The sequence below is a fragment of the Arachis stenosperma genome, chromosome 3 (assembly GCF_014773155.1).
Source record: "Arachis stenosperma cultivar V10309 chromosome 3, arast.V10309.gnm1.PFL2, whole genome shotgun sequence".
NCBI classification, from domain to species: domain Eukaryota; kingdom Viridiplantae; phylum Streptophyta; class Magnoliopsida; order Fabales; family Fabaceae; genus Arachis; species Arachis stenosperma.
Genome location: NC_080379.1, coordinates 144146784 through 144217789, shown reverse-complemented (window position 1 = coordinate 144217789; position 71006 = coordinate 144146784). Strand labels below are relative to the sequence as shown.

At 37.3% G+C, this 71006-nt stretch overlaps 7 protein-coding genes and 1 non-coding gene across 9 annotated transcripts; 3 read left to right on the top strand and 5 right to left on the bottom strand.

Annotated features, from left to right (window-relative positions):
• Positions 1–10925: 10925 nt before the first annotated feature.
• On the bottom strand, positions 10926–11531 carry LOC130966803 (protein MAIN-LIKE 1-like). The gene has a single exon (XM_057891627.1). It carries the CDS (start codon positions 11529–11531, stop codon positions 10926–10928), a length of 606 nt encoding a protein of 201 aa, XP_057747610.1.
• Positions 11532–33043: 21512 nt separating this feature from the next.
• On the top strand, positions 33044–33415 carry LOC130966802 (uncharacterized; the record flags this gene model as incomplete). The annotated part of the gene is made up of 1 exon (XM_057891626.1): positions 33044–33415. A coding segment is annotated over exon 1 (372 nt), but the record flags the coding sequence as incomplete, so codon positions are not given.
• LOC130966277 (uncharacterized) lies at positions 33272–36759 on the top strand. The gene is made up of 10 exons (XM_057891064.1): positions 33272–33507; positions 34495–34592; positions 34722–34767; positions 34920–35002; positions 35092–35156; positions 35360–35421; positions 35825–35884; positions 36092–36124; positions 36265–36330; positions 36421–36759. Exons 1-10 carry the CDS (start codon positions 33421–33423, stop codon positions 36463–36465), a joined length of 645 nt encoding a protein of 214 aa, XP_057747047.1. The 5' UTR covers positions 33272–33420; the 3' UTR covers positions 36466–36759.
• Positions 36760–37201: 442 nt separating this feature from the next.
• On the bottom strand, positions 37202–38512 carry LOC130966801 (uncharacterized). Its single transcript, XM_057891625.1, has 3 exons — positions 38413–38512; positions 37993–38294; positions 37202–37957 (listed from the first exon to the last, which is right to left on the bottom strand). The coding sequence occupies exons 1-3, from the start codon at positions 38510–38512 to the stop codon at positions 37202–37204; spliced, it is 1158 nt and encodes a 385-aa protein (XP_057747608.1).
• Positions 38513–39934: 1422 nt separating this feature from the next.
• Positions 39935–40861, bottom strand: LOC130966800 (uncharacterized). Its single transcript, XM_057891623.1, has 2 exons — positions 40235–40861; positions 39935–40144 (listed from the first exon to the last, which is right to left on the bottom strand). The coding sequence occupies exons 1-2, from the start codon at positions 40859–40861 to the stop codon at positions 39935–39937; spliced, it is 837 nt and encodes a 278-aa protein (XP_057747606.1).
• A 4282-nt stretch (positions 40862–45143) lies between these two features.
• On the bottom strand, positions 45144–50737 carry LOC130967408 (beta-galactosidase 6-like). Of its 2 annotated transcripts, none has more exons than XM_057892254.1 (18): positions 50311–50737; positions 48921–49016; positions 48717–48829; positions 48329–48395; positions 48113–48205; positions 47893–48036; positions 47711–47805; positions 47487–47595; positions 47311–47395; positions 47110–47228; positions 46843–47016; positions 46522–46703; positions 46316–46407; positions 46122–46231; positions 45916–46020; positions 45725–45835; positions 45491–45636; positions 45144–45404 (listed from the first exon to the last, which is right to left on the bottom strand). In XM_057892254.1, exons 1-18 carry the CDS (start codon positions 50488–50490, stop codon positions 45281–45283), a joined length of 2145 nt encoding a protein of 714 aa, XP_057748237.1. In that variant the 5' UTR covers positions 50491–50737; the 3' UTR covers positions 45144–45280. The 2 variants fall into 2 exon arrangements, with proteins under 2 accessions (XP_057748237.1, XP_057748238.1); XM_057892255.1 differs by having other exon boundaries at positions 48717–48818; positions 50311–50428.
• A 6141-nt stretch (positions 50738–56878) lies between these two features.
• On the top strand, positions 56879–58191 carry LOC130969396 (protein ATAF2-like). The gene is made up of 3 exons (XM_057895084.1): positions 56879–57132; positions 57219–57496; positions 57581–58191. The coding sequence occupies exons 1-3, from the start codon at positions 56973–56975 to the stop codon at positions 57923–57925; spliced, it is 783 nt and encodes a 260-aa protein (XP_057751067.1). The 5' UTR covers positions 56879–56972; the 3' UTR covers positions 57926–58191.
• Positions 58192–66701: 8510 nt separating this feature from the next.
• Positions 66702–66809, bottom strand: LOC130972244 (small nucleolar RNA R71). The gene has a single exon (XR_009083436.1). It is a non-coding gene; the product is annotated as a small nucleolar RNA R71 (small nucleolar RNA).
• Positions 66810–71006: the final 4197 nt, after the last annotated feature.

Here is a 71006-nt window from a genome sequence, read left to right as displayed (position 1 = left end):
TAAATGAAGCTCTGATTCTTATTAGATGAGCGGGGCTTGTAGCTTTTTGTTTCTGAACAGTTTTGGCATCTCCCTGTATCTTTTGAATTTCAGAATGATTGGCATCCTTAGGAACTCAGAATTCAGATAGTATTATTGACTCTCCTAGTGTAGTATGTTGATTCTTGAACACAGTTATTTTATGAGTCTTGGCTGTGGCCCTAAGCACTTTGTTTTCCAGTATTACCACCAGATACATAAATGCCACAGACACATGACTAGGTGAACCTTTTCAGATTGTGACTTAGCTTTGCTAAAGTCCCCAGTCAGAGGTATCCAGAGCTCTTAAGCACACTCTGTTTGCCTTGGATCACGACTTTAACCACTCAGTCTCAAGTTTGTAACTTGGACCTTCATGCCACAAGCACATGGTTAGGGACAGCTTGGTTTAGCCGCTTAGGCCTGGATTTTATTTCCTTAGGCCCTCCTATCCAGTGATGCTCAAAGCCTTGGATCCTTTTTACTCTTGCCTAGGGCTCATGGCTTGTTTTTTTTTTTTTTGATTGCTTTTTCTTGCTTCAAGAATCAATTTCATGATTTTTCAGATCATCAATAATATTTTTCGTGTTCCTCATCCTTTCAGGAGCCAATATTCATCAAATTCAAAGTACAATTTATGCACTGTTCAAGCATTCATTCAGAAAACAAAAAGTATTGCCACCACACATAATTAATTATAATTTTTATTATTAAGAACTCGAAAATATAAATTACTTCTTTATTCTAAAAAAAATCCACTACTTTATTCATGCCTGATGATGATGAGAAAAATAAATTATAGCTTAATTGGAAATAAAATCAAAATAGACATACTAATTACTACTACTACTATATATCTCCTAAGGTAAATTTCTAAAAAAAAATGAAATCACTAAGTTAAAGCAGAAAATTGGAACTCAACAACCTTTTGTCTTGAGGAGGGCATGCTCTTCTAATCCTTGGGGTGTTGTTCAAGGATTAATTTTTGGCGCTTCAGCTCCCTTAGATCACGCCCTTGCTTTTCCTGTTCCTTAAGCAGTTTGCAAAGCATGCTACTTTGATTATTCTGTTCTTCCTTTATTTGATCCATAGCTTCTTGCAATCTGGAAATAGAAGCTTCAAGATGTTCCCAATATTCGAATTGAGGCAGTTCTGGGAGAGCTTCTTGTGCTCTCTTCTTGGTTGAATCATCTTGTTGCTGTTGTCTGACCATTGATATTCCAGTAATGGGCTTTTCAATTAGGATATATTCAGTTATTCCCATCTTTACTCCAGCATCTTTGCAGAGCATAGAAATTAAGCTCGGGTAGGCCAATCTGGCGTCCTTAGAATTCCTGTTTGCTATTTTATATAGCTCACATGAGATCAGCTGATGGACTTCTACCTCTTTTCCTAACATGATGCAGTGAATCATGACAGCTCTTTTGATGGTTACTTCAGAACGGTTGCTGGTGGGCAATATGGAACGCCCAATGAAATCCAGCCAGCCTCTGGCTACTGGTTTTAGATCTTCCCTTTTGAGTTGAACCGGGACGCCAGTCGTGCTGGTGGTCCACTTGGCTCCAGGGATGCATATGTCCTCCAGAACTTTGTCCAGACCTTTATTGACCCTCATCATTCTCCTATTGAAGGAGTCTGGGTCATCCTTCAGTTGAGGAAGCTTGAATATCTCCCTGATCTTGTCAGAATTGGTATGAATGATCTTTCCTCTGACTAAGGTCTGATGGTCAAAGAAAGCAGCTCCAATTAGTCTTTGCCTGTCTGTCTGCCATAGATTAGCATAGAACTCCTGAACCATGTTCCTTCCCACTTTCGTTTCAGGATTGGTCAGAATTTCCCAATTCCTGTTTCGAATTTGCTCTTGGATCTCCGGATATTCATCTTCTTTCAGATCAAATCTGACTTCCGGGATCACTGATCTGTGACTCATTATCTTGTAGTAATGGTCAGAATGTTCTTTAGTTAAGAACTTCCCTTGATTCCAAAGGGGCTTTGGAGCACTCTCTTTCTTGCCCCTTTGGGTGGGTTGCTTTCCTCTAGGGGCCATGAATTTGATGGGTATGTTTTTGTGATCACGGATAACCACACCAAACTTAGAGCTTTGCTTGTCCTCAAGCAAAAGAGAAGAAAGAAGAGGGATAGGAAGAGAGCAAGTGTGGCAAGGTGATGAATATTGGGACGCCGAACACAATATATGGGGAGGGGGTGGGAAATTTTCGAAAAATAAGAAAGAGATAAGATAGAAGATATGATTTTAAAAGATATGATCAGAAAAAGATATAATTTTAAAAGAGAAAGATATGAATCATATTTAAAAAAGATAGATTTGAATTTTTAATTTTGAAAAAGATATTTTTAAAGAGATGATTGAGTTTTGAAAACAAAATTTAAAGAGTTTGATTGGATTGAAAATAATTTGTCTTTATGGATTAAGATACATTAGATATTATTGAAAAAGGGATTTTAGAAATTAGGATTTTTAGAACACTAATTTGAATTGAGGGATGATAATTTAAAATATGTTTATGCAAGAAATCATGAATTGGAACATAAAAAAATTTAGAAAATAAAAAGAAAAGGAAAAAAAATAGGATGAAAAACGAATTTGTACCTCCTCCACCATCCTGGCGTTAAACGCCCAACTGCTGCATGGTTTGGGCGTTTAACGCCCACATGTTGCTTCTCCTGGGCGTTCAACGCCCAGTTGATGCATCTTTCTGGCGTTGAACGCCAGGAAGTCCTTTGTTACTGGGCGTTTTTCTAAACGCCCAGGATGCTACCAAACTGGCGTTAAACGCCCAGAAGGTGCTTCTTTCTGGCGTTTAACGCCCAGAAGATGCTCCTTTCTGGCGTTTAACGCCCAGAAGGCTATCCTTACTGGCGTTGAACGCCCAGTGGGTGCTTCTTTTGGGCGTTCAACGCCCAAAGTGTTTCTTACTGGCTTTTTTTTCACGCCAGTAAGCTTCCAATTTCTTTTATAACTCTGTGAATCCAATCAATTGCTATTTTACCTTGGAGATACTTGGACACAAACCTGTAAAAAAAGAAAATTTATTTAATTAGTAAATAAACTTTGTAAATGGCTGGGTTGCCTCCCAGCAAGCGCTTCTTTATTGTCATTAGCTGGACTATTACTGAGTTTTAATTAAGTCTCAGTCTTGAGCACTCTTGCTCAAAATTTCCTTCAAGATAGTGTTTGACTCTTTGTCCATTAACAATGAACTTTTTGTTAGAGTCATTATCCTGAAGTTCTATGTATCCATATGGTGATACGTTTGTAATGACATATGGACCTCTCCACCGGGATTTTAATTTCCCGGGGAATAATTTGAGCCTAGAATTAAATAGCAGAACTTTCTGTCCTGGCTCAAAGACTCTGGATGACAATTTCTTATCATGCCATCTTTTCGCTTTCTCTTTGTAAATCTTTGCATTTTCGAAAGCATTGAGTCTAAATTCCTCTAGCTCATTTAACTAGAGCAATCGTTTTTCTCCAGCTAATTTGGCATCAAGGTTTAGAAATCTGGTTGCCCAATAGGCCTTGTGTTCCAGTTCCACTGGCAAGTGACATGCCTTTCCATACACAAGTTGGTATGGAGAGGTCCCTATAGGGGTCTTGAATGCTGTTCTGTATGCCCACAGAGCATCATCCAAGCTTCTTGCCCAATCCCTTCTACGGTTAATTACAGTCCGTTCCAGGATTCTCTTGAGTTCTCTATTTGAGACTTCAGCTTGCCCATTAGTTTGTGGATGATATGGAGTAGCTACCCTGTGGCTAACTCCATAACGAACCAGAGTAGCATAAAGCTGTTTATTGCAGAAATGAGTGCCCCCATCACTAATTAACACTCTAGGGATACCAAATCTGCTGAAGATGTGTTTCTGGAGGAATTTTAACACTGTTTTAGTGTCATTAGTGGGTGTTGCAATAGCCTCTACCCATTTGGATACATAATCCACTGCCACCAGAATATAAGTGTTTGAGTATGATGGTGGGAAAGGTCCCATGAAGTCAATGCCCCATACATCAAACAACTCAATCTCCAAGATTCCTTGTTGAGGCATGGCATAACTGTGAGGTAGGTTGCCTGATCTTTGGCAACTGTCACAATTAAGCACAAACGCTCGGGAATCTTTATAGAGAGTAGGCCAGTAGAAGCCACTTTGGAGGACTCTCGTTGCTGTTCGTTCACTTCCAAAATGTCCTCCATACTGTGATCCATGGCAATGCCAAAGGATCTTCTGTGCTTCTTCTTTAGGCACACATCTACGGATTACTTCGTCTGCACATCTCTTGAATAGATATGGTTCATCCCAAAGATAGTACTTTGCATCTGTGATTAATTTCTTTGATTGCACCCTGCTGTACTCTTTGGGTATGAATCTCACTGCCTTGTAGTTTGCAATGTCTGCAAACCATGGCACTTCCTGGATGGCAAAGAGTTGCTCATCCGGAAAGGTTTCAAAGATCTCAGTGAGAGGGAGGGACGCCCCTTCCACTGGTTCTAGTCGGGACAGGTGATCTGCTACTTGATTCTCTGTTCCTTTTTTGTCTCTTATTTCTATATCAAACTCCTGCAGAAGCAGCACCCATCTTATAAGTCTGGGTTTTGAATCCTGCTTTGTGAGTAGATATTTAAGAGCCGCATGATCTGTATACACAATCACTTTTGATCCTACTAAATAGGATCTGAATTTGTCAATGGCGTAAACCACTGCAAGTAGCTCTTTTTCTGTGGTTGTGTAATTTTTCTGTGCATCATTTAAAACACGGCTGGCATAGTAAATGCCTTGCAGAAGCTTGTCATGCCTTTGTCCCAACACTGCACCAATGGCATGGTCACTGGCATCACACATTAATTCAAATGACAATGCCCAGTTTGGTGCAGAGATGATTGGTGCTGAGACCAATTTAGCTTTCAGGGTCTCAAATGCCTGCAGACACTCTTTATCAAAGATAAATGGCGTGTCAGCAGCTAGCAGGTTGCTTAGAGGTTTGGCGATTTTTGAAAAATCCTTTATGAACCTCCTATAGAATCCTGCATGCCCCAGAAAGCTTCTGATTGCCTTAACATTGGTGGGTGGTGGTAATTTTTCAATTACTTCAACTTTAGCTTGATCCACCTCTATTCCCTTGTTCGAGATTTTGTGCCCAAGGACAATTCCTTCAGTCACCATAAAGTGACACTTTTCCCAGTTTAAAACCAGGTTGGTCTCTTGGCATCTCTTTAGAACAAGTGCTAAATGGTTAAGGCAGGAGCTGAATGAGTCTCCAAACACTGAAAAGTCATCCATGAAGACTTCCAGAAATTTTTCCACCATATCAGAGAAAATTGAGAGCATGCACCTCTGAAAGGTTGCAGGTGCATTGCACAGGCCAAATGGCATTCTTCTGTATGCAAATACTCCAGATGGGCATGTGAACGCCGTTTTCTCCTGATCCTGGGGATCTACTGCAATTTGATTATAACCTGAATATCCATCCAGGAAGCAGTAGTATTCATGACCTGCTAGTCTTTCTAGCATCTGGTCTATGAATGGTAAAGGAAAATGATCCTTTCTGGTGGCTATATTGAGCCTTCTATAATCAATGCACATACGCCACCCTGTAACTGTTCTTGTAGGAACCAGTTCATTTTTTTCATTATGAACCACTGTCATGCCACCTTTCTTTGGGACAACTTGAACAGAGCTCACCCAGGGGCTGTCAGAAATAGGATAAATGATCCCAGCCTCTAGTAATTTAGTGACCTCCTTTTGCACCACTTCTTTCATGGCTGGATTCAGCCGCCTTTGTGGTTGGACCACTGGTTTGGTGTCATCCTCCAGTAAGATCTTATGCATGCATCTGGCTGGGCTAATGCCCTTAAGATCACTGATGGACCACCCAAGAGCTGTCTTGTGTGTCCTTAGCACTTGAATTAGTGCTTCCTCTTCCTGTGGCTCTAAGGTAGAGCTTATAATTACAGGAAAGGTATCACCTTCTCCCAGAAATGCATATTTCAGGGATGGTGGTAATGGTTTGAGTTCAGGTTTTGGAGGTTTCTCCTCTTCTTGAGGGATTTTCAGAGGTTCTATTATCTTCTCTGACTCCTCCAAATCAGGCTGAACATCTTTAAAGATGTCCTCTAGCTCTGATTCAAGACTCTCAGCCATATTGACCTCTCTTACCAGAGAATCAATAATATCAACACTCATGCAGTCATTTGGGGTGTCTGGATGTTGCATGGCTTTGACAACATTCAACTTAAACTCCTCCTCATTGACTCTCAAGGTTACTTCCCCTTTTTGGACATCAATGAGGGTTCGGCCAGTTGCTAGGAAAGGTCTTCCTAGAATGAGAGTTGCACTCTTGTGCTCCTCCATTTCCAGCACCACAAAGTCAGTAGGGAAGGCAAATGGCCCAACCTTGACAATCATGTCCTCAATCACGCCTGATGGGTATTTAATGGAGCCATCAGCAAGTTGAAGACATATCCTGGTTGGTTTGATTTCTTCAGTTAAACCAAGCTTTCTGATAGTAGATGCAGGTATTAGATTGATACTTGCCCCAAGATCACATAAAGCTTGCTTGGTGCAAGTGCCCTCTAATGTGCATGGTATCATAAAGCTCCCAGGATCTTTAAGCTTCTCAGGTAAGCTTTTCAGAATGACTGCACTGCATTCTTCGGTGAGGTAAACTTTTTCAGTTTCCCTCCAATCCTTCTTATGACTTAAGATCTCTTTCATGAACTTAGCATAAGAGGGTATTTGCTCAAGTGCTTCTGCAAACGGGATCTTTATTTCAAGAGTCCTGAGATAGTCTGCAAAGCGGGCAAATTGCTTATCCTGTTCTGCTTGGCGGAGTTTTTGAGGATAAGGCATTTTGGCTTTGTATTCCTCAACCTTAGTTGCTGCAGGTTTATCACCTACAGGAGTGGGTTGGGAAGCCTTTTTAGAAAGGTCAGCACTTGTATGTGACTGATTCCCCACTGGCATTTGAATGCCAGTGGTGGGAGCTGGGGTGGCGTTAGACGCCACTTCCTTGTTTGTTACTGGCGTTTGAACGCCAGAACCATGCTCCCTTTGGGCGTTCAACGCCGGATTCATGCTTGTTTCTGGCGTTGAACGCCAGGAATGAGCATGGTCTGGGCGTTCAGCGCCAGCTTTGTTCCTCTCTGGGCTCTGATTGTCCTCAGAGGGATTTTGAGTATCCTCTTGTTCATTTCTTGGTTTCCTGCTGCTTTGAAGTGAGGTATTTAATGTTTTCCCACTTCTTAATTGAACTGCTTGGCATTCTTCTGTTATTTGTTTTGACAGTTGCTTTTCTGTCTGCTTTAATTGTACTTCCATGTTCCTGTTAGCCATTCTTGTTTCCTGTAATATTTCCTTGAATTCGGCTAGCTGCTGAGTTAGAAAATCTAATTGCTGATTAAATTCATTAGCCTGATCCACTGGACTGAGTTCTGCAGTTACTGTTTTAGCTTCTTCTTTCATAGAGGATTCACTGCTTAGGTACAGATGCTGATTTCTGGCAACTGTATCAATAAGCTCTTGAGCTTCTTCAATTGTTTTTCTTATGTGTATAGATCCACCAGCTGAGTGGTCTAGAGAAATCTGAGCTTTTTCTGTAAGCCCATAGTAGAAGATGTCTAATTGCACCCATTCTGAAAAAATTTCAGAGGGGCATTTTCTTAGCATCTCTCTGTATCTCTCCCAAGCATCATAAAGGGATTCATTATCTCCTTGTTTGAAGCCTTGAATGTTTAACCTTAGCTGTGTCATCCGTTTGGGAGGGAAATAGTGATTCAGGAATTTTTCTGACAGCTGTTTCCATGTTTTTATGCTGCTCTTAGGCTGGTTATTTAACCACCTCTTAGCTTGATCTTTTACAGCAAATGGAAACAGTAATAATCTGTAGACATCCTGATCTACTTCCTTATCATGTACTGTATCAGCAATTTGCAGAAATTGTGCCAGAAACTCTGTAGGTTCTTCATGTGGAAGACCAGAGTACTGGCAGTTTTGCTGCACCATGATAATGAGCTGAGGATTCAGCTCAAAGCTACTAACTCCAATGGAGGGTATACAGATACTACTCCCATATGAAGCAGTAGTGGGGTTAGCATATGACCCCAGAGTCCTCTTGTCTTGTCCATTCATACTTAATTCCATGTTGGAATAAAAGAAATGGTATATATGTTGATAATATTTATTTTATAAAAATTAATTTAAATTTTTTTTTTAAAAAAAATAAAATAAAAACGAAATAAATAAAAGAAAGCGAAAATATTTTGAAATTGAAAATTGAATTTTTATAAAAAATTTTCGAAAAATGTAGTTCAAAATTAGTTAGAAAATAAAATTTTTTGAATTTTGAATTTTATGATGAAAGAGAAAAACACACAAAAGACACAAGACTTGAAATTTTTAGATCCAATGCTCCTTATTTTTCGAAAATTTTTGGAGGGAAAACACCAAGGAACACCAAACTTAAAAATTTTAAGATCAAAACACAAGAAAAACTCAAGAACACCTTGAAGATTCACAAGAACACCAAGAACAAAAAGAAGAACACCAAACTTAAAACTTTTAGAAAACTTTAATGAAATTTTCGAAAATTATGAAAGATTAACAAGAAAACACCAAACTTAAAGTTTGGCACAAGATTAAATCAAGAAAAATTATTTTTGAAAAAGGTTCCAAAGCGTATACCCAATTATCAAGAATATAAACCAATACTCTAGCCAATTGGGAATAAATATAACACTTGTTCTAGATATTCCAATTAATGCTTTAAAAAGAACACAAGTGAAACAAGAAAAGACACAAAGCAAGAAAAACTCAAGATCAAACAAGAAAAATAAACAAGAACAACTTGAAGATCAATGAAGAACAAAGAACACAAGTCAAAAATTTTAAATAAAAAATATGAGATATGCAATTGACACCAAACTTAGAACAAGACACTAAACTCACGAAAATTAGCAATTAATTAAAAGAAAAATAATAAATTTTGAAAAGAAATTTTTGAAAAGAAACTATCCTATCAAGATTTAATGACTCTATAACAATAAAAATAAAAATAAATTATTCCTAATCTAAGAAATAAAATATGCCTTCAATTGTCCAAACTCAATAATCCCCGGCAACGGCGCCAAAAACTTGGTGCACGAAATTGTGATTCGCACAACTAACCAGCAAGTGCACTGGGTCGTCCAAGTAATACCTTATGTGAGTAAGGGTCGATCCCACGGAGATTATTGGTTTGAAGCAATCAATATTTATTTTATTAATCTTAGTTAGGATGTCAACAAGGTTATTTGGATCTAATTGTAAGAAGTCAAAGTGTTTAAAATTGTAAGTTGGAATTATTAGATTTGATTGGAAAGATAAACGAGAACAATAGAGTTACTTGTTTTGCAGTACTGGGGAATATGTTGGAGTTTTGGAGATGCTTTGTCCTTTGACTTCAACTTTTCCTTGAAATCCTTCAATACACGCAAGGCTCCTTCCATGGCAAGCTCTATGTAGGGTGTCACCGTTGTCAATGGCTACTTCCCATCCTCTCAGTGAAAACGTTCCTATGCTCTGTCACAGCACGGCTAATCATCTGTCGGTTCTCAATCAGGTTGGAATAGAATCCATTGATTCTTTTGCGTCTGTCACTAACGCCCAGCCCTCAGGAGTTTGAAGCACGTCACAGTCATTCAATCCCGGAATCCTACTCGGAATACCACAGACAAGGTTTAGACTTTCCGGATTCTCATGAATGCTGCTATCAATCCGGCTTATACCACGAAGATTCTGATTAAGGAATCTAAGAGATATTCATTCAGTCTGATGTAGAACGGAGGTGGTTGTCAGGCACACGTTCATGGATTGAGGAAGGTGATGAGTGTCACGGATCATCACCTTCTTCATAATTAAGCGCGAATAAACATCTTAGATAAGAACAAGCGTGTTTGAATGGAAAACAAAGGAATTGTATTAAATCATCGAGACGCTGCAGAGCTCCTCACCCTCAACAATGGAGTTTAGAGACTCATGCCGTCAAAAGTATGTAATTCAGATCTGAAAATGTCATGAGGTACAAGATAAGTCTCTAAAAGTTGTTTAAATAGTAAACTAGTAACCTAGGTTTACAGAAAATGAGTAAACAAAGATAATTGGTGCAGAAATCCACTTCTGGGGCCCACTTGGTGTGTGCTGGGGCTGAGACTAAAGCTATCCACGAGTAGAGGCCTTTCTTGGCGTTAAACTCCAGGTTATGACGTGTTTTGGGCGTTCAACTCCGGATCATGACGTTTTTCTGGCGTTTAACTCCAGACAGCAGCATGAACTTGGCGTTTAACGCCAAGTTACGTCGTCTATCTTCGCGCAAAGTATGGACTATTATATATTGCTGGAAAGCCCTGGATGTCTACTTTCCAACGCCGTTGAGAGCGCGCCAATTGGACTTCTGTAGCTCCAAAAAATCTATTTCGAGTGCAGGAAGGTCAGGATCCAACAGCATCAGCAGTCCTTTTTCAGCCTGAGTCAGATTTTTGCTCAGCTCCCTCAATTTCAGCCAGAAAATACCTGAAATCACAGAAAAATACACACACTCATAGTAAAGTCCAGAAATGTGATTTTTGCCTAAAAACTAATAATATTTAACTAAAAACTAATTAAAATATGCTAAAATCTACATGAAATTACCCCCAAAAAGCGTATAAAATATCCGCTCATCATACATCTACTGAAATATGTGTTCAGATTATCCAATAGAATATTAATGAATACGCAGTTATTTATGTCAAATTGAAATAGATACGGCCTAGTATAGTACCTGGAGGCCAACGGCCAGCTCAACTCCTCATATCCTGTAGGCCTAAACCGAGGAAAGCGCCAAAAGATCCATGACTGAAGTAGCTGAAGCGGGCCCGCTAACTTGACGACATGTCTGTTCGCCACTTGGCACATGCACCGGTACAACCAAGCCAATGCGGCAGAACCCCGCTGTAGGTACTCAGCTCCTCCAGCCTCGCTACATACGGAAGCCATCTGATGTGAATCCGGTTCCCTGACTTGTCTGCAAACAGCTGCGTGCCCAACAACATCATGATGTACGCACGGGCATATCGACGCACAGTGTCATCATCTGCATCCTCAGAGCACTCACCGAAAGTCTCCTGAAACCAGCTGCAGTTCACTGCGTACTTCTGAACCTGACTGGGAGGAGGTATAACTCCGAGCAACTCCTGGAACCAGACCCAGGCTGGACGGCCACCCTCGATGTATATATGGAACTCTGACAAGCACCCGCTCACATAACGGCCGTCCACTGGCAAACCGAGCTGGTATGCCACGTCCTGGAGTGTGATCGTGCACTCTCTGAACGGTATATGGAACGTGTGCGTCTCGGGACGCCATCGCTCCACGAATGCACTGACAAGGGCCTCGTCTAGCCGGAACCATCGGTCGTTCAGCCTTGCAAGATGGTATAGACCTGCCATCTGCAAGTACGGAACGTATCTGTCATCAAGTCGCATGCCCTGCTGCCGCCGTATGCTCCTAATGCATCGCTGGGGCTGCGCACAAAATGAACCGCATAGTTATAACCAGCATAAAAACCAACCACAACCGTAAGCAGCACGATAAATCATCAACAAACCATTCTGCTAAATAAAACTGCATACCCTAAACCACTAACATAAACCGCTTGCATAAACCACTCGCAAAAACCGCTAACATAAACCACCAACATAAATGGTGCACGAATTTGTAATCCGCACAACTAACCAGCAAGTGCACTGGGTCATCCAAGTAATACCTTACGTGAGTAAGGGTCGATCCCACGGAGATTATTGGTTTGAAGCAAGCTATATTTATTTTATTAATCTTAGTCAGGAGGCCAATATGATTATAAGTGAAATTACTAGATTTGATTAGAAAAATAAAAGAGAATAACAGCGTTACTTGTTGTGCAGTAATGAGAAATATGTTGGAGTTTTGGAGATGCTTTGTCCTTCGAACTTCAACTCTTCCTTAAAATCCTTCAACACACGCAAGGCTCCTTCCATGGCAAGCTCTATATAGGGTATCACCGTTGTCAATGGTTACCTCCCATCCTCTCAGTGAAAACGTTCCTATGCTCTGTCACAGCACGGCTAATCATCTGTCGGTTCTCAATCAGGTTGGAATAGAATCCATTGATTCTTTTGCGTCTGTCACTAACGCCCAGCCTTCAGGAGTTTGAAGCTCGTCACAGTCATTCAATCCCAGAATCCTACTCGGAATACCACAGACAAGGTTTAGACTTTCCGGATTCTCATGAATGCCGCCATCAATCCGGCTTATACCACGAAGATTCTGCGTAATGAATCTAAGAGATACTCATTCAGTCTGATGTAAAACGGAGGTGGTTGTCAGGCACACGTTCATAGTTTGGGGAAGGTGATGAGTGTCACGGATCATCACCTTCTCCATAATTAAGCGCGAATGAACATCTTAGATAAGAAAAAGCGTGTTTGAATGGAAAGCAAAGGAATTGTATTAATTCATCGAGACGCTGCAGAGCTCCTCACCCCCAACAATGGAGTTTAGAGACTCATGCCGTCAAAAAGTATGTAATTCAGATCTGAAAATGTCATGAGATACAGAATAATTCTCTAAAAGTTGTTTAAATAGTAAACTAGTAACCTAGGTTTACAGAATATGAGTAAACTAGGATAATTGGTACAGAAATCCACTTCTGGGGCCCACTTGGTGTGTGCTGGGGCTGAGACTAAAGCTATCCACGAGTAGAGGCTTTTCTTGGAGTTGAACTCCAAGTTATGACGTGTTTTGGGCGTTCAACTCCGGATCATGACGTTTTTCTGGCGTTTAACTCCAGACAGCAGCATGTACTTGGCGTTCAACGCCAAGTTACGTCGTCTATCTTCGCGCAAAGTATGGACTATTATATATTGCTGGAAAGCCCTGGATGTCTACTTTCCAACGCCGTTGAGAGCGAGCCAATTGGACTCCTGTAGCTCCAGAAAATCCATTTCGAGTGCAGGGAGGTCAGGATCCAACAACATCAGCAGTCCTTTTTCAGCCTAAGTCAGATTTCTGCTCAGCTTCCTCAATTTCAGCCAGAAAATACCTGAAATCACAGAAAAATACACACACTCATAGTAAAGTCCAGAAATATGATTTTTGCTTAAAAACTTAATAAAATTCTATTAAAAACTAATTAAAACATACTAAAATCTACATGAAATTACCCCCAAAAAGCGTATAAAATATCCGCTCATCACAACACCAAACTTAAACTGTTGCTTGTCCTCAAGCAACTAGATAAATAAAATAGGTTTTAACAGAAATTAAGAAGTAATAATATTTTAGAGTTTTAAATGAAGCTCAGATTCTTATTAGATGAGCGGGGCTTGTAGCTTTTTGTTTCTGAACAGTTTTGGCATCTCCCTTTATCCCTTGAATTTCAGAATGGTTGGCATCCATAGGAACTCAGAATTCAGATAGTATTATTGATTCTCCTAGTGTAGTATGTTGATTCTTGAACACAGTTATTTTATGAGTCTTGGCCGTGGCCCTAAGCACTTTGTTTTCCAGTATTACCACCAGATACATAAATGCCACAGACACATGACTAGGTGAACCTTGTTCAGATTGTGACTTAGCTTTGCTAGAGTCCCCAGTCAGAGGTGTCCAGGGCTCTTAAGCACACTCTGTTTGCCTTGGATCACGACTTTAATCACTCAGCCTCAAGTTTGTAACTTGGACCTGCATGCGACAAGCACATGGTTAGGGACAGCTTGGTTTAGCCGCTTAGACCTGGATTTTATTTCCTTGGGCCCTCCTATCCATTGATGCTCAAAACCTTGGATCCTTTTTACCCTTGCCTTTTGGTTTTAAGGGCTCGTGGCTTTTTCTATTGCTCCTTCTTTTTTTTTTTGACTGCTTTTTCTTGCTTCAAGAATCAATTTCATGATTTTTCAGATCATCAATAATATTTTTCGTGTTCCTCATTCTTTCAGGAGCCAATATTCATCAAATTCAAAGTACAAGTTATGCACTGTTCAAGCATTCATTCAGAGAACAAAAAGTATTGCCACCACACATAATTAATTATAATTTTTATTATTAAGAACTCGAAAAATATAGATTACTTCTTTATTCTAAAAAAAATTCTACTACTTTATTTATGCCTGATGATGATGAGAAAAATAAATTATAGCTTAATTGGAAATAAAATCAAAATAGACATACTAATTACTACTACTAAATATCTCCTAAGGTAAATTTCTATAATACTACTATCACTAAGTTAAAGCAGAAAAATTGGAACTCAGCAACCTGTTGTTTTGAGGAGTAGATGTCCCTCTAATCTGTGGGGTGCTTTTCAGGGATTAATTTTTGGCGCTTTAGCTCCCTTAGATCACGCCCTTGCTCTTCCTGTTCCTTAAGCAGTTTGCAAAGCATGCTACTTTGATTGTTCTGTTCTTCCTTTATTTGGTCCATAGCTTCTTGCAATCTGGAAATAGAAGCCTCAAGATGTTCCCAGTATTCGAATTGAGGTAGTTCTGGGAGGGCTTCCTGTGCTCTCCTCTTGGCAGAATTATCTTGTTGCTGTTGTCTGACCATTGATATTCCAGTGATTGGCCTCTCAACTGGAATATACTCTGTTATTCCCATCTTCACTCCGGCATCTTTGCAGAGCATAGAAATTAAGCTTGGATAGGCCAATTTGGCGTCCTTGGAATTCCTGTTTGCTATTTTATATAGCTCACATGAGATCAGTTGATGGACTTCTACCTCTTTTCCCAACATGATGCAGTGAATCATGACAGCTCTTTTGATGGTTACTTCAGAACGGTTGCTGGTAGGCAATATGGAACGCCCAATGAAATCCAGCCAGCCTCTGGCTACTGGTTTTAGATCTTCTCTTTTGAGTTGAATTGGGGTGCCAGTGGTGCTGGTAGTCCACCTGGCTTCAGGGATGCATATGTCCTCTAGAATCTTGTCTAGACCTTTGTTTACCCTCATCATTCTCCTGTTAAAGGAGTCTGTGTCATCTTTTAGTTGAGGAATCTTAAATATTTCCCTGATCTTGTCAGGATGAGTATGAACAATCTTTCCTCTGACTAAGGTCTGATGGTCATAGAGAGCAGCTCCAATTATTCTCTGCCTGTCTGTCTGCCATAAATTAGCATAGAACTCTTGAACCATGTTTCTTCCCACTTTCGTTTCAGGATTGGTCAGAATTTCCCAATTCCTGATTCGAATTTGCTCTTGAATCTCTTGATATTCATCTTCTTTCAGATCAAATTTGACTTCCGGGATCACTGATCTGTGACTCATTATTTTGTAGTAATGATCTGAATGTTCTTTAGTTAAGAACTTCCCTTGATTCCAAAGGGGCTTTGGAGCACTCTCTTTCTTGCCCCTTGGGGTGGGTTGCTTTCCTTTAGGGGCCATGAATTTAATGAGTATTTTTTGTGATCACGGATAACCACACCAAACTTAGAGCTTTGCTTGTCCTCAAGCAAAAGAGAAGAAAGAAGAGGGAGAGGAAGAGAGCAAGTGTGGCAAGGTGATGAAGAGTGGGGCGCCGAACTCAATATATGGGGAGGGGGTGGGAAATTTCGAAAATAAGAAAAGGATAAGATAGAAGATATGATTTATAAAAGATAGATATGCTAAGAAAAAGATATAGTTTAAAAAGAGAAAGATATGAATAATATTTAAAAAAGATAGATTTGAATTTTTAATTTTGAAAAAAGATTTTTAAAGAGATAATTGAGTTTTGAAAATAAATTTTAAAAGAGTTTGATTGGATTGAAAAATAATCTGTTTTTATGGATTCAGATACATTTGATATTTTTGAAAAAGGGATTTTAGAAATTAGGATTTTTAGAACACTAATTTGGATTGAGGGATGATAATTTAAAATATGTTTATGCAAGAAATCATGAATTGAAACATAAATAAAATTAGAAAATTTGTAAAGAGAAACGAATTTTACCTCCTCCCCACCATCCTGGCATTAAACGCCCAACTGCTGCATGGTTTGGGCGTTTAACGCCCAATTGTTGCTTCTCCTGGGCGTTCAACGCCCAGCTGATGCATCTTTCTGGCGTTGAACGCCAGGAAGTCCTTTGTTACTGGGCGTTTTTCTAAACGCCCAGGATGCTGTTAATCTGGCGTTAAACGCCCAGAAGGTGCTTCTTTCTGGCGTTTAACGCCCAGAAGATGCTCCTTTCTGGCGTTTAACGCCCAGAAAGCTACCCTTACTGGCGTTGAACGCCCAGTGGGTGCTTCTTTTGGGCGTTCAACGCCCAAAATGTTTCTTACTGGCTTTTCACGCCAGTGAGCTTCCAAATTTCCCTGTAACTCTGTGAATTCAATCAATTGCTATTTTTACCCTTTGAAGATACTTGGACACATACCTGTAAAAAAAAGGAAATTTATTTAATTAGTAAATAAACTTTGTAAATGGCTGGGTTGCCTCCCAGCAAGCGCTTCTTTATTGTCTTTAGCTGGACTACCACTGAGCTCTAATCAAGTCTCAGTTTTGAGCATTCTTGCTCGAAGTTACTTTCAAGATAATGTTTAATTCTCTGTCCATTAACAATGAACTTTTTGTTAGAGTCATTATCCTGAAGCTCTACGTATCCATATGGTGATACACTTGTAATTACATATGGACCTCTCCACCGGGATTTTAATTTCCCGGGGAATAATTTGAGCCTAGAATTAAATAGCAGAACTTTCTGCCCCGGCTCAAAGACTCTGGATGACAATTTCTTATCATGCCATCTTTTCACTTTCTCCTTGTAAATTTTTGCATTCTCGAAAGCATTGAGTCTAAATTCCTCTAGCTCATTTAGCTGGAGTAAACGTTTTTCTCCAGCTAACTTGGCATCAAGGTTCAGGAATCTGGTTGCCCAGTAGGCCTTGTGTTCCAGTTCCACTGGCAAGTGACATGCCTTTCCATACACAAGCTGGTATGGAGAGGTCCCTATAGGGGTCTTGAATGCTGTTCTGTATGCCCACAAAGCATCATCCAAGCTCCTTGCCCAATCCCTTCTACGGTTAATTACTGTCCGTTCCAGGATTCTTTTGAGTTCTCTATTTGAGACTTCAGCTTGCCCATTAGTCTGTGGGTGATATGGAGTAGCTACCCTGTGGCTAACTCCATAACGAACCAAAGCAGAGTAAAGCTGTTTATTGCAGAAATGAGTGCCCCCATCACTGATTAATACTCTAGGGGTACCAAATCTGCTGAAGATGTGTTTCTGGAGGAATTTTAACACTGTTTTAGTGTCATTAGTGGGTGTTGCAATAGCCTCCACCCATTTGGATACATAATCCACTGCCACCAGAATATAAGTGTTTGAGTATGATGGTGGGAAAGGTCCCATGAAGTCAATGCCCCATACATCAAATAACTCAATCTCCAAGATCCCTTGTTGAGGCATGGCATAACTGTGAGGTAGATTGCCAGATCTTTGGCAACTGTCACAATTAAGCACAAACACTCGGGAATCTTTATAGAGAGTGGGCCAGTAGAAGCCACTTTGGAGGACTCTTGTGGCTGTTCGCTCACTTCCAAAATGTCCTCCATACTGTGATCCATGGCAGTGCCATAGGATCTTCTGTGCTTCTTCCTTAGGCACACATCTACGGATTACTCCGTCTGCACATCTCTTAAAGAGATACGGCTCATCCCAAAGATAATACTTTGCATCCGTGATCAGCTTCTTTATTTGCTGTCTACTGTACTCTTTGGGTATAAATCTCACTGCCTTGTAGTTTGCAATGTATGCAAACCATGGCACTTCCTGGATGGCAAAGAGTTGCTCATCCGGAAAGGTTTCAGAGATCTCAGTGAGAGGGAGGGACGCCCCTTCTACTGGTTCTATTCGGGACAGGTGGTCTGCTACCTGATTCTCCGTCCCTTTTCTGTCTCTTATTTCTATATCAAACTCTTGCAGAAGCAACACCCATCTTATAAGTCTGGGTTTTGAATCCTGCTTTGTGAGTAGATATTTAAGAGCAGCATGATCAGTGTACACAATCACCTTTGATCCTACTAAATAGGATCTGAATTTGTCAATGGCGTAAACCACTGCAAGTAGTTCTTTTCCTGTGGTTGTGTAATTCTTCTGTGCGTCATTTAAAACACGGCTGGCATAGTAAATGACGTGCAGAAGCTTGTCATGCCTTTGTCCCAACACTGCACCAATAGCATGGTCACTGGCATCACACATTAATTCAAATGGTAATGTCCAGTCTGGTACAGAGATGATTGGTGCTGTAACCAATTTAGCTTTCAGAGTCTCAAATGCTTGCAGACACTCTTTATCAAAGATAAATGGTGTGTCAGCAGCTAGCAGGTTGCTCAGAGGTTTGGCAATTTTTGAAAAATCCTTTATAAACCTCTTGTAGAATCCTGCATGCCCCAGAAAGCTTCTGATTGCCTTAACATTGGCAGGTGGTGGTAATTTTTCAATTACCTCTACTTTAGCTTGATCCACCTCTATCCCCTTGTTCGAGATTTTGTGCCCAAGGACAATTCCTTCAGTCACCATAAAGTGACACTTCTCCCAGTTTAAAACCAGGTTAGTCTCTTGGCATCTCTTTAGAACAAGTGCTAAATGGTTAAGGCAGGAGCTGAATGAGTCTCCAAACACTGAAAAGTCATCCATGAAGACTTCCAGAAATTTTTCCACCATATCAGAGAAAATTGAGAGCATGCACCTCTGAAAGGTTGCACGTGCATTGCATAGCCCAAATGGCATCCTTCTATATGCAAATACTCCAGATGGGCATGTGAATGCCGTTTTCTCCTGATCCTGGGGATCTACTGCAATTTGATTATAACCTGAATATCCATCCAGGAAGCAGTAGTATTCATGACCTGCTAGTCTTTCTAGCATCTGGTCTATGAATGGTAAAGGAAAATGATCCTTTCTGGTAGCTGTATTGAGCCTTCTGTAATCAATACACATACGCCACCCAGTAACTGTTCTTGTAGGAACCAGTTCATTTTTTCATTATGAACCATTGTCATGCCACCTTTCTTAGGGACGACTTGGACTGGGCTCACCCAGGGGCTGTCAGAAATAGGATAAATAATCCCAGCCTCTAGTAATTTAGTGACCTCTTTCTGCACCACTTCCTTCATGGCTGGGTTCAGCCGCCTTTGTGGTTGAACCACTGGTTTGGCGTCACCCTCCAGTAAGATCTTGTGCATGCATCTAGCTGGGCTAATGCCCTTAAGATCACTGATGGACCACCCAAGAGCTGTCTTGTGTGTCCTTAGCACTTGAATTAGTGCTTCCTCTTCCTGTGGCTCTAAGGTAGAGCTTATGATTACAGGAAAGGTATCACCTTCTCCCAGAAATGCATATTTCAAGGATGGTGGTAATGGTTTGAGCTCGGGTTTAGGAGGTTTCTCCTCTTTCTGAGGGATTTTCAGAGGTTCTACTATTCTCTCTGATTCCTCCAGGTCAGGCTGAACATCTTTAAATATGTCCTCTAGCTCTGATTCGAGACTCTCAGCCATATTGACCTCTCTTACCAGAGAGTCAATAATATCAACACTCATGCAGTCATTTGGGGTGTCTGGATGTTGCATGGCTTTGACAACATTCAACTTAAACTCCTCCTCATTGACTCTCAAGGTTACTTCCCCTTTTTGGACATCAATGAGGGTTCGGCCAGTTGCTAGGAAAGGTCTTCCTAGAATGAGAGTTGCACTCTTGTGCTCCTCCATTTCCAGCACCACAAAGTCAGTAGGAAAGGCGAATGGCCCAACCTTGACAATCATGTCTTCAATCACGCCTGATGGGTATTTAATGGAGCCATCAGCAAGTTGAAGACATATCCTGGTTGGTTTGATTTCTTCAGTTAAACCAAGCTTTCTGATAGTAGATGCAGGTATTAGGTTGATACTTGCCCCAAGATCACATAAAGCTTGCTTGGTGCAAGTGCCCTCTAATGTGCATGGGATCATAAAGCTCCCAGGATCTTTAAGCTTCTCAGGTAAGCTTTTCAGAATGACTGCACTGCATTCTTCAGTGAGGTAAACTTTTTCAGTTTCCCTCCAATCCTTCTTATGACTTAAGATCTCTTTCATGAACTTAGCATAAGAGGGTATTTGCTCAAGTGCTTTTGCAAACGGAATCTTTATTTCAAGAGTCCTGAGATAGTCTGCAAAGCGGGCAAATTGCTTATCCTGTTCCGCTTGGCGGAGTTTTTGAGGATAAGGCATTTTGGCTTTGTGTTCCTCAACCTTAGTTGCTGCAGGTTTATTACCTACAGAAGTGGGTTGGGAAGCCTTTTTAGAAGGGTTGTTATCAGCACTTGTATGTGACTGATTCCCCACTGGTATTTGAATGCCAGTGGTGGGAGCTGGAGTGGCGTTAAACGCCACTTCCTTGTTTGTTACTGGCGTTTGAACGCCAGAACCATGCTCCCTTTGGGCGTTCAACGCCGGATTCATGCTTGTTTCTGGCGTTGAACGCCAGGAATGAGCATGGTCTGGGCGTTCAGCGCCAGCTTTATTCCTCTCTGGGCTCTGATTGTCCTCAGAGGGATTTTGAGTATCCACCTGTTCATTTCTTGGTTTCCTGCTGCCTTGAAGTGAGGTATTTAATGTTTTCCCACTTCTTAATTGAACTGCTTGGCATTCTTCTGTTATTTGTTTTGACAGTTGCTTTTCTGTCTGCTTTAATTGTACTTCCATGTTCCTGTTAGCCATTCTTGTTTCCTGTAATATTTCCTTGAATTCGGCTAGCTGCTGAGTTAGAAAGTCTAATTGCTGATTGAATTCATTAGCCTGATCCACCGGACTGAGTTCAGCAGTTGCTGTTTTAGCTTCTTCTTTCATGGAAGATTCACTGCTTAGGTACAGATGTTGATTTCTGGCAACTGTGTCAATAAGCTCTTGAGCCTCTTCAATTGTTTTTCTCATATGTATAGATCCACCAGCTGAGTGGTCTAGAGAAATCTGAGCTTTTTCTGTAAGCCCATAGTAGAAGATGTCTAATTGCACCCATTCTGAAAACATTTCAGAGGGGCATTTTCTTAGCATCTCTCTGTATCTCTCCCAGGCATCATAAAGAGATTCATTATCTCCTTGTTTGAAGCCTTGGATGCTTAGCCTTAGCTGTGTCATCCGTTTTGGAGGGAAATAGTGATTCAGGAATTTTTCTGACAGCTGCTTCCATGTTTTTATGCTGTTCTTAGGCTGGTTATTTAACCACCTCTTAGCTTGATCCCTTACAGCAAATGGAAACAGTAATAATCTGTAGACATCCTGATCCACTTCCTTATCATATACTGTGTCAGCAATTTGCAAAAATTGTGCCAGAAACTCTGTAGGTTCTTCATGTGGAAGACCAGAATACTGACAATTTTGCTGCACCATGATAATGAGCTGAGGATTCAACTCAAAGCTACTAACTCCAATGGAGGGTATACAGATACTACTCCCATATGAAGCAGTAGTGGGGTTAGCATATGACCCCAGAGTCCTCTTGAACTGTTCATTCCCACTTAGTTCCATGTTGGAATAAAAGAAATGGTATATATGTTGATATTATTTATTTTATAAAAATTAATTTTTATAAAATAAAATAAAAACGAAATAAATAAAAGAAAGTGGGAATATTTTGAAATTGAAAATTGAATTTTTATATAAAATTTTCGGAAAATGTAGTTCAGAATTAGTTAGAAAATAAAATTTTTTTGAATTTTGAATTTTATGATGAAAGAGAAAAACACACAAAAGAAACAAGACTTAAAATTTTTAGATCTAATGCTCCTTATTTTCGAAAATTTTTGGAGGGAAAACACCAAGGAACACCAAACTTAAAAATTTTAAGATCAAGACACAAGAAAAACTCAAGAACACCTTGAAGATTCACAAGAACACCAAGAACACAAGAAAGAACACCAAATTTAAAATTTTTAGAAAACCAAGACAAGTTTTCGAAAATTAAAGAAAGATTAACAAGAAAACACCAAACTTAAAGTTTGGCACAAGATTAAATCAAGAAAAATTATTTTTGAAAAAGGTTCCAAAGCGTATACCCAATTATCAAGAATATAAGCCAATACTCTAGCCAATTGGGAATAAATATAACACTTGTTCTGAATATTCCAATTAATGCTTTTAAAAAGAACACAAGTGAAACAAGAAAAGACACAAAGCAAGAAAAACTCAAGATCAACAAGAAAGATAAACAAGAACAACTTGAAGATCAATGAAGAACAAAGAACACAAGTCGAGAATTTTAAAGAAAAATATAAGACATGTAATTGACACCAAACTTAGAACAAAACACTAGACTCACGAAAATTAGCAATTAATTAAGAAAAATAATAAATTTTGAAAAGAAATTTTTGAAAAGAAACTATCCTATCAAGATTTAATGACTCTATAATAATAAAAATAAAAATAAATTATTCCTAATCTAAGAAATAAAATAAACCTTTAGTTGTTCAAACTCAAATAATCCCCGGCAACGGCACCAAAAACTTGGTGCACGAATTTGTAATCCGCACAACTAACCAGCAAGTGCACTGGGTCGTCCAAGTAATACCTTACGTGAGTAAGGGTCGATCCCACGGAGATTATTGGTTTGAAGCAAGCTATATTTATTTTATTAATCTTAGTCAGGAGGCCAATATGATTATAAGTGAAATTACTAGATTTGATTAGAAAAATAAAAGAGAATAACAGCGTTACTTGTTGTGCAGTAATGAGAAATATGTTGGAGTTTTGGAGATGCTTTGTCCTTCGAACTTCAACTCTTCCTTAAAATCCTTCAACACACGCAAGGCTCCTTCCATGGCAAGCTCTATATAGGGTATCACCGTTGTCAATGGCTACCTCCCATCCTCTCAGTGAAAACGTTCCTATGCTCTGTCACAGCACGGCTAATCATCTGTCGGTTCTCAATCAGGTTGGAATAGAATCCATTGATTCTTTTGCGTCTGTCACTAACGCCCAGCCTTCAGGAGTTTGAAGCTCGTCACAGTCATTCAATCCCAGAATCCTACTCAGAATACCACAGACAAGGTTTAGACTTTCCGGATTCTCATGAATGCCGCCATCAATCCGGCTTATACCACGAAGATTCTGCGTAATGAATCTAAGAGATACTCATTCAGTCTGATGTAGAACGGAGGTGGTTGTCAGGCACACGTTCATAGTTTGGGAAAGGTGATGAGTGTCACGGATCATCACCTTCTCCATAATTAAGCGCGAATGAACATCTTAGATAAGAACAAGCGTGTTTGAATGGAAAGCAAAGGAATTGTATTAATTCATCGAGACGCTGCAGAGCTCCTCACCCCCAACAATGGAGTTTAGAGACTCATGCCGTCAAAAAGTATGTAATTCAGATCTGAAAATGTCATGAGATACAGAATAATTCTCTAAAAGTTGTTTAAATAGTAAACTAGTAACCTAGGTTTACAGAATATGAGTAAACTAGGATAATTGGTGCAGAAATCCACTTCTGGGGCCCACTTGGTGTGTGCTGGGGCTGAGACTAAAGCTATCCACGAGTAGAGGCTTTTCTTGGAGTTGAACTCCAAGTTATGACGTGTTTTGGGCGTTCAACTCCGGATCATGACGTTTTTCTGGCGTTTAACTCCAGACAGCAGCATGTACTTGGCGTTCAACGCCAAGTTACGTCATCTATCTTTGCGCAAAGTATGAACTATTATATATTGCTGGAAAGCCCTGGATGTCTACTTTCCAACGCCGTTGAGAGCGCGCCAATTGGACTCCTGTAGCTCCAGAAAATCCATTTCGAGTGCAGAGAGGTCAGGATCCAACAGCATCAGCAGTCCTTTTTCAGCCTAAGTCAGATTTCTGCTCAGCTTCCTCAATTTCAGCCAGAAAATACCTGAAATCATAGAAAAATAAACACACTCATAGTAAAGTCCAGAAATATGATTTTTGCTTAAAAACTTAATAAAATTCTATTAAAAACTAATTAAAACATACTAAAATCTACATGAAATTACCCCCCAAAAGCGTATAAAATATCCGCTCATCAATAAACCACCAACATAAACCACTAACTCAAACCACTGACATAAACCACTAACATAAACAACTTCCCTAAATCACAAACCTAAACCACTAGCATAAACCACTAACTTAAACCGCTAACTTAAACCACTAACATAAACCACCTACATAAACCACCAACATAAACCACCAACATAAACCACTAACTTAAACCACTAACATAAACCACTAACATAAACCACTACCCTAAACCACAAACCTAAACCACTAGCATAAACCACTAACTTAAACCGCTAACTTAAACCACTAACATAAACCACCTACATAAACCACTAACATAAACCACCATCTAACCCACATGCAAAACCACTAAGGCACAAATACCGCTAGAATCAAAAATAGTTCTGTACTAACCTCCTCGTTGATGACCCCGGCTATATGAGTGACTCCGTCCAAGCGATATAACCGTGCCAGATCGTCCCCCATAAGCAGAGTATTCCGTTTAGGTCTTCCTCGGAGAGAATCTGGGTCGTTTTCTCTGAGATTTTGTGGGGTAGGGGGAGGAATAATAGTTCGAATGAGGGTGATTCGAACTCCTTATATAGCTGAATCACCCCTAATTCAAACCACCTTGGTTCGAATTATGAAGGAGCAAGTCAAGGGTAATTCGAACCAGCTTGGTTCGAATTACATGGTTTGGTTTCGAATGAATAATTCGAGCTAGGCCAGTTCGAATTACGTGCATGAAGAGTTCGAACCACCTTGGTTCGAATTACGTTCAAACTTCCTCTACCCTAATTCGAACCACCCTGGTTCGATTTACTAAGGTTTGTAGTTCGAACCACCTTGGTTCGAATTACATAAAGATAGTGTTTGGCTTATTGCTGAAACGATTTTTGGTTTGGCGTATTTACGTTACACACTTCTTACCTTGGCTTATTATGGTTTTTTACCCTTATTTTAATTATGAATATTATTACATGAAATTGTAGAGGAGCTTCATCAAAAGGGCTTCAATCTATTATTAAATATTTAACTCAAAGATACAAAAGTTATTTTTGTATCCTTCTTGAGACTCATATTTCAAGTTCTAAATCAGAATCAACTATCAAAAGGTTTGGTTTCAATGACTGGTGCATTAGCGAGGCAGATGGTTTTTCCGGAGGAATTTGGTGTGTGTGGGAAAAGGATGAATGGAATATTAAACCTCTCCATATACATAAGCAATTTATTCACCTTGAAGTGAAATGGAGGGATGAAGCTTGTTGGAACTTCATTGCCATTTATGGTAGTATGCAAGTTAGTAAAAGAATGGAGCTCTGGCAATGTTTGGTGGATATAGCTAAAAGCATAAATGGACCTTGGTGTTGTGGAGGAGATTTCAACCTTATTACCAATCTTAATGAAACAGGGGGTTCTTCTAACTTTTCTCAAGATACAAATAATTTTATAAATTGTCTTAACACTTGTAATTTACATGATTTAAATTTTGGTGGCCCTCCTTTTACTGGGCAAAGATGGAATGTTAAAAGATGTTTAGACTGTATGTTGGCAACCTGGAATTCTCTGCTAAATTTTTAGATGTGGAGGTTAAACACTTACCTAAACTTAAGTCTGATCATTTACCTATTCTCCTTTATTTTCAGATGGCCGAAACCAAGGTTGGTCCAAAGCCTTTAGATTCTTGGCACCTTGGATCCTCCACCAGGATTATAATAATATGGTGAACCAGTTTTGGGACAAAAATAACAGCCTTTTGCAAAATATCCAAAGCTTCACTAACAATGCTAGAATCTTGAATAAGAAAGTCTTTAGACACATTTTTTGCAAAAAACAGAAAATTCTGAATAGAATGGAAGGCATTAATAACTAGTTATCTTTCACTGTGAACCTGTTCTTTGAAAAACTGCAAAAGGAGCTCTAGAAGAAGCTTGAAGCTATAAATGTTCAAGAAGAGGCTTACTAGATCCAAATGTCAAGATGTAATGATATAAAGTTTAGAGACAAAAACTCTAGATATTTTCATCAAAAAGCCAATGGAAGAAAGAGGAGGAATAAGATTGTGGCCTTAAAACAGAGCAAGGAGAATGGATGAAAGATGTAGTTTCTCTGAAGAATTGGGAAATTACTTTCTTTAAGAATCTCTACTTAGCAGACTTGAATCCTTCTGCTTTTCCTATTACTGGTTGCTTTGAAAAACTACAGGAAAGATTACATGGATATTTCCAGAAATGTTACGACAGAGGAGATTAAGGATGCGGTTTTCAGTTTGGGAAGTTGGAAAGCACCGGACAGCGATGGGCTATCGGCAAAATTCTACCAACATTCATGAAATATTGTTGCAAACTCCATAATCAGCTGGGTTATGAAGATTTTTTGGGATCCGAATAACATTGCTGAGGTTAATAGAACTCTGATTGCTATTATTCCAAAAATTCCCTCCCTTGAGAATTTTGGGTATTTCAGGCCTATTAGCCTCTGCAATGTATGCTATAAAGTTGTGACAAAAATTTTAGCTTCTCATTTGAAAAAGTATATGCTTACTCTTATCTCCAATACACAAGCTAGCTTCGTGCCTGGCATGATTAGTGTAGACAATATCCCAGTAGCTCAAAAGGTGGTTCATACAATGAGAAACAGGAGTCATGGTAAAGAAAAGATGGCTATCAAAATTGACATAGAGAAAGCCTATGATAGATTGGATTGGAGTTTTATTATAGCAACTTTTGAGGATACAAACATCCTGGAGAATATCATTAACATCATAAAACATTGTATCACAACCTCCACCATGAGCCTCCTATGGAATGGCTCACCGTCAAACATTTTCTCCCCTACTAGGGGCATCAGACAGGGAGACTCCCTTTCCCAATATCTCTTTGTTCTATGTATTGAAAGATGATCTCATCTCATAAATAAATTAATAGAAGATAAAAAGTGGGAACCTATTTCTCTCACACAAAATGGTTCTGAGATTTCTCTTTTACTCTTTGCAAATGATATTGTTTTGTTTGCTAAAGCTGACAAGGGACATGTGAAAGTAATAAAAGAAGAACTCCGTCTATTTTGTGATAGCTCTGTCAAAGGATTAACTTCAACAAATTGTGTGTTTATTTTTCAAAGAATGTAAATCACAATGTAAGAAACCAACTTAGTCAAGACCTAGGTATTTCCCTAACAGCTAACTTAGGGAAGTATTTGGGGGTTCCTCTCATCCATGAAAGGTGCATCCAACATCACTTCTAGCATATTATTGATAGGATGCAATTGAAGCTCTCAAACTGGAAGAAAAATTCATCTTCCTTGGAAGGAAGATGCACTCTTATCCAATCCGTCCTCTCAACTATTCTAAGTTACTGTATACAAACTATGAACATTTTAACTGTTGTTTATAACAAGATTGATAAGATTTGTAGAGACTTCCTTTGGGGTAGCAGTGAAGGGGAGAGAAAAATTCATCTGATGAACTGGGATAAAATTTGTCAAACAAAAGAAAAAAGAGGTTTAGGTATTCGAAAAGCACAAGAAACAAACCAACTGTTTCTCATGAAGTTAGCTTGGGGGCTCATCCATAAGAGGTAATCACTTTGGGTGCAAATTATGAGGGCCAAGTATGGTTGCAGAGAGGATATTATCCCGAAGGTTTATATGAAAGCAAATAATTCAAATGCTCGGAGTGGAATTATTAAAGTTTGGGAGAATTTCAGTAGGAATACCATATGGAGGATCGGTAATGGTCACAGGGTCTTATTTTGGAAGGATCTTTGGGTGCCAAGAATAGGTAAGCTGGAAGACTTAGCTATAGCACACCTGGATAGGGAAAGACTTAATGAGAATGTTACTGCCTATGTCACGGAGCAAGGAACCTGGGATTGGGACACTATTCGACAATATATTCCTGAAGAAATTATTGATCATTTGCGTATTCTTAAAGCGCCGAATGCCTACATTGGAGAAGACACAGTGGGGTGGCTGCCTACCCCAAGCGGGGAGTTTTCTATCAAGTCAGCCTATGAGACATACTTTAACGGAGGTGGAAAAACTAACTATAATCACAAACAGGTATGGAAGATTAAAATTCCTCAGGGACTAAAAGCTTTCAGCTGGCTCTTAAGTCATGAAGCTCTCCTAAAAAATTCTAATAGAAGGAGAGGAGGGCTTATAGATGATGATAGAGGTCCGAGGTACAATGAGGGGGAGGAAACCATGCTCTATATTTTGCGGGATTGCCCTTACGCTCGCAATATCTGGACCAGCATGGTAAATAGAGCCAATCAGACTGAATTCTATAATTAGCCTTACCAAGAATGGTTAAAGAATAACTTGTATAATGGCTCTCACCACAAAAATGATCAATCTTGGACCATTATTTTCGTAACAGCTTGTAACACCCTTTGGAGGTATAGGAATGATTTAATTTTCAACAACCTAAATCTGCAGTACAATCAGGTTTCATTCTTAGTTTATAGACTTGCAGAAAACTACAGTTCAACTTTTTCAATTATTGAAAGGAGTAGCAGGGTTCTGAGACATACCAGAGACGAGCAAGTGGGTTGGGAACCACTGAAGGAGAATTGCGTGAAGCTCAATGTCGACGGCTCGATTCTTCAACCGAGTAGTCAAGTTTCTTGCGGCAGTTTAGCATGAACATTGGATGGTGTAGCATCACGATGGCAGAAATTTGGGGCATATATGTAGAGGTTAAGCTTGCTGTGGATTTGGGGATCACCAATCTGATGGTAGAATCAGACTCTACATGTGCTGTGGACCTCATAGGAAAGCCCTCAATTGATCTACATGCTAGCTCTTCACTTATTAGATCAATTAAGGAGATTCTCACAAGGTTGGACAAATTTAGAATTAAGCATATCTTCAGAAAAAGAAATTTTTACGTAGATGCTCTTTCAAAGATGGGTCATTAGAAAGAGCCAGGAATCACGGATTATGTTCATCCCCCTCCCTGGTTGGAACAACATCTTTTGGCTGACATTAGAAGAATGAAGTTCACGAGGATAGTGATTGTTTAGTGTTTTTTGTTTCTTTGGGCCTTTGGCCTCATTATTATCAAAAAAATTATGTTAGAATTGAAAAGGAAAGAAAACTTTAAAATAGTTTAAATATAATATTTGTTAGAAGTGAATTAATTAAGGATTAATGACGTGTTATTGTATATTGTTAGATTAGATTAGAATAGTTAGTTAAGAATGTTTGTTTGTTTATTATATTGGGAGTGGACATGTTAAAATTGGTTAGATAGATTAATTATTGGAGCTGATAATTAAGGTATGTTATTATTATTGTTATAGTACATGAAGAATGAAAACCAAATAAATTTAGTGTAATTTAGGTAATGAATTATGTTAGTAATACTAAATTTTAATTATGAATTTAATAAATTATTTATGATTATTGACAAATTTGGTGGTATAAAATTTATATGTATAATAATAATTTAATTGAGTTGTTTAATACTTTTTAAAATTATTCTAGTTATATAAATAGAAAAAAATGAATAAAAATTATTATTTTAAAATAAATATATTTTATACATTAGAAAATGTAGTTTTAATGTATAGTAATAATTATATTTATATTTAAGATTCGTTTAAGGTTTGTTGATAATTATAAGTATCTAATAAATATGAATGTGAACTTATTTGTATAATAGATTTAGTATATTTTGATTAGTTAATAATATAGTTATTAATATGATTAATTTTTACTGGTTATCTGATGTGATAATGTGAATTTGATTTTGTCAATTTTAATTTGTTAATTAAATATGATTATCTCTATTTTGTTTAATATTACATATGGCCACATTTTGTAGGGCTCATGAATAGTGGAATGTAATCACCTAATGTCGTGAGATCCGTACAATTAAATTGTGGAGGGGTATTTACGGGAGACTGGTTGTTATCATATTTTTCAAATTGAGTTTTCCAATGTCAGCCAGCATTGGTTAATGCTCTGATCGAGAGATGGCGCCTTGAGACTCACATATTCCATTTTTCGATTGGTGAGTGTGCTATAACGTTGGAGGACGTGGCACTAATTCTTGGTCTTCCGACGAATGGTCTGCCAGTTACAGGACTGACCCTCAGTAGTTATGAGGCCTTGGAGGCCGAATGCTTGGATAGTTTGGTGTGGCACCTAGGAAAATAGACTGTAGAGGAAGCTTCATAAAGTTGACGTTGTTTCGAGGACTAAAAGATCGTTTAGTGTTGACTGATAATATTCACATTCAACGGTACGTCAAGTGCCACATAATGTTATTATTTGGGACAATTATGTTTGGAGACAAGTCAGGGGTAGCGGTGCACTGAAAGTTTCTGCCATTGTTCCATAACTTCGCTGGGATCATACAATTTAGTTGGGGATCAGTATGCCTGGAACACCTGTATAGAGCATGTGTAGGACATCACGTGTCAACTGCAAAGAGATTCATGATCTACTGACACTATTGCTTACCTAGGCTTGGATCCGTCTACCATTTCTTACGCCGATTCCTTGCAATCCTCGACTGTTTTTTATTGCAAACAGGTAAATATAATTATTATCTACTTCAAAATAGTGTAGCACGTTTTGTATTTTAAATTTGATTGTTAAAAGTTAATTAACAGATTGTCTGGTGTCAAGTGGCATAATTGGGAGCGTGCTAATTGGCCTTACATATTTTATTCTCTTGCTCACTTTAGGAGATCATTGGATAATCTGCAAAAAAGACAGGTATGTTATAATAAAATAAGTATTTGTTTTTGTTTAGCCGTATTATTATTTGGTGTGTAATCCTCCTTTACTTTCAATGTGTACAGTTTGTTTGGGAGGCTTATGGATTCGTGCCGATAGGAGATAAGGCCCACACCATCACGTGTCACTACATGTTGTCGCAAGTTACTAAGAAAAAAGGTGCCAAGCCTTAGATGTCTCTCCCTCCACTATCACAAATGCAATAGGCATGATGGTGTTATTGCCATCCTGTGAAAATGCAACCAACAAACAACCTTTATATTTTCCATACAAATGAGTCTCGTCTACCTGCACTACTGGCTTGCAATGTCTGAATGCTCTAATATAAGGGTAACAACTCCAGAAGACTCGGTGTAGTACACGGATATTAGGAACCAAGATATACACCTAGTACACAGGCATTGTTTCAAAATGAACGACTGCTGATGGCTCCTTGTGACACATGGCCTCAAACCATATGGGCAAAGTTTCGTACGAAACTTCCCAACCTCCAAAAATTGACTCCACTGCCTTCTGCTTTGCTAACCATGCTTTGCAATAACTTATTTTGTAGTTAAACTTCACCATAAGTTATAACCATCCATCATAACAGGAAGCTCTGCTACAATCACCCACAAAATTCATATTTCGATAAATAATTCTTAAATACATAGCGTCTTAATAATAAAATCTATCTATGATCCATAAATCAAGAATAAATCATTCAAAAATTAATAAATTAATCAATTAGGTCCTCAAATGATATTTAATAAATTAATAATCACACAAGAATGCGAAATTCCTCAACAAACATACATGTTTACTTGATAAACAAAAATTAAACAAGTAGTAATTATATGCTATATTTTATCTATTTACCGTTGCCTTAAATATTTGTCTCAAACTCAACATTTATGTATAAATAATAATTTAAAATTATCACATACCTGAATTTATATATTGAGAAAATTCCAGTGCATGCATGGCCTCCAAATCCAACGTCTGCATGAAAGTCGGCTCCTCAAACGGATGCTGGTTTGCTAGTGCATTTGCCGCATCCGCCACATCTGCTGCCATAATATCGTCAGCTTGATCTTTGTCTACACCTGGATCAACAACCTCATAGTTACTTTCAAACTCTTCCTCGCCATCATTGTTGTAATCTTCCAATTCAATGTCTCGGTCCGCTGCAGATTGCTCAAACTCAATATACAGTTTGGTGAACGATATTCGGGACCGACTTTCAAGATACACTGAAAATAGTTATTGCATGCTTGCTTCATCAGTCACGTATTTCGTTTGAAATTGAACGAACTCAGAAATACAGATATAGGATATCTGTACAGAATACACGACACTCTCCTAGATATTTGAGAATCCATCTTCTCATAAGTCATACCTTTTAATTCTTCAAATGACAATGTAAATGGAATAATAATATCTAATGAATTTTCACACACAAATTTCACTCCTTCAAATGTTTGTAGTAAAATTTGACCATGATAATATATTTTTAACATAACTCTATCATCCATGATAATTTACTCACATTGCATACTCTCAATTTTGGTAATAATTTTTTCACTAAAGAAAAAGAGAAGGAGTAGAGAGGAGCTTCAGACGATTTGAAGCTTATGAGAAGAAGAAGAAGCGGAGAGTTCACTGAGAGAGTTCGTATATATAAACATTAAAATCGGATCATTCAACCGCTTTTGTGGCCGTTTTAAATTTTTAGAGAACCTAAATCAAACAGTCTAATTAGAGACAAGGCCCACCAAAAAAAATTGTTTAAAATCGGTGGATCCAATTTCTTTGCCAAAAAAATTTTGTTCCCCAAACTAGAAATCGATGAATCCGATTTTCTTGCACACAAAAAAATTCGTTTCACATGCATAAAATCGATGAATCCAATTTCTTTAAAAAAAATGTTAATCAAACACAAATTAAATTGTATCTCACTTTAAAAAAATCGAACCGTCCAATTTTGTCTTGTCAGTAACCAGTATAAAACACCCCTAATCTCTATAGCACTGCGTTACACGCACCTAGGTGTCAAATTAAAAAAATTAGCCTAATTTTGTTGTTAGAATTAGAACAAAAGTGAAATTCAAGTATGAGAAATACGGTTTGTGAAAATGAAATGAGAAAAGGAAAAGTGAGATTATGGCCGTTGGATCTAGAGAAGGATAGAGTACAAACCGTTGATGTAAAATTAAATCAGAAATGGAGAGTAATATTATCTTTTTTGTTTTGCCGAGTGCAAGAAGAAGAAGAAGAATGGCGCTACGGATAGGTTCTTCCACGGCGCCACTCAACTTCAGCTTTAACTTCAAATGGCGCCCGCGCCCCAACTCAGTAGTTTCATTCCCAATCAACGAATCCAATCGCGTCAGAGCCGCTGTTATTCTCTGCCGCGCCGCCAATTCACACTCTGGTCCCGTCCAGAAGAAACGAAACTCGTCCGCCGCCAATACTAAGAAGAAGAAGAAAAACAAGAACAAGACTAACTCTGCACCCGAATCTGACGATTCTAACCCTTTGAGTTTCACCAAGTTTGATATTCCGCACGATTTTGACGATGATGGCCTCGAATTTGGCGCTTCTGATTCGGATTTCGATTTGGATTTGGATTACCGACCTCTTCTTCTTCTCCTATGCCGCTGCCAGAACCGCCAGCTGGATTCCTCGTAGGCGACGACGGCAAGGTTCTCCTTACTTCAACAAATCGACTTGCCACCATTGTGAGTTCTTTTTGCTTTTCAGTTTTCTATTTTATGTTATTTTATTTTAATTATTGTTGTTTCTGTTGTTGTTTATGGATGAATTTGAATGCACGTGTCTTAGCTTAATCAATGATGGTGATGATTAGCAAATTGCTGTTAATGATGTAATCTTAGAGGTTCTAGTTGTAAGGCCGATTTGATAAAAAGTTTTACTTTTTACAATTAGCTTATCAAAGTACTACTTATCAAAGTTCGCTTGTGAAAATAGTTTTCTAAAAGTTCTAACACCTATGTTTGATAAACCAAATTGTAACAAGCATGAACTAAAATAGGTTTTAAAATTGAAAATGGTCATAATAGATATAACTAGAGGAAGAATTTTGATAGTGAATTTAATTTGGCGTCAATTATTTAATTAAGGATAAAACTGGATATTTGTTAATATATGAAATTATATAAGACTTTTTCAATTTTGATAAGTACAAACTAACTTTAGAAAGTACCTCTTTAAATGCTTTCAAAAGCGTCCCCAAATTTTCAAAGCTTTATACAAGCACATGATATTTTTTATTTATTAAATACAAAGTGAGGTAGTGGTGCTTTTGCTTTTGAGAAACAGAAGTACCTCTTAGAAAAGCTTTACCAGGCCTAAGTTGTACACGGTCGAACTGTTTGGAGAGAAACTGGCAAGGTAAAAACATGAGAGTGCCTGGAGACATTGCCATTTTCATTATCTAACCTGTCATTGTTCCCCTATTTTGGAGTATATAATGTCTCAGAAATGAGAGCTGAAGAGCACCGATATCTTAGTTAATGATTGTGTTGATTGCCTTGAGTAATTTTATTTTCGTTGTAGTTGACATCATGTGACACAGTGACAGAATGGATCAAGATTGTAATGTCTTTCCTTTTTGTGTCATGTGTCTCCGTGTTTGTGTGCTGGGTTTGTGGCTCGTTACATTCCTTGGATGTATGAATTCTGAGTAAGTTGTTGACAAATGACAGGTTGATCCATCCAACAAGCTTCCATTGGAGTGTGTTATAAGGAGAGTCTTCAGAAGTTCTGATGGAGACGAGTGTTTGTTGCTCTGCCCAGTCGACACGTAAGTGCAAAGCTTCTAAATCTAGAACAGTGTTCCCTGCCCCTGTATGACTATCCCACAAAGCCAATATCTTATTATCCCTGCCTTCTGTTATTCTTGAATGATATGGATACAAAAATCATACTGCAGGCCAGTCCAGATATTAAAGAGCACGAATGTTGATGGATGGTCAGCTGTAAGTTTCTGTTTTTTCACATCCTAAGTTGTAATCGCCATCGTTAGTAATGAGACCTCATTGGTCACTCTCTATTATGAGAAAAAGTTCACTTTCCTTACCACCTGATGGATCAATCTCATTTGAGTTCATATTTCCTTTCTGTGATTTAGATCAGTGATGAGGAAGTTGAATCTATTCTTCCAGCTGCAGCTTATGCACTTGCCAAGATACACATGCATCTTGTTCATAGTGGGTATGTTTGTGATTCTTTGTTATGTAGAAAATCATGAAATTGAATTGTGTGTTTCATCTTTACAAAATATTTCTGCATCTCCACATCAGGTACTGTTATACAGCACGTGGTGGTTTTTGCTACTCAGAAGAAGACATATTTGACTTTCACACGGGTGAGGATTTCTGTGCTCTCTGTTTTCACAGATTAATTCCTAATGTTTCTATCTGGTAGTTGATATAAATTTATGGTGTAGTTTTGTCAATACCCTGTATTCAGGATGATGATAATCTGTAATTGGGGATTTTCTACTGCATAATTATTTGGGTTACATTACATGCCCAGAATCTAATGCCAGATGTTTTCACCATTTTGCAGATGATGGTAAGGAAGTCGATGGTTTGCCAACTGAAGGTGTGGAAATTACGTATTTCAATTTGGTAAATCTGTTACCCTTCAATCAGACAAATATGTTTGTTTGTTTCCTTCTGAAAGGTTTATTTTCAATAGCAAAGCTTTAATTTGAGCTCTTTTTTTTTTACCCTCCTTTTGGTAATGGCTAGTTTACTGAAATGTACTAGTGTACATTCCATCTTTTCAAGAGTGTTACTGTCAAGTCCGAAAAAAAAAGTGTATTACTGTCATGGACATCCCTTCTTGTATGACCCATAAACTGTTTATGCATTAGTGGGTCTTCTGGAGAACTCCTAGACCATCATCCATCACCATTTTATATCGTCATATGTGTATCTGTCCAAAGTTGTTCCATACCAAGCAAATGGCACTAGAGCTGTGGTCATATACTCATATTTACTGCAAGCTTATGTTTATCTCGTGTTACAGGAAGGTGCCCAGTACATGATTTATACGCCATCTGATCCACTTCTTTTTGTTGCTGTCAAGGTAAGCTTCCATACGGAAACTTTTTAGATGACAAGTGGCATCATATTATCGTGAAACAGTTTATCTCGCCAATTACATTTATAGCTGACTGGAAACAATCCAGAAGACTGGTGTGAATGAAGTGTTGAATACCATTCAGTTCCTAGTTTTTGGCAGTCTAGTTCAGTATGTAATTAATGTGGCCTCCTTTGTTGTTTCTCTGTTTAGGACGAGAAGGGGATGCTACAAATTGCCGATGATGTAAGTTCACAATATTACAGGCTGTTAACTTATGGTTCCAAACTCATATTTCTTGTCTATTATTACATCTATAATGTCACTGTAAGATTTAGCATAAGGCACTTGAATTGATTGAGGCTGCTGATGACATTTATAAATAGGACTTGCTTGAAGATCCTGCCATCATAGATGCGATAGATGAGGAGACTGAATTTAATGCCTTGGTGGTATGTGCTTTCATTCTACCAAGTTACCAGTTTACTTGGTCATTAATTTTACCCTATTCACTTAAACAACTTCTGTTGTCGTCCCTCCAGGAAGAAGAAGCTGCACTTCATGATTCAATGATGGATGAGAGTTAACTTACGTACTTTTTTTGGCAATCTTACTTGCTAGTTTTCCACTGTCTTGTGTATATGATCAAATTTTGTAAGTGTGCTATATTTTATAGTTGACAATTGGGTTGATATAGACTTCACGTCTGGAGGATGTTCGAGAATTCCCTCACTTGAACCCCAAAATAATGTTTCTTTTAGATGACAAGCAAAAATGCATCCGGTAGGCAAATCACTGTATTAAGTCATGGGGAGGAAATATTTACACAAATCAGCCAAATCAAAAACTGGTTCATGAATCAACTAGAAGATATTTTTATATAGTTCGAATCAACCTAATTCGAATTTTAACTACATGTAATTCGAATCATACTGATTCGAATTACATACACACGCACACATCCACTAATTCGAATCAACCTGATTCGAGTTACACACACAGTAATTCAAATCAGGGTGATTCGAATTACACTTACGCACGCGTTCCTAAGTAATTTGAATTTGGCTGATTCGAATTACTCATTTTTTGGCTCTAGTAGTAATTTGAATTGGAGTGTTTCGAATTACACTTGCTTCGCCTATAAAATGAGTTCGAACCAACCTCATTCGAATAACTTTTCTATTATCAAATCCCAGAGAAAACGACTCAGATTTGACTCCAACAAAGGCTCGAGCAGGATATTCAGCCCATGGGGGAATAATCCGGACAGATTATATCGTTTGGATGGAGTAGCTCATATAGCTGGGGTCATCAACGACGAGGTTAGTACGTAATATTTTTTTTACGTAACACCCACCACGGGAGCTCGTTGTACGACTCATCCCAATCGCCATAGATGTGGGCAACGGCCTTTTGCTTCGCTAACCAAACCCTCCTATACGTTGGCCTGAACCTAAAGTGTGCCGCCGTCACATTCAGGAGCACTTTGATGCTGACGGATGCATCAGCTCTAACCATTAGCATGATAAATGCCGAGATCACATGATAATCCAGACTCCTGTGGTCGCTAGAGATGGATGTCGCGAGACACGTATGTGGTCCGTTGTACTGTTTTACTTCCCAAAAACCATTGCGCTGCTGGAGACTAAGTCTAATCAACCATGTGCACCAATTTCCAAACTCAGAACACTTTCCAACATACCGGCGATAGTCAGACTCCACCACCTTATACTGTATCCCGCGTCGGATGCTATACGTCTTCACACTTAACACAGCCTCATCTTTATCCTGAAACTGCTGACCAACTTGAAACTCTGTGAGACCTGCAGAACCCTGGCCATCTCTAGCACCAAATCCAGCAGGCTCCCCAGGAACTTCCTCCTGTCTCATGGAATCCAAGTCTAAAGATGAAAAGTGCAGAGGGTACTGTTGTGTGCCAGAGCTAGAACCACCTCTAACCCCAGCTGGCTCACTCGCTCTAATATCATCGCCACTGTCATCAGCAATGATATTCGGCTCCACATCATCATCATCAACATCATCCAGCAATGCATCGCCCAAACCAGCCGGTGCAGCACTCTGTGAAGAAGTCGGCACAATATCCCTATTTCAACCTCTCCGCCTTCACTACAGTTGAGATCAACGGCGAACGACGGGGAGGTGACAGGCTCGACCAGAGGTTCATTCACAGGGACGGACGAAGATACACCAACAGGTCTGGAGTTAGAACTGGCTACCGTACCTATAGTGTGGGTATTCCAGTTCGAACCCTCCGAGCTAGATACGACATCAACCAACTTCGCTAGCAACTCAGGTGTCCTAACCTCGAGAAACTGCCGACGACAATAAAACATGACCTGCAAGTCCTCATCACTCCCGATCGTGAAACAATCATACTTCACAATTTCTTGCAGCACTGAGATCGGAATGCGATAAAAAAAACTTCTTAACCCGTTTCACGCCTTGAAGACCAAGTTTCTGTAATACAGAATTAACAAGGTCATCATAGCTCGTCGTAGGCTTCATAAAAATACTGAGAGGATCCTTATCAGTGAACTTCATACCAGATCGTGTTTTTCTCTTAATCGATCCTCTGTAATGAACCAACACTACGAAATTCTCTTCACTAACCATTTTCTCACTCTAATGAGATCAATTCACGTTCACACCATATTTATGCACGTCTGGCCCTGTATAATTCGAACAAGTCTAATCCGAATTATACTTTGTGTAGTTCGAATCAGTCAAATTCGAATTACATAAGAACGCGTACTTGAATGTAATTCGATTCACCTTGATTTAAATTAATGAGTGTGCGTGTGTGTAATTCGAATCAATATGATTTGAATTACATGAAAATATTCAAATTATATTATTTCGAACTATATAAAATATGAACTGGTTGATTCATAAATTAATTTTTGCTTTAACTAATTTGTGTAAATATTTTCTCCACATATATTCAAATTATATTATTTCGAACTATATAAAATATGAACTGGTTGATTCATAAATTAATTTTTGCTTTAACTAATTTGTGTAAATATTTTTTCCACATAACTTAATATAGTGATTTGTCCTCATTTTAATTTATAGATATTATGGACGTGAAAACACGAATGTAGAGGTAACAACCGGGATGTGTTCGTGGATAGTGGTACGGCTGAATGAATAAATACGTCTTGGTTACGGTACACCTATGTGTTCAATACAATAATAAATGAATACAATACAAAATCAGTAAGAGAGCTAGAGTGCTACATTTACTACCTCTAAATATCTCTCTGACATATTTGTACTCTACCATCAAAAGTAATGTACACCAACAAAAAGTGACAAATAGAAAGTAAAAATAATAATAAAATTGTTCTATATAATTATAAAATAAAAATGTGACTAAAAAATTTATATATAAAAACAGAATGAATAATATATTTTAATATTATAATTTTTTTATTTTTAAAAACTATAAAAGATATATACAAATTAGAGAGTTTAATTTGTATTTAAAAAAAATGAGAGTACATAAATCAAAGGTCCGATTTATGTTTAGAAAATTAAAAAAGTTTGGGAGTATACTCCCATTTTTAATTTTTTAAAAGATCCGAATACTCTCTAAATTAAATCATAATACGTTTTAAAAAAATATTACAATAAATTATAATTCAGAAAAATATTATTATTAATCCAATATTAAAAATAAAAATGGGTAAAACGGTACAAAAGTAATATATATTACAAAAAGAAAAATATAAAATATCAACATATTATTTACTAACTTAATTGTTAATAATAATTAATTATTATATTTTAAATATATATATAACACATCCAAAAAATATATATTTATAAAGACACTCTTATTAAATATAGTCATAAAATAATATTTTTATTAAACATATTTATAAATACATTTTTATTAAATACAATTATAAATAAAAATGAGTAAAAATTGACAAAAATATTATTGATAATGTAGCACGGAATTGATTAAAAGAACTACATACATAAGGTTGGATTATATAAAAGTAGATAAAGGAGCAAGTGTCTACTAAGTTATTGCGACTTGTTTTGTTTTTCTGTCGGATGGGATTTGTCGACCACATAGTCTTGGTCAGCCTTAGCGTGGATCTCTCCCCTCAACTGGAAATACCTCTCAAACGCTCTTGGAAGGAACCTTGGTATTAAGAACCCAAAAAGATTCAGGGAGTAATAAACTAGGTTGGTCAACGCTAGAATCCTACCGAACCAAAACCATGCCACGTCCTGCATCATCCACCCATTCAATTTAAATGGTATGGTCATAACACAAATAGTGTGATAAATAGCAAGAGCTTAGGGGATTATAAAAGTAACCTTGAATTGTGAATTTGGCGGGAGAGTGGTATTGAGCCACTCTGATTGTAACCAGTCAATATCCACTGAGATCCTTCTAATTGTGTACATCAACGGCACCAACGCCCTCACTGGCGCTGAAAACATGGACAACCCACTCATTATGTTCTCACTCAGTATCTGAAAAGATAGCAAGAACAAGTGTGGACTCGCTGAACGAACCGCATGCTGGTCCCCTCTTCCGAACCCACCCAGCACGTACGCAAGAGGCAAGAACATCCCCACGGCTGTTCCCACCACCACATATGCCTGAAACAACCTACTTGCGTGGAAGATCTGTTGGGGCGGAGACCCATACGACGGGAAGGAGAAGCGCGAGAGTGCGAAGGCGTAGATGGTGACGAATGCAGAGAAAGCGAGATCCATGAGAGAGACGAGGCCACTTGCTGAGAAGACTAGTATAAAGGCTACGAGTTGAAGCTCTATTACACGCAGTGAACCCATTAGGTTCATGCTACTAAGAGGAGGAGGAGAAGCAACGTCGTCATGCTCTTGTTGAAATAATAATCTTCTTCTCTCGCAGGGAGGAGTTGTTGGAACCCTTGTGTCTTCTGCTTCGGACACTGCTAACGACGACACGCCCGACATAGTTTTTCAAATTGAAATAATGATTAGAATGTGATGAAAGTGACACTGGCGGATCAAAAGATTTATAGCTACATAATTTTCGGATAGAGATAGATGAAATGATATATTCATACACGAAGTGGAAATAATTATTCGAGCAGGATCGCTGATACCGCCACGTGTAGTGTTTTGCAACTGCCACTTGCTTCCTTATCCAGGTGGATTGCTCAGTGCCCTCCACGCATCACCTTAGGGAGTCATGGCATCTCATGCTTTGTAGGAGTAATCTTTCTGCGATAGAAAAGTAATTTAATACGGCCCAACTAAGATTTGGACCCACACAACTTACTAAAAACTCATACTATAAATTTTTTATGTAATTTCTTGGATAATTAAAAATAGTAGATAAATTTTTGTCTTATAATTACTTATAAAATAATTTATAGAATTCTTAAAGCTAAAAATTATATCAATAAATTTTAAGATAAAACACTTTCATAAATTAAGGGAAATGAATTTTACGAAAATTCTCAAATCAAAATTCGTTACGTGCATGTACCAGAGCATATTTTTATATAAATCAAATTAATTCAATTCTATTTAGGCATTGATTAAATTCAAATTATTAGGAATAAGAATAATCGATTTGACATGATTCTATGTAGTACTATAAAAATTTATAATGTACTCTTATTAATTTATGCATAATAAAAAATTTTAAATTTTATAAAATGTAATTTTTTTTCATGTAACCAATTTTAATTTGGGAGATTCGCGTAAAATTCATTTTTCTTTGATTTATAGAGGTGTTTTATCCAAATTTTACAATAATAATTATAATAAAAACTGATTTAACAATAAATATTTTATATATATTGAATTATTTATTTAAAAAATATTTGAATTTATAAATTTTATTTTATGTACAATCTCATAGAGATGTAATTTTTGTATTTTTACAGTATAATTTAAAATAAATAAATAAAGTTTGTCATATGTATTTATTTAGCTAATTTTTTTAGTATTGTTGTATATTGTATTTGATTAATTGTATATATAGTACAGTCACAAAAAAAAATTGTATATATAGTACTAAATAAATTTATAAAGCAAATACGCATATTAATCTATTTGTTGAATAATGATACTCTATGATATAATTTTGATATTATTGTGTCAAAATTAAAGATGACTGAAGAAATTTTTGACTATTTATGCGAGAGATTGTGAGATTAATAAAATAATACTAACAAGAGTATAGTTGATTATACATATAAATAAATCACAACAATATGTAATTTAAATATTTATAAGTGAAAATTATTGTTATTGTTATTTTAATATAGATGTTAATTGTATTTGGATGTTATTTTATAATTAAAATGATTAATGATACTTAATAAATTCAATTAATTAAAAATATTAAATAATAAATATATTTTTTGTAAAAAAACTGTAACATATAAAAAAATTTTCTATTAATTGTTATCTATTTAAAATAGTTGACATGGCTCAATAATAAAAAATTGTTTTAATAATTATCACCTATTTAAAATAATTGATATGTTACAATAAAAAATAATTATATGACATAAATTTATTTCATAATAATTTAATATCAATTTTTGTATAGGAACCACTTAATAAAGATGTTTAAAACGTATTTTTTTAAAGATATTTTTTAATAATTAAAATTTAATATATATAATTGATTAAACCGTATTATTTTTGTCAAAATGAGGTCAGACAAATTAATTTGATCGAAAAAATAGTGAATCAAATTTTGAATCGGCCTAAATTAATATTGTTTTTATGAAAATGACTACAATACCCTTATTATAGAAAATGACTAAAATATTCCTATTATATATATTAATTTTGAGAATCCTAAATTCTACTCCTTTAATTCTCTATCGTCATAGGATTAGAATTTAGAGAAACTATTCAAAGATAAGAGATTACACTTTACCTTCTAAAGTGAAAATTCAAAATTTAGAGGATCTGAATTCATATGTATAGTATTTTAGTCATTTTATATAATAAGGGTATTGTAGTAATTTTTTATAAAAAAATAATATTAATTTAGACTATTTCAAGATTTGATTCACTATTTTTTGGATCAAATTAATTTATCTGGCTTAATTTTGACAAAAATGATATGATTTAATCGATTATATGTGTTAAATTGTAATTATTAAAAAATATCTTAAAAAAAGTTTTAGACGTCTTTATCTGAGTGGCACATTTTCGTATAATCAAATATTTTAGCGACTTTTTGTAAAGCATCTGGGATGAAGATTAATGTTGAGAAGTCTAAAGCGCTTTGCTCCAAGATCTGCAATAAGGAAAGAGGTTTTCACTGGGGTATCCTCTATCAGATTTGTCCAGAACTTAGGCAAGTATCTTGGAGTTACTCTTAGGCCATTCTAGGGTAATTCATTCAGCTTTCAATGGTGTCCTGGATAAGATTCGGAGTAGGCTAGCAAGCTGGAAATGGAGTTTACTCAATCGGGCTGGTAGACTCTGCTTGGTTAATTCTGTTGCAGCCGCTATTCCTACGTACCATATGCAAGTCTCTATTTTTCCCAAAGGAATCATTAGTAAATTTGAGTCTATGATGAGGAATTTTCTTTGGAAAGGACAAGTTGATAGAAGAGGATTGAATCTTATTAGTTGGAAGGTACTGGTTACTCCAAAAAATATGGAGGTTTGGGGATTAGAGATCCTTATTGTGTAAATATTGCTCTTATTGGGAAGCTAGTTTGGACTTTTTTCCAGCAGCCAAACAAGTTATGGGTCCAATTGTTGGATGCCAAATACCGATAATCTCTATATGACTGTTTTAGTCATCCTAAGAATAAGGACTCTCCTATTTTGAGGTCTCTTTGCAAGGCTTGAGAAGTGTTGAAGGATGGGTTTGCTTAGTGTATTGGAGATTTGAACAAGAATTTTTGGTTTTCTAGCTGGAGGAGAGAAGGACGGTTATCTAATGAGATGGATTATGTTCACGTTTCTGATTCGAATATCTGGATACAAGATATTTGGTCGGTTGGTAGGTGGAATTTGGATACTCTTTATTCTCCTTTATCTCAAAATCTAAAAGGTAATATTCTCTCCTACAATCCAGATGAATAAACAGGTCCGGAAGTGGGTTGGTATTGGTGTGGGTCTGCTGTCAAAGTCTATGACTCACGCAATGGTTACTTGTGGGCTGTGTAAGCAGCTGTTTGGTTGGGAGGAGCGGGAGAATTGGCTTTGACTTTGGCGTCAGCTTGTTCCAGAAAAGCATAAGTTTTTTGCTTGGTTGTGTCTTAAGGAGGCTCTTCCTACTGCAAGTTTTCGCTTTAGAAGAGGGATGTTGCCATCAGATAGGTGTTCAAGATGTCTTTCTAGCCAGAAATTGATTTTACATTGTATTCGGAATTGTCCAAAAGCTCAGCTTGTCTGGCATAGGTTGGATATTTCTTGTCATCCTTTGGATTTGAAAAAATGGTTCTTGTATCATAGCAGAGAGCATCCGTTCAAGTTCTTTTCGGGACTTTGGTGGATATGGCGAATAAGGAATAATGACATCTTTAATCCTCATGAAACTTGGCCTCCGAAAAAATTGATTTGTCTGTCATTAACTTCAGAAAATGAGCTTAGGAATATTTTTGAATTATAACGTATGTCCCTTCCCTCTACTCTAAATAGTTTTTGGAATCCCCTATCCATTGGTACTTTTAAGATTAATTGTGATGCTAATTATCTTGGTTCGGGTGATAATGTTGGTTTTGCTTGTGTTGATTTTGCTTGTGGTATTAGAGATTGTAATGGGAGTTGGCAAATGGGGTATTTGGGAATGATTGAGAGTAATAGTATTTTTCAAGGAGAATTGTTTGCTATTTTGAGATGATATCTCTTAGCTTGGGATGTGGATCAACGAGATGTTATTTGTGAGACGGATTGTATGGAAGCATTTAATCTTGTTACTCAAAATGGTTTTGGGTTTATTGATCCATTGGTGCTCAAAATAAGAGATATCATGCATTGGAATTGGCGTGTTGACTTTCGTTTGATTATGAGAGATGCAAACACGGTGGCAGATACTATAGCAAAGATGGCGATGAAGTTACAACTGTTGAGCTTCTTTTACCTTAGGAGGAGTTTAAGAATAGTTTTAAACGGGACTGTCTCTCTATTTAAGTAGTTCCTTATTTTATTTGTTTTATTTTTCTTTGTTTAGTTTATTTCGGTCAACAAAAAAAAATAAACAGTAAAAATGTAAAACAAACATAAATCAGACGGAGCATAAGGCTTTACTTTTACCCTTCTTAGTTCTGTTTAATATGGGACATTTATCGTCTTATTTCTTTTGTTGCTTTGATGTTATTTTGGATATCACAAAGAATCAATCTGAGTGTCGAAATTTGAAGAACATTCAGAGAAAAACAGGCATCTCTATGAGGATGAAAGAGAAACAGAAACAGTGTTGAGTGAGATACGAAGAGGATTTCCACCTCCCTCCTCAAACAAAATCAAAACATTTCCGCTGTCCTTAAGGAACGACCGCGGCACGTGGTACCTGTTACCATATATCATAACACACACAAGCCATTATTCTTATTATTTGATGAACAACTAAGGTTAATAAAAAAGTAAGTATCTTACAGTGTTTGAGAAGGTTGGTCATTGAAATCATGGAATGAGACCCAATAGCGACCAATGCTTTGTCCATTCACCCACGCTTCGCCTTTTCCCATTGACTCGAGGTTCAGTGCAACTGCCTCATCTCCCTCAGGTGAATCAAATACATTCTGCATGCAATTTATTGTATCTCTTTAATTACTATTCATCAATAATTTCTCTCTGCAACAAACACTTTCCAATTCAGGTTTACAGTACCTTGTACCAAACGAGTGTCTGATTAGTAGGGTTGTCCCCTAGTTCACACCATTCATTAGAATTGCTATTCTGTTCTTCATATATTTCTAACTTCTCCCCCAATAATCCTACCTGTAATGCACAACAAGAGACCCATCATGAAAATAATGCCACATTATACTTCTCAATAACTCAACAAAAGTATAAACAACCTGATATCCCCATGCAGCATTGGTCAAGTCATGGGACTCTTCGCTACACCGAATTTCCATTGTGGTTAAACCAGCAAACCTTCTTTCAAGAAATGCCCCTGAATCCTTTTCAATAAATTAAAAAGGGACAAAAAAAAGGGTACTTTAATTTTGTTATGAAAGATAATAAGGAATATCATATATAAAGTCCATTTTAGAAACATTACCGGGAGTCCAACCATAACGCTGAGAATAGAAATATTGTGTGTCCCTTCATTTAGTTCAACGGAGACCTCTAAGATGAAAGACTTGTCATTGTGATTTCCATGAGCCCCTCCTATACCAACCAACCATACATAACGCTGAGTTATTTGAAATTCTTTTGTGAAGAGTTCAAATTAATGATTCAATAATTACTTACCTATGTATGTATCGTCCACAAAAGCATGGGCAACATGAGCAGCAGACTTAAGATGAAGTATTGCTTCACTGCAAGGCGAATTTTGTTCAAACCTGTTCATAAATTTAACTGGTTTCATCATTGGATTGTTCCATTGTAATAGTAAGGAATAACATGATATGTTTGATAAATTAGAGAATATTTTGTTGGGGATCTAAACAACTAACCTTAGAGTATACCAAAGGTAATCCGTATTGTCTTTGGTTAGGTTCATATGCTCGAGTAGTGAGTCTGATATTAAGCAAGTGTCATCAAAGTTTGGGATGACATCTTGAAATTGATCCCATTTGTCAGTAGAGCTGAAGGTTTGTACTGGATTTATTACTCTTGTGTTGCTGTTAGTATTTACCTGTGCATGAAATCATACTATAGACATTAATCAAATAAACACAACTGTTTTATTTAGTATATGTTGTAAGTTATATAAAATCACTAAATATCTTATTAATTAGTCTTCTATTAATTGTGATGGAGTAATTCATACTTACAGTTGCAGTATTGAAAGTCACATTTTGACAATCTGGTAGGATGCTTATTGATTTTTGTGGCAACTCGTATGATCTGTTTTGGAATTGAACAGTAACTTTATTCACACTGTCATTATTTACAAGGAAAGCAACACATCCCCCGTCTTCTTCTTCTTCTTCTTCAAAAACATAACCCTGGTTGAATTGAAACCGAATAAAATCAATGGAATATTTGGGGATTGAATTATTTTCGTGAAAAATAAACCTGATATGATAGATAGTAGTCACCTCCTGCAGTTCACCTAAGGTGAAATTGCTCTGCATCCCTTGCAGTAAGGTGGTAGAACAAGATTTGATTGCAGCATGCATCTCCTTAAGATGGCCCCACTTGGGTTGTCTTAATAGACCTATTGGGGGGACAAATCTATTAGAAGGTCGTATAAACTCTTCAAGGGAATAATTAATTAATGTTGTAATAATACTAATTACCATATTCATCAAGTGGAGCTTGATCATAATAAGATGTTATAACATAGGCTGAGCTTGATCTCCCAAAGTTAGTTCCTCCATGGTACTAATAAGTTTTCAAACAATGCGATAACTAACGTGACTAATTACACAGAACAAAATTGAATATATTAGTATATATGAGTATGAGTAATTACCATATAGTAGTTGACATAGCTTCCATTTTTTCTTGCAATAAAAAGAGTGACATGGAATGCAATATCTTCTGCAGACCTTATGTACGGCTTACCACCATAAACTTGATAGCTTCAAGAAAAAAATAAATAACATGACAGGAGAAAATTAAATTAAAGAAAACAGTAGTTAATATTTTGCTTAATATAAAATAAGTAGTGCTAGTTAGTTGAGTGAGGTAACCTACAAAGAAGTCCAATTTTCTGTCCAGAGTGCGGGCTTATTGGGGGAATTTGGTCCAGTAAAGGTTTCGCCACATCTCATTCCATTACATGCATTAATCTTAATATGTAATACATGGTAGAAGCTAAGTAGGATTAATAATTATCCTAAGTAAGTAAGTAAATAATTAATATAAATATGACTAACCAGTGGATCAGGAGCGTCGGTTTGCTTGCACATAACCCAAGGTACGCCAGTTTGGAGGGAGGCAGCCATATCAGCAGCCCAGCTAACATACCTGCTTCCTTCTTCTCCGAATGAATGTTCTATGTTTTGATATTCGTTCTCAATCTAATACGTTCTTTTATCATTATAATTTCCATTAATTAATCAAGTGTTGTTGGCTTGTTGGGGGATTCGTTCATACCTGCGATAATATAATTGGACCTCCTTGAGAAGCATATAAGCCCTCTGATTGCATCATGCTCACTATTTTCGTCGTAAAATTTTGCATGTATGCCTAAACATACATAAATATATCAATTATTTCAAACACCTACCATAAATATATGGAAATAGAAAATTAAATAACATAACTGTGATCATAACAAAAAAGTTAGACAAAATTAAAGTGCGACGTGACCTTGAACGGTTCATTGTCGGTTCGGTAAACAATGTCAGGAACATCATGTAACCAAAATGGGAATCCCCTACATACCACCAAGTTCAATTCAGTTCAGGATATGATGATAATAAGTATTTCTTAACCACCTTTGTTGGTTTCATAAAATAAATAATAGAGAAATAATAAAGTCTCATTAAAATTTATTATTTTTGACCATCATTCTTAGTTATCAATTTAATTTTTTTTAATTTAGTATTCTAATAATATATTTTTAATCTATACTTTTAAATATTAATGATTAATAATCGATTAAAAACAATAATTCTACTGGCTTTATAGTATTTCTCGTAGTAATACGATGTTGTCTTGCATCCAGCTAGAAAGAAAGAGTGAGAAGGGAAATTACCCGTATGTCCATTCACTTTCGATGTAAGGTCCAATTCTGAGGCACACATATAGCCCTTGAGCTTCAATCTCCTTTATAAATCTCACTAAATCGTATCTGCCGCTGAAATCATACTGTCCTATGTATGTATTTTTATTTATTTATTCATTTCATCCACGTTACTAGCTTTTACATTAAAATACGTATATACGTACGTATACGTACCTGTCCGGGTTGGGGTTCATGGATATTCCAAAATACATAGGTTTGAATAACGTCCAGCCCTCCTTCTTTTGCTTTCGCTATCAAATCTGGCCACATCTATAACCAAAACCTCATATTATATTAAATATCCACCAATTTCGATTCAAAAGTCAAAACCCTTCTGTTTTTTTAGAAAACTAAATCAATATTAACTATTTTTATTATAACATTATTTTTTAATTTTATTTTTTGAAGAGTTTAAAATTAGAATTTAATCTTTAAAAAATTAAAATTTAAGATTTAAAGTATAATATTTAAGCTTTAAAATTTAGAATAAAAAATCATTTTAAAAAAATTGGTTGATATTACTTGAAAAATAACTGGTTGTTCTTGACAAATTATTAATGTTAATATCCTTGTATCCTAGTTTTTCTTTTGTCCTTTTTTTCACAAGTGAACAAATTGACTTTAATGGCACCTTCGTCCACATCTCATCACTAAAAAGACAATTTTTTGTGGTTTATGTTTCACTATGTTTGTTGGTTTTGATGTCATGCAAGAAAATAAATATGTATAAGTGTCCCTCGTAGTATATATTGCTGTTTTATTTAGGAAAATTCACTTTCTCTTTTTCATACCAATGTTTAGTTTAAAAACTCAGAATTATTTATCTTTAAGATCACTTTCCTAAGGCTAAATATAGTAGCTCAGCGTAGTAAGTAGTTAAGATGGTGAAAAAGAATTAAAAAGAAAAGTAAAATTAAAATGTTTGTTTGGATGTGTAAAGCCTTGTCATGTGATTGATACCTTAGATTCCATCCTTAATATACTAATATTTCTTTTTTAATTTTAGAATAATATTGCATGGTTCTAAACATTAAAAACTAATAATAATAGCGATATATAATGATTTTCTTTCTCTTCTATTTTCTTAATTATTCCCTCCAAACATGACATACCCGGAAAGGTGAAAAAATAATCATAATTATAGCTTTCATAGTTTGAATTTTGAATTTAATTATAGTATTAGGTGGCAGCTACAGCTGTGTTTTGGTGTTGGTGAAAAACTGTCAACTTGCAACAGTGATTACTACAAACTAGTTGAGTAACAGTGAATTAGTTTAATTTACAAAGATTCCAGACACAAGCTAGTGTCCAAACGAATGCAGCTTTTGGATTGGGTCAACCAACAATGCAAGCAAGCTAGCTAGCTAATTAATAAGTTAGATTAATATATATATATAATGCCAGTTTCGTATTTCAAATAATAGATTTGAAAATAATATAATGTACCCTCAAACATATATAACGGTGGTCATTAATGGATATGAAAACAAGAAGAAAGATAATGAATAAATATAATGCAGCTGAACTGTGTGAGAAGAATGGCATTACATGAACATATAGATACCTGAGGAGTGCTGCGGGGATAGTGAATGGAACCAGAGAAGAGAATTTTCCTATGACCACCAATGATAAGAGATCTTCCATCATAAGTCACCTCTGCATCTTCATTATTTCCTCTAGTGACTCCTATTATGACCATTAATAATATCATAAATAAACACACATGAACCCAGTAGCTTCCCATCTATACATACAATCACTCTATCTATCTCTCCTTAATTCTCTCTGAAATATTTAGGTGTACTTGTGCATATATATTACATTCACATAGCAAGCTAGCAAATTAAACCAGTATTGTTATGGTAAAGGAGGGAAGTGGCAGCAAGAAAAAGAAAGTGAGGACTTTAGGGACATGTGGGAACCACAATTCACAATTGTGAGAGAAAGAAAGTAACAAAGCTGTTGCATGTGCAACCCAAACCGGATTCACTGCCCTTATTATACTCTTATCATCGGGTATGTCACTAGCGAATAAGGAAATGACACTTCACACTACATACACCACCAATACTTGAAATATATGCACCACCATTACCTCATCTTCCATAAATCGGAAGCCACTTTTTTCATATTTTATAGAGTAAATTTTTTATATTTTATAAAAATATTATTTACTCATTTTAAATAAAAAAATAATAAATGATAAATAAATATGGTAAGGAAAAAAATTTATTTGTGCTTTTTTTTAAAGAGTACCAAATCATTCTTTGTATTTTTCTTTTTCTTTATTTCAGGTATTTTAATTTCATTCCTAAACATATATATAATATATATATTAAATATTTTAATGTATATTTAGATATAATTATAATAACTTATTCTCAATTTTTGTGTAAATATTAGAAATAGAAATTAGTGGTTTATGTTTATATCTTGTCTTACGATTTAGTCAAACCCAAAATAAATAAGACCCAATCAATAGATATTGGCTAGATTGACACCTATCCGACCTCATAGAGATCGGACATGACGACGTTATCTTAGTCTTACTTGTCCGAATCAGTAATAACTTCTATAATCTCTCCTATTCATTTAGAAAGGAGATCTCAACAACTTTTCTAGTAAAAGGGAGTAATCAATCCACCACCAAAAGTGAAACTACTCAAAAGGTAGTTATTGACTCTACATCTACAGTTATAAATACCCTAATACCCTCAGGTGTACTTCAAACCCAATCTACTAAAAATATGCCTAAAACCCTTGCTAACTTAAGTATCAAAGTTCCTTGCAGGCACCACCCTCACCTCCTCACGAGAAACTCAGACAACAATATCATGACACCAATAGACGTTAATTGCTACCCTAATTGCGTTTAGACCCAAAAATAACTCATTTTCAGGTAACCCTCAAAACATTGACGTGGTTGCCGGGAACCTAGAAGTCTACACCCAACCTGATCATCCCGAAGATGCATAGTCATACGACATATGAATCTGAGTCGAAATATCACAATGAAGATCGGGTGCTCATAATACCTTCGTGACAAGATAAAATAGACAGCCACAATGGAGAAGGGACTTCACGGAACCCTCAACCCAGAAGGATAAACTAGGAGGTCCACCAACCGAGGACATGATAAACCAGAATCTGAAAGAGCTCATGGGTCTGGTACATGGACACCATGGAGGGCTAGAACAACTCGAGTAGGAGCTAGAGCGACAACAGAAATCTAAAAGAGCCTTAAGAAGAGAGGTATGACGATGAACAGAATTAGATGAAAAGCTTTTGAAACTGGAATTTGACCTCAAGGATAGGAGAACTATCCGAGGTTACTGGGAAGAAACCCCTCTGACGGGTGAAGACCCCTTTATAGAAGAAATTATGCGGGTTAAAGTTCCTAAAAACTTTAAGAGCTCGGACATGGATCCCTATAATGGAACCACCATTCCGAGACATCATCTGAGTAATTTCAAAAGTCGCATGTACTTGGCAGACGCGTCGAATATAACTCGTTGTAAAGTTTTTTCGACTACATTAACCAATGCGGCCATGAAATAGTTTGATAATTTGCTACCTAGATCGGTTGCATGCTTCAATGATTTGGGAAGAAGCTTACTTACCTAGTTTTTCATTCAAAAAGGAGATAAGGTCAAGCATGCGCCAAGTCTCTTAGGGTTAGGGTTAGGGTTAGGGTTAGTATTTAGGGTTAGGGATAGGGTTAGAGTTAGGGTTAGCATTTAGGGTTAGGGTTAGGATTAGGGTTAAAAAAGTGATTGAGAAATTGGTTAGAAAAAGTTGGTTGGATAGGTACTTGGCAGACAGGTCAAATGATCAAGGCCGAAAAAAAAGATGAAGAACACAAAGCTCATCGTGATCGACCACCACGAAGTCCTGAGAGGCATATCCACATGATTGCTAAGAAATTTGCAGGTGGAGGAGTGACAAAATCCTCCCACAAGAGACATTTCAAAGAAGTCTACCAGATTAGTGACGAAACTGAGATGCCTGACTTTTCCATCATCACCTTTACAAAAAAGGACGCCCAAGGCGTAATTTATAAAACTCAACTAAATAATAAATAAATAATTAATTAATTAATTATGAGAAAAAATATTAAAAATTAAAAATTTAAAATTTGAAGATTTACTAGTGAAAATTTAGCTTAAAAAATAAATTTAAGCGCAAAAATATAATTAATTGTAAAAAATGCGTACTGGCGTTAAAATGTAATAGTACCAATTTAAATATGTTCGACACTGCGTGTGAGAGAACTAAAACTGTAAAATGATGAGAAAAATATTTAGAATAAAAATTTGGACAGTCATTTTAAAAATTTTGGCTCAAGATAGGGCCAATGGACAAAAAAATTTCAAACAGACTCACATTTGACTCAAGCCCATGATATATAAGTCCTTCACTTAGCAAAATTCAGCACATAGAGAGAAACCATGTTCTAACTTCACCATTCATTCAAACTTCAAATCCACGTAACTCACAAACCATAACTCCGATCGACGACCCGTTTGCAATTATGCGTTCGTCTCGACTTCTTCTTCATTTCTACCTAACTATCGTGGTCAGAAATTTCAAAAATTTTGGTCCAAAACTTAGCCAAACCCAAAATAAGTAAAGTCGAATCAATAGATATTGGCTAGATCGACACCTACCTGATCTCATAGACGTCGGATGCAATGATGTTATCCTAGCTCTACTTGTTCGAATAAGTAACTAACTCCTACAATCTCTCCTTTTCATCTAAAAAGGAGATCTCAACAATCTCCCTACCAAAAGAGAGTAACCAACCCACCACCAAAAGTGGGATTACTCGAAAGGTGGTTATTGACTTTACATCTACAATTATAAATACCTTGACACCCTTAGGTATATTTCGAATCCAATCTACTAAAAGCTTGCTTAAAATTCTTACTAACTTAAGTATTGAAGTCCCTTGCAGGCATCACCTCCATCTTCTCACGAGTAGGGGGTGAAAACAGGCCAAGTTAGGCCAGGCTTTGCTCTTAACAGGCCTGGCCTGTCATGTAATTAATTGACCTGAGTTTGGCTTTCAACTTGCTATAGACTTTTTTTTAAAATTACTAAGCTTGGTCTGTTATTTAGCCTGGTCTAGCCTAAAGCCTATTAAGAGGCTTGAAATATTTTTTTTTTACAAAAATAAAAATATTATTTAAAAAAACCTAATTTTTAATAAAAATATTTATATGTAATATGTCATATTTAAATTTATAAGAATTTTTAGACTTTAAAAGTATTTAAAATATATAAAAGTATTTATAATTAAATATAATAAATTTAAAATATCTCATAATTTTGTTAGTAATAAAAAATTTATTTATATATAATTATGTGTTAACAGGCCCAGATAGGCCTGACAAGTCAATAAGGCTAATTAGTGAGTTTGAGTCTGATCTATTAACATATTAAAGTTTTTATAAATGCCTAAGCCTGTGTCTATTTTATAACAGGCTAGGTCAAGCCAGACTAAACACAGGCCACGCTGCAGGCCCCTAGTAGATTGCCTGGCCTTTTTCCACTCCTACTCACAAGGAACTTGGACAGCAGCATTGTGACATCAGTAGATGTCAGTCGCTGCCCCAAAAGTGTCTAAACCTTGCGTTCAAGCCCAAAAACAACTCAATTTCAAATAATCCTTAGAACAATTACTATTGGTCTTTGAACACACAAGAATTCCCATAAAAAATGAGATTGCAGAGATGCATTGCGAATTTAAAGAATAAAATGTTGTCTAGTTTTTTCAGTCAGCATATAGTCTTTTTTTTTCTTTTTTTTGGTCGGTGGATTGGACAACCCCCAATCCTAGGTACACAACACACCCACACACTCCTCACATATTTATCACATTTTTTCCTCAATTGCATCCTCTAGGATTTGAACCCTAGACCTTGAGGTGGGGAGGGGGGAGAAATGCCACTAGAGCCAAGGCTCATTGGGTCAGCATATAGTCTGTAATCCTATTTTTCATTTTATAAACAAATCTTTTCTTGGGTTCCAAGTGAATCTTTTAGTTTTAGTTGGGCCTAAGTGAATCCTTATTAGTGCTTTTTGGACAGAAGTGAGCCCTAAACCTTAAATAAAAAATTTATTGGTTAGAAATATCAAATAAACGTAAACAAGCTTTTGCTGAAATATGTAAACTATGGACCAACTCAAAAGTCTAGTGGCTGTTAGGACCCTGACCCATTTAGAAGATCAAATAAAAAAGAAAAGATGAGACCCATATGCAAGGGGCGAAACTTGTCATACGTGGGTCCCCAACTTGATACAGGGAACCGAAGTCAATGATGGCAGCTAGTGCGATTGGTGGAGAACCTTCGCCGAAGGTGCCATTTTAACTAAGCAACAAAATGTTCATTTCTCTCCGACCTATTGGCTCTCTCTTCTAGTTCAAAAAGATTCACACTTGACATGACATTTCTTAACCACGTTCATTAAACTGTATTTCTTTCTAAAATAAAACAATAATTTATGTATTAGGCCATTTACTAATACGGCGGCTAGAATTATAATAATATATATGGAACAGAACTCAATGGTACTAGCTAGTAGTAGTTAACTTGGTGGCCAAGCATAGAGGTAGTTGCCATATTATACTACTAGTATCAAGAAACACAAAATTCAAAGACCGAGGGAGATGGATATGGAATCCTTTCAAGATCATTCATAATAAGCAGACAGATTCTAGCATGAGCGTTTGTTATCTATTTTTAAGTCAATATAAATAGTTTGTTACCTAAAATTCCTATATGTAATGTGTGTTCATACTTCACACTTGAATCTTGATCACTAACGCACGTACTTACAGAGACTAATTATATATTATAAGGTAATATTGCTTGACAAAATTATTTCAAAATAATAAATTATTCTAGTAAAAAACTTTCAATTCGTGCAAGTCAAAGGAGTTTCAGAGATAATTTGATACAAGGTGGGCCAATTGAAAAAGGAAAATAATGACAGTATCCTTGACCATAGATGGATAAAATACAGGATTTGTTAATTGAATTCAAACCAAGGGGAAGAAATGTCATGTCTTACCTCAACCGTTGTTGGACCCACCGAAAATGTTTGCCCAAAGGCCTAGCTTAGAGAAACAATCCTTAAGGTAACATCCAGGCAGCTTCCTCCCAAGACCAATGTCCTTGTCCATACTGCTAAGTCACACATCACGTCACACCACATGAACTTAGGTTTTGCAGATCCATGCATCATGCATGTTGATGTTACTACTGTTTGTGGATCAATTTTCTTTTTCTAATCCCACGCACTAGTATATAGGTTAAGAATGTTCTCGCGTCATAAAGTTCGCGGCTAAGAATATACCAAAGATATGGCATGCACGCTTAACCTTTTATTAGTGTGAGCTTTAATATGTCCAATGTCTTTGACCAAGTAATTCCTATGCTATTAAAAGCTTTTAATACAGAGGAAATTTGTAGGAAGAGTTAAAAATTAATATTAATTCTTAAAAACTTAAAAATACCCTTAATATCAATTCCTTAGTTTAATATTTTATTGTATATCATATTACCTAATTAAAAGTATAGCGGTATTGGCTAGTTGAAGACACCACCACATACATAAGTAATGGACAATGGTCAAACCATTAATAATAGTGAAGGTTGAAGAAGAGGGACTTTGGCAATATAAATAAATAATCATAAGAGGAGGAATATTATTTCTTTGAGGGAGGGACAAAAACAAAAAGAAATTAGGTGGAGACATGGAGGGAACAGGATTGAATCATTTTGGGCAATATAGAAGGAAATTCAACAAGGTGACATGGCTAACCCCTGTAATAAGTGAGCGCTGCCGCTACACTACACTACAATACAAGTAATGAGTTCAATCTTCAATCTCCATTTCAATTTTGTGTATTTTGAAGAGTCAAATGTTATAGTACAGGCGGCGTGACATGACTGGTTAGGAGAAGGGTGCAGGTTGGAGAGCACCCAGAATCCACATGATTTACAGTCAACTTGACTTAACCCTTTTCTTTTGCTGATCTAAGCAGTGACAGAATCACTATCCCTGCTTCCAAGTTGCAAGTTCCAAGTGCCAAATGCACACGTGTCAATTTAATTAACCCTCCCTATATAGACCTCAGCTTCTCCAAGCCTCTCTCTCACGTTCCAACTTCCAAGTTCTAAGTCGCAAACAAGAAGAAAAAAAAGAAAGGAAGAGGCCGCAATGAAGAGTGAATTGGAATTACCACCTGGATTCAGGTTCCACCCCACTGATGAGGAGCTTGTGAATCACTACTTGTGCAAGAAATGTGCTTCACAGTCAATTGCTGTTCCTATCATCAAGGAGATCGATTTGTACAAGTTTGATCCATGGCACCTTCCAGGTACACTACTTTATTTCTCAAGGGGAAACAAAGACAGAAACAAAAACTAAGTACTGAATTCTTTTTCTATCTAAATAAATGTACAGAGATGGCTCTATACGGCGAGAAAGAGTGGTATTTCTTCTCTCCCAGGGACCGCAAATATCCGAACGGATCACGCCCAAACCGGGCTGCAGGTACAGGGTACTGGAAGGCCACAGGTGCCGATAAGCCCATTGGAAAGCCCAAGGCCCTGGCCATCAAGAAGGCACTGGTGTTTTACGCTGGCAAAGCCCCCAAAGGAGTGAAAACCAATTGGATCATGCATGAATATAGACTCGCTAATGTTGACAGATCCGCAGGCAACAAGAAAAATAACTTAAGGGTATGTCGTGCTCTATGCACCTTAATTTCAATCTCACAACATTTTAGATTTGGTAAAAAATATAATGATTGGGAATTATTGCAGCTTGATGATTGGGTGCTATGCCGAATTTACAACAAGAAAGGAAAGATTGAGAAATACAACCATCTTGGGGCGGCGGATCACAAATCAGCATCTTCGTCGGAGGAGAATGAGAGGAAGCCGGAGGTGAAGGAGCGATTGCATATGGATACGTCGTCGGATTCGGTGGTATCGGCGGATGTGACGTGGGAGAGTAGGGAGGTGCAGAGCGAGCCAAAGTGGAATGACCTGCTTGACCAAGTCTTTGATTTCCAGTTAGGCAGTTTCGTTGATTTCTCATCGGCTGGAGATGACCCTTTTGCCCCCCAGCTCTCTCCTTGGCACCAGGACACGTTCATCACATTTTAATTCATTCTTTCCAACACAACAAGAAAAACTAAGATTGTTTAGTTTAGCCACCATGACTCATTTGGATTTAACTCGGGAACCAAGGACGATGAGATCATATATGTAAAAATAAATAAGAAAAATAATCTCACCAATGCCACCTAGTTAGTTTTCATGTTACCATTGTTGGAGTGTTAAGCATCTACTCCTGTAGAAAATTCTTCCTACCATTTTTTAAAATATATGTTATTATTTAATTCAACATATTCAAGGAATGATTTCGCTTATTCATGTCTGTTTTTCTTTTATTTTTTTAAAATAAAAACAACTTTGGTTAATCGATTCTATAACTCAGTACTAGATTATTGATGTAAAAGGAAATGGTGGCAAAGCGAGCACGAGCACACGCACACAAGGAAAAGTTTCTAACGTTGAAGAAAGATTTTGATTTAGCAAACATGCAACGTATGAAACAATGTGCAAGAAATGCACCTCCCATTCCTATGAGCAATAACCCTTGTCCACAGGGGCGAAGCTACATACATACAAAGGGGGGCAATCGCCTCCCCTAATTTTAATTTTTTACATGTAAATTATATGTAAATTTCAGTTTAGCCCCCCTTAAAATTTTATTTTAGTCTTTTTTTAGTGTGTAAATATTTTTGGTCCCCCTCTAATATTTCTTCTAGCTCCGCCCCTGCTTGTCCAGTCCATCCTATTAAGTACCTTTCAATTCCATTCCTTCTTATTCAGGTTCTAAAAACCCAGTTGTCCAACTCATCGAACCACTACGTTTAGAAGTTAAAAATGCAAAAGTTCAATTGAAGTTAAACCAAATATAATATTGAGAAATATTGAGAGGTTTTTTTTTTATCAATTAGTTAATATTTTAGATCAATATTTTATTTTTATACCGCAAAAATTTACATACAATTCATGTGAGTTGATATTTGATAATAATTTAGTCAAAAATCATTTAACGATTATGAGTTATTAACTTCATATAAAAATAATAATACGTAATTTTTTTACATTTTTATACTATTAGAATTTAAAATTTAGGGTTACCCAAATTTTGACAAAAATGATAATTTTATTATTTTAAACCAATAAATACTAAAACCTGTACGATTAGTTTGCTTTTTTTTATCAATTCTTTTAATTTTTTTGTTACAAAGAACTCACAAGAAGTTTTACTCTCAATTAGACTGATCTAGCGGCTACTTTGGTCCATATTTTAGAAGCAAATTTTTCATTCCATTTATCCCATATGTATTTATTTTTTTTAGAAATATCTCTTATATTAATAGAAAATAATATTAGAAAATTTCCATAAAAAAATTAAAAGTATAAAACAATATAAGTATGATTTTGGTCTCTATGATTTAGGTTGAAATAGTTACGGGAGAGAGAGAGGGAGAAAAAGAGTAGAAATATCTCTTATATTAATAGAAAATAATTTTAGAAAATTTCCATGAAAAAAATTAAAAGTATAAAATAATATAAGTATGATTTTAGTCTCAGAGAGAGAGAGAGAGAGAGAGAGAGAGAGAGAGAGAGAGAGAGAGAGAGAGAGAGAGAGAGAGAGAGAGAGAGAGAGAGAGAGAGAGAGAGAGAGAGAGAGAGAGAGAGAGAGAGAGAGAGAGAGAGAGAGAGAGAGAGAGAGAGAGAGAGAGAGAGAGAGAGAGAGAGAGAGAGTAATTAACCGTTTAATTAGATAATTAATATTGTCCAAATTAGGTTTTGAAAATTTAGAATGAGAATTTGAGGATTTAAATATGATTTTTGGACTCAGTGGATTTTTCTGAGTCAGAAAATGTATTTTCGACGAAAAAACGCGAATCGGCGGTCGAATCAATTCAAGTCTGCCCGGTACTGTGCGAGAAAAAGTGAAAATAGTCAAAAACCTTAGAAAAATATTAGAAGTAAAAAATCGGACGTTAATTTTAAAGGTTTGACCCAAAATTGGGTCAAACGGGCTAAAAACACTAACGGGTTGGACCGAACTCAAGTTGGGCCAAAGCCCAACATATAAATAGGTCCATTAACGAACCCTTCAGCTCATTAAACACATTCAAGAGAGGGGGAGCAGCTGAAGTGAGAAGAGAGTGAGGGTTTCCAAAAATTACTATTCACCTACAACTTCAATCCGCCATATCTCGAGCTACGGTGCTCCGATTTGCGTGCCGTCAGCGGCTACGCGAAACTCTTGTCGAGCCCGTCACTTCCAGATAAGCCTTGTGATAAGTTTCTCGAGATTCTTTGTCCAGTTTCCAGCCCTAAGAATTTCGAGTTTTTGGATTTTGGATTAAGTAAAATTTTATGATTTTGAGTGTTTAGGTACACTTTAACCCTTGATTAGCATTAGATTTTGGCTTCCAAAACTGTTGGGCAAGGTAAGAGATCTTGAACTCTTGTGAAATTTTAATTATAATGAGCTTTAGGTTGATTAGTTATGATTTGTGTGTTTATAGCTTGATTATTGTGAGTTTGGAAGCCTATGGAATTGATTTGATGCTTGTTGGAGTTGATTGGTGGCTTGCTTGTGGTTGGAAGCTTAATTGCACTCAATTTTTGGGTTTTTGGCATATTAGAAATCAGCCAATGTATGATTTCGATTTCCTCTATGTAGTATATAATATTTCTGGACACTTAGGTTAGAGACCTATAGGATAGGTTTGGATTGATATGGCTGTTGATGTTGGTTGGTTGATGATGTATGATGAATTGATATTATTAATGTTGTTAAATAATGAGGTTGAGGTATAATGTATGATGGATTTGAATGAATGTATATTGTTGATTGTTGATATAAAGCATGAATGAGAATTAATGATGAAGATTGATAGTGATAGAATGATGATTGGTGAATGTGTTGGTGGAGGTTTGATTATAGTGTTATATATTTGATGTTTGATGGTTGAGAATGAAGTAATGTGAAGGAAAATTTGGTATGAATGGTGGAATGTGACATAAAGGGTGAGTTATAATGTACATTAGAGTTTGGAAGGGCTTTGGTTTGAATTTGGTTGAGGATTGTGGAAAATTGAGATTTTGTGAACTTTTGGTAAAATGGAAATTTTGGTGAACTTCCATGAATCATATATTGAACTACCATGCTTGAAATTCCATGTATTTTATATCAAATGAAAGAAAATTGAATAAGCTTTAAAACGATTTAAATTTTGTGGAAATTCGAATATGGTAGAAAAAGATATGATTGTGAAAATTTTGGTGTCAAAATCTGAAATTCTGCAATGTTGCAGAATTTTGTGATTTCTGGTTTGTGTGCGCACGCACACCCCGTGAATTTTAAAACCTGTGCGCACGTACACACGGGGACATGGCTTCTGATGAGGGCGCTAACACGCCCTGTGCACACACATAACCAATGGAGTTTTACAACCTGTGCGCTCGCACAGCCCTGTGCGCACGCACACGTTGGGAAGGGCATTCTGTTGACGGCGCTAGCACACCTTGTGCGCACGCACACCTCTATGCGTACGCACGCTTTTGAAAATCTCCTTGGACGTGCGCACGCACACCCCTGTGCGTACGCACATGCCCTGTTTTTCAAACTAACTTCTTGTTTTCAACTATTTCACCTTCCCAACAAACTTGTACACTTCTGAAACACCATTTTAAGATTTTTTTTGCTTAAATTTGAGTATCAAAACATGGGGAAGGTCCTAGAAGATTTAAATTGGTATTATTTTGAAAAGTTAGAGAATAGAGGCCTAGATTTCTGGTGTATTGAGGATGGACCTGGTGGGATGAGAATGAAGAATGATATCTGAATTGAAAAATTGACGAACTAATGAGTTCAGAATGGAAATGTTGAATTGACAGTGGTTGAGATGAGTCGAGGACTCGGAATGAAATGATGGATCTATGATATACTGAAAATATTTTCTGAAAACCACTGAATTATTGTTTTATACTAAAAGTGTTGAGACGCTATGCGCCCAGCAGGGACAGCGGTTGAATCCCGCCTGTCGAGGTAGTGGCGGCAGCGTAAGGGTGGTAGTTCGTCCCGCTTGCGTTGAGATGTGAGGTCTATCGCAAGAGTATCCCGCTCACACCCCTTCGGATCAATAGAGTGTGCAGGCACAAAATCCTGGACGGTGTTCTGAGCACCATATCTCGGGGGTTCCCAATGATGATTCCGAAGGGCGACATCTCCATGGAGATGTGTTAGGTTGGCAGTTGAACCAACAATGTGATATCACAGCCAATAGGACAGGCATTCATCATGTGCATCTTCTGTCTGTTTGTTTGCTTTGTCGACTTGTAATTGCTTGCCTAATTGTATAACATGTCTAATTGTATACTTGAATTTCTTGATATATATGCCTATACTTGTGTTTTACTTGCATTGTAAATAATTATGCTTTCTACTGGGATTAAGGAGGTTCGGAAGGCGGCAGCGATGGGATCGCATGGAGGGTAGGTTGGTGAAGGCTGTGGGACAGCAGAGATCTGTTAGACTAGAAAATTCCTTAAGTTAGATTGCCCCATAAGTTATGTTAAGGTTTTAAGTTATGTTATGGTTTTAATTGATGTTTTACTATTTTAGTGATGCCTTAAGCTTGAATCTTGTGATGGATATGAAGTTATAGGATTGCCTTTGGCGTTCCGGAGTCTTATATCTTACATCACTGGGCACTGTTACCATACTGAGAACCTCCGGTTCTCATACCATATTTTTGTTGTTATTTTTCAGATGCAGGTCGCAACCCACCTCAGTGGGTTGCTTTGGTGGTGATAGAGCGGAGGATCTCTATCTGTTTTGGAGTCTTTTTGCTTATTTTGTATTTATCTCTCATCTTTTGTATTTAATTTTGCCTAGAGGCTTATCTTTGAGAGATAAACTTGTATAAGCTGTTTTTAAACTTCAGATTTTTGTATGGTCTGTATATAGCTAGCCGGCTTAAACTCCGCGAGTCGTGGCTAGATCATTACATTGTTATACTTTTATCTTTTGTTATATTATACCTATATCTTGTACATTAAGTTTGTAGCTTCGTGAGTAAGCTCTGCGCTTTTCAAATCTTGTTTTGAGCTATATCCTTCATCGGGCTTCTAGATTATATCAAATCTTTTCATATATTATATGTATGAGCTTAAGACTGTCGTAACCTTTGATTAAGCTTTGCTTTACGACGCGAGGTAAGGCTTAGGGTAATTAGGGTGTTACATTTAGTGGTATCAGAGCAGTTTGTCCTCGTGAGCCTGAGGGATGGACCGACTGTGCTTCATTACATACTGATGAGCGGATAATTTATACGCTTTTTGGCATTGTTTTTAGTATGTTTTTAGTAGATTTAGTTAGTTTTTAGTATATTTTTATTAGTTTTTAATTAAAATTTACTTTTCTGGAATTTACTATGAGTTTGTGTGTTTTTCTGTGATTTCAGGTATTTTCTGGCTGAAATTGAGGGACCTGAGCAAAAATCTGATTCAGAGACTGAAAAGGACTGCAGATGCTGTTGGATTCTAACCTCCCTGCACTCGAAGTGGATTTTCTGGAGTTACAGAAGCCCAATTGGCGCGCTCTCAACGGCGTTGGAAAGTAGACATCCTGGGCTTTCCAGCAATGTATAATAGTTCATACTTTGCCCGAGTTTTGATGGCCCAAACCGGCGTTCCAAATCAGCTCAAGAATGCCCGGCGTTTAACGCCGGAACTGGCACAAGAATGGGAGTTAAACGCCCAAACTGGCACAAAAGCTGGCGTTTAACTCCAAGAAGAGTCTCTACACAAAAATGCTTCAATGCTCAGCCCAAGCACACACCAAGTGGGCCCGGAAGTGGATTTTTATGTCATTTACTCACCTTTGTAATTCTTAAGCTACTAGTTCCCTATAAGTAGGACCTTTTACTATTGTATTTTTAGTCTTTCAATCTTAGAATCTTTTGATCATGTTTTTATGATTGAACCCTCTTTGGGAGGCTGGCCATTCGGCCATGCCTAGACCTTGTTCTTATGTATTTTCAACGGTGGAGTTTCTACACACCATAGATTAAGGTGTGGAGCTTTGCTGTACCTCGAGTATTAATGCAATTACTATTGTTCTTCTATTCAATTCAGCTTGTTCTTATTCCAAGATATTCATTCGCACTCAAGAACTTGATGAATGTGATGATTATGTGACGCTCATCATCATTCTCACTTATGAACGCGTGCCTGACAACCACTCCCGTTCTACAAGCAAACAAGGCTTGAATGTTTATCTCTTGGATTCTTTAACCAGAATCTTCGTGGTATAAGCTAGAATTGATGGCGGCATTCAAGAGAATCCAGAAGGTCTAAACCTTGTCTGTGGTATTCTGAGTAGGATTCAATGATTGAGTGACTGTGACGAGCTTCAAACTCGCGATTGTGGGACGTTAGTGACAGACATAAAAGAATCACTGGATTCTATTCCAACATGATCGAGAACCGACAACTGGATAGCCGTGCCGTGACTGGGTGCATTGAACATTTCCACTGAGAGGACGGGACTGTAACCATTGACAACGGTGATGCCCAACATACAGCTTGCCATGGAAAGGAGTAAGAAGGATTGGATGAAGACAGTAGGAAAGCAGAGAGACGGAAGGGACAAAGCATCTTCATACGCTTATCTAAAATTCTCACCAATGAATTGCATAAGTATCTCTATCTTTATCTTTATGTTATATTCATAAATCATTCATAACCATTTGAGTCTGCCTGACTGAGATTTACAAGATGACCATAGCTTGCTTCATACCAACAATCTCCGTGGGATCGACCCTTACTCGCGTAAGGTTTATTACTTGGACGACCCAGTGCACTTGCTAGTTAGTTGTGCGAAGTTGTGTTTATGCCATGGTATTGAACACCAAGTTTTTGGATTCATTACCGGGGATTATTTGAGTTGTGAAAAGTATTGATCACAATTTCGTGCACCAAGTTTTTGGCGCCGTTGCCGGGGATTGTTTCGAGTATGGACAACTGACGGTTCATCTTGTTGCTTAGATTAGGTATTTTTCAGAGTTCTTAAGAATGAATTCTAGTGTTTCAAGGTGATGATCTTATCATCACCAAAGCTGATTGATTCTCGTCAATTTAGCTCTTGAATGCAATGTCCTGCTGAAGCTTGGCTATCCATGTCTAATTCCTTTAGACTGAAGCTTTAGACTAACATTGCATGATTCCTGGAATTCTCATTAAGAATTTTAATACCTTTATTTTCTTTTCCACTTTATTTTCGAAAAATCAAAAAAAAATTACAAAATCATAAAAACCAAAAAATATGTTATGTTTCTTATTGAGACACTAGTCTCATTTTAAGTTTGGGGTCTTGCATGCATTGTTTATTTGATCTTGGTTCTATTTTCAAGACAATAATACAGGGAACTGAAGATTCAGTACATGCAGCAGAGGAATTATACAGAAAAAGCTGGGCGTTCAAAACGCCCAGTGAAGAAGGAAAAACTGGCGTTTAAACGCCAGCCAGGATGCCTGGCTGGGCGTTTAACGCCCAAAAGGGTAGTGCTTTGGGCGTTAAACGCCAGAATGTGCACCATTCTGGGCGTTTAACGCCAGGATGGCACAAGAGGGAAGATTTTGTTTTCAAATCAATTTTTTTTCAAGTTTTCAAAGTTTTTCAAAATCAAATCTTTTTCAAATCATATCTTTTCAATCAAATCTTTTTCAAAATCAATTTCTTTCCATTTTCAAAAATACTTGCTATCAATTAATGATTTGATTCAACATTTCAAGCATGTTGCCTTTTCTGTTGAGAAAGGTTTAATGTTTGAATCATATCTTTTCTTGTTAACCAAGTCATTAATTTTTAAAATCAAATCTTTTTTTTAATTATTTTTCAAATCATATCTTTTTAAAACCATAACTTTTCAATCATATATTTTTAATCACTTCTTTTTTAAAATAGTTTTCAATCATATCTTTTTTATTTCTAATTTCAAAATCTTTTTCAAAAATCACTTGATTTCTTTTCCACTCTTAGTTTTCGAAAATCAATTAGTGTTTTTCAAAATGTTTTTAAAATCTTTTTAAATTATTTTCGAAAATTTCTTCCCCTCTTCTCACATCCTTCTATTTATGGACTAACACTATTCCTTAATGCACAATTCGAACTCCATCTTTCTTGATAAGTTCGAATTCTCTACTCCTTCCTTCTACTTTTCTTTTCCTCTGACACCTCAAGGAATCTCTATACTGTGACATAGAGGATTCCATATTTTCTTGTTCTCTTCTCTTTCATATGAGCAGGAGCAAAGACAAAAATATTCTTGTTGAGGCTGACCCTGAACCTGAAAGGACCTTGAACCGAAAGCTAAGAGAAGCTAAGGCACAACTCTCTGTAGAGGACCTAACAGAAATCTTCAAAGAAGAAGAAACCATGGCAGCCGAAAACAACAACAATGCCAACAATGCAAGGAAGGTGCTTGGTGACTTTACTGCACCTACTCCCGACTTCTATGGGAGAAGCATCTCTATCCCTGCCATTGGAGCAAACAACTTTGAGCTTAAGCCTCAATTAGTTTCTCTAATGCAACAGAATTGCAAGTTCCATGGACTTCTATTGGAAGATCCTCATCAGTTTTTAGCTGAATTCTTGCAAATATGTGACACTGTCAAGACTAATAGAGTTGACCCTGAGGTCTACAGACTTATGCTATTCCCTTTTGCTGTAAGAGACAGAGCTAGGACATGGTTGGACTCACAACCTAAAGAAAGCCTGAACTCTTGGGAAAAGCTAGTCAATGCCTTCTTGGCAAAGTTCTTTCCACCTTAAAAATTAAGTAAGCTTAGAGTGGAAGTCCAAACCTTCAGACAGAAGGAAGGAGAATCCCTCTATGAAGCTTGGGAAAGATACAAACAATTAATCAGAAAATGTCCCTCTGACATGCTTTCTGAATGGAGCATCATAGGTATTTTCTATGATGGTCTCTCTGAACTGTCCAAGATGTCTTTGGATAGCTCTGCTGGAGGATCTCTTCATCTGAAGAAGACGCCTGCAGAAGCTCAAGAGTTCATTGAAATGGTTGCAAATAACCAATTCATGTACACTTCTGAAAGGAATCCTGTGAACAATGGGATAAATCAGAAGAAAGGAGTTCTTGAGATTGATACTCTGAATGCCATATTGGCTCAGAACAAAATATTGACTCAGCAAGTCAATTTGATTTCTCAAAGTCTGTCTGGAATGCAAGCTGCACCAGGCAGTACTAAGGATGCTTCATCTGAAGAAGAAGCTTATGATCCTGAGAACCCTTCAATGGAAGAGGTGAATTACATGGGAGAACCCTATGGAAACACCTATAATTCTTCATGGAGAAATCATCCAAATCTCTCATGGAAGGATCAACAGAGACCTCAACAAGGTTTCAACAACAATAATGGTGGAAGAAACAGGTTTAGCAATGGCAAGCCTTTTCCATCATCTTCTCAGCAACAGACAGAGAATTCTAAGCAGAACCACTCTGACTTAGCAACCATGGTTTCTGATCTAATCAAAACCACTCAAAGTTTCATGACTGAAACAAGGTCCTCCATTAGGAACTTGGAGGCACAAGTGGGACAGCTGAGCAAGAAAATTACTGAACTCCATCCTAGTACTCTTCCAAGCAATACAGAAGAGAATCCAAAAGGAGAGTGCAAGGCCATTAACATGACCTACATGGCCGAACTTGGAGAGGAGGAAGAGGCAGTGAACGCCACTGAGGAAGACCTCAATGGGCGTGCACTGACCTCCAATGAGTTCCCTAATGAGGAACCATGGGAATCTGAGGCTCACACTGAGACCATAGAGATTCCATTAGATTTACTTCTGCCATTCATGAGCTCTGACGAGTATTCTTCCTCTGAAGAGGATGAGTATGTCACTGAAGAGCAAGTTGCTAAATATCTTGGAGCAATCATGAAGCTAAATGACAAGTTATTTGGTAATGAGACTTGGGAGGATACACCCCTTTTGCTCACCAAAGAACTGGATGACTTGTCTAGGTAAAAATTACCTCAAAAGAGAAAAGATCCTGGGAAGTTTTCAATACCTTGCACCATAGGCACCATGACCTTCAAGAAGGCTCTGTGTGACCTAGGGTCAAGTGTGAACCTCATGCCTCTCTCTGTAATGGAGAAGCTAAGGATCTTTGAGGTACAAGCTGCAAGAATCTCACTAGAGATGACAGACAATTCAAGAAAACAAGCTTATGGACTTGTAGAGGATGTTTTGGTGAAGATTGAAGACCATTACATCCCTGCTGATTTCATAGTCCTAGAGACTGGGAAGTGCATGGATGAATCCATCATCCTTGGCAGACCCTTCCTAGCCACAGCAAAGGCTGTGATTGATGTTGACAGAGGAGAATTGATCATTCAAGTGAATAAAGAATCCTTTGTGTTTAAGGCTCAAGAATATCCCTCTGTCACCATGGAGAGGAAGCATGAAGAGCTTCTCTCAAAACAGAGTCAAACAGAGCCCCCACAGTCAAACTCTAAGTTTGGTGTTGGGAGGCCACAACCAACTTCTAAGTTTGGTGTTGAACCCCCACATTCAAACTCTAAGTTTGGTGTTGGGAGGTTCCAACAATGCTCTGAGTGTTTGTGAGGCTCCATGAGAGCTCTCTGTCAAGCTACTGACATTAAAGAAGCGCTTGTTGGGAGGCAACCCAATGTTATATTTTATCTATTTTCCTTTGTTATTTTATGTTTTCTGTAGGTTGATGATCATGAGAAGTCACAAAATCAATTGAAAAAGCAAAAACAGAATGAAAAACAGAAAGAAAAATAGCACACCCTGGAGGAGAACTTGCTGGCGTTTAAACGTCAGTGAAGCTAGCAAATGGGCGTTTAACGCCCAGTCTGGCACCATTCTGGGCGTTTAACGCCGGAAAGGGGCACCAGACTGGCGTTAAACGCCAGGAAAGGGCAAGAAGCTGGCGTTAAACGCCACAAATGGGCACCAGCCCAGCGTTTAACGCCAGAATTGGCAAAGGGTGCATTTTTGCACGCCATTTGGTGCAGGGTTGAATTTTCCTTGACACCTCAGGATCTGTGGACCCCACAGGATCCCCACTACCTCACCACCCTCTCTCTTCTTCTTCACCCATTCACCAATCACCTCAACCACTCTTCCCCAAAAACCCCTCATCTATCAAATCCCATCTTTCTCTTCACCACTCACATCCATCCTTCATAAAACCCCACCTACCTCACCATTCAAATTTAAACCACTTTCCTTCCCAAACCCACCCTCCCAGAGCCGAACCCTACCCCTCTCTCCACCCCTATATAAACCTATCTTCACCCCCTCATTTTCACACAACCTAAACACTACTTCTCCCTTTGGCCGAATAAAAAAGCCATCTCCATCTCCTCTATTTATTCTTCTTCTACTCTCTTCTTTCTTCTTTTGCTCGAGGACGAGCAAACCTTTTAAGTTTGGTGTGGTAAAAGCATTGCTTTTTGTTTTTCCATAACCATTTATGGCATCCAAGGCCGGAGAAACCTCTAGAAAGAGGAAAGGAAAGGCAAAAGCTTTCACCTCCGAGTCATGGGAGATGGAGAGATTCATCTCAAGGGTGCATCAAGACCACTTCTATGAAGTTGTGGCCTTGAAGAAGGTGATCCCCGAGGTCCCTTTCAAACTCAAAAAGAGTGAATATCCGGAGATCCGACATGAGATCCGAAGAAGAGGTTGGGAAGTTCTTACCAACCCCATTCAACAAGTCGGAATCTTAATGGTTCAAGAGTTCTATGCCAATGCATGGATCACCAAGAACCATGATCAAAGTGTGAACCCAGACCCAAAGAATTGGCTTACAATGGTTCGGGGGAAATACTTAGATTTTAGTCCAGAAAATGTAAGGTTGGCATTTAACTTGCCCATGATGCAAGGAGATGAACACCCTTACACTAGAAGGGTCAACTTTGATCAAAGGTTGGACCAAGTCCTCACAGACATTTGTAAAGAGGGCGCCAATGGAAGAGAGATTCAAGAGAAAAGCCGGTTCAACTGAGAAGGCACGACCTCAAGCCCGTGGCTAGGGGATGGTTGGAGTTTATCCAACGCTCAATCATTCCCACTAGCAACCGGTCCGAAGTTACTATAGACCGGGCCATCATGATTCATAGTATCATGATTGGAGAGGAAGTGGAAGTTCATGAGGTTATAGCCCAAGAACTCTATAAGGTGGCGGACAAGTCCTCTACCTTGGCAAGGTTAGCCTTTCCTCATCTCATTTGTCACCTCTGTTATTCAGTTGGAGTGGACATAGAAGGAGACATCCTCATTGATGAGGACAAGCCCATCACTAAGAAAAGGATGGAGCAAACAAGAGATCCCACTCATCATGAAATCCCTGAGATGCCTCAAGGGATGCACTTTCCTCCACAAAATTATTGGGAGCAAATCAACACCTCCCTAGGAGAATTGAGTTCCAACATGGGACAACTAAGGGTGGAGCACCAAGAACACTCCATTCTCCTCCATGAAATTAGAGAAGATCAAAGAATCATGAGAGAGGAGCAACAAAGACAAGGAAGAGACATTGAGGAGCTCAAGCACTCCATAAGATCTTCAAGAGGAAGAACAAGCCGCCATCACTAAGGTGGACCCGTTCTTTAATCTCCTTGTTCTTTATTTTCTTGTTTTTCGAAAATCATGCTTATGTTTATCTATGCTTGTGTCTTGTGATCATTAGTGTCTTAGTGTCTATGCCTTAAATTTATGAATGTCCTATGAATCCATCACCTTTCTTAAATAAAAAAAATTGTTCTTAATTGAAAAAGAGAAGAATTGCATGAATTTTAAATTTTATAACAGATTAATTATTTTGATGTGGTGGCAACACCTTTGTTTTCTGAATGTATGCTTAAACAGTGCATATGTCTTTTGAATTTGTTGTTCATGATTGGTTGGCTCTTGAAAGAATGATGAAAAAGGAGACATGTTACTGAGGATTTGAAAAATCATAAAATTGATTCTTGAAGCAAGAAAAAGCAGTGAATACAAAAAAAAAGAGAAAAAGAAAAAAAAAAGGGGAAGGAGAAAAATAAAACGAAAAAAAGAGGGAAAAAGAAAGAAAAAGAAAGAAATAAAGTTGTG

Bases quoted from the DNA above. Each gene is read 5' to 3' on its own strand.
- LOC130966803 (XM_057891627.1), bottom strand. From the start codon at position 11,531: ATGCGACTTGATGACAGATACGTTCCGTACTTGCAGATGGCAGGTCTA.
- LOC130966277 (XM_057891064.1), top strand. From the start codon at position 33,421: ATGCCGCTGCCAGAACCGCCAGCTGGATTCCTCGTAGGCGACGACGGC. The intron at 34,768-34,919 runs GTAAGTTTCTGT...TCTGTGATTTAG, and splicing joins ATGTTGATGGATGGTCAGCT to ATCAGTGATGAGGAAGTTGA. The intron at 36,331-36,420 runs GTATGTGCTTTC...TCGTCCCTCCAG, and splicing joins CTGAATTTAATGCCTTGGTG to GAAGAAGAAGCTGCACTTCA.
- LOC130966801 (XM_057891625.1), bottom strand. From the start codon at position 38,512: ATGGTTAGTGAAGAGAATTTCGTAGTGTTGGTTCATTACAGAGGATCG. The intron at 38,295-38,412 runs GTATTTTTATGA...TTCCGATCTCAG, and splicing joins CACTGATAAGGATCCTCTCA to TGCTGCAAGAAATTGTGAAG. The intron at 37,958-37,992 runs GTTGAAATAGGG...ACTTCTTCACAG, and splicing joins ACTGTAGTGAAGGCGGAGAG to AGTGCTGCACCGGCTGGTTT.
- LOC130966800 (XM_057891623.1), bottom strand. From the start codon at position 40,861: ATGTCGGGCGTGTCGTCGTTAGCAGTGTCCGAAGCAGAAGACACAAGG. The intron at 40,145-40,234 runs GTTACTTTTATA...TGGATGATGCAG, and splicing joins CGCCAAATTCACAATTCAAG to GACGTGGCATGGTTTTGGTT.
- LOC130967408 (XM_057892254.1), bottom strand. From the start codon at position 50,490: ATGGGAAGCTACTGGGTTCATGTGTGTTTATTTATGATATTATTAATG. The intron at 47,229-47,310 runs GTAATTAGTATT...TCCCCCCAATAG, and splicing joins AGCTCCACTTGATGAATATG to GTCTATTAAGACAACCCAAG. The intron at 46,232-46,315 runs GTAAGTAATTAT...TGGTTGGTATAG, and splicing joins TGTGGACGATACATACATAG to GAGGGGCTCATGGAAATCAC.
- LOC130969396 (XM_057895084.1), top strand. From the start codon at position 56,973: ATGAAGAGTGAATTGGAATTACCACCTGGATTCAGGTTCCACCCCACT. The intron at 57,133-57,218 runs GTACACTACTTT...ATAAATGTACAG, and splicing joins TGATCCATGGCACCTTCCAG to AGATGGCTCTATACGGCGAG. The intron at 57,497-57,580 runs GTATGTCGTGCT...GAATTATTGCAG, and splicing joins ACAAGAAAAATAACTTAAGG to CTTGATGATTGGGTGCTATG.